The sequence below is a fragment of the Gossypium raimondii genome, chromosome 2 (genome assembly GCF_025698545.1).
Source record: "Gossypium raimondii isolate GPD5lz chromosome 2, ASM2569854v1, whole genome shotgun sequence".
NCBI lineage: Eukaryota > Viridiplantae > Streptophyta > Magnoliopsida > Malvales > Malvaceae > Gossypium > Gossypium raimondii.
The window spans coordinates 40,783,699-40,855,787 of record NC_068566.1 but is presented as its reverse complement, the minus strand read 5'-3'; the positions used below and the strand labels follow the sequence as shown (position 1 = coordinate 40,855,787).

The following is a 72,089-nucleotide window of genomic DNA, read 5'->3' as shown; positions in this document are numbered from 1 at the left end:
AGTTTATGATGTAGTATTCAAGTTTGATTAAGAAATTTTAATATTTAGTTAGGTAATTAAGTAAAAAGGACTAAATAATTAAAGTTGTAAAAGTTTGTGGTTATTAGTTAAAAGTAGTATAAAGCGTAAGTACTTGAATTGTTGGCCTTATATGGTAATTAAAAATTATTAAATATAGTGGACGGTCATGGTTGTTAATTTGTGAAATTTTGAGTAATTTTTAAGGGCAAAAAGATAATTAAGTTAACTGTAAATTAAGTAAAAGAACTATCATCTTTCTTCTCTAAATTGCTAAAATTGAAAAGGGAAAGAACTACCATGGAAGGAGCTTTTTTTTGGTTAGTTTTTTTTCATTGCATGATTAAGAGACGATTGGATCATTTGTTAATCGTGGGAAAGAGAAGGTCGTCGAGTAATCTACTTCGATTTTGGGTAAATAATAGAATTCAGTAAGTTTCTACTGATGTCTGGGTTATAATTTGATATTAATATTATTAATTGTACGTATATATATTACGTTGTCATTATAGTGAATAAGTAGATTTATAAGAAGTAGATATGATTTTTTGAAAAGATTTCGATGGATCGACTAAAAGCTTTATATGTGAAATTTCTATCCGAATATCTATTTTGGACCGAGCTCTTGCATGTGTTGCGAACTTAGGTTAACATGAGACTCAGATTTAGCCTGATTTAGCTATCTGTTGTTGTTTAATACATTTACCTAGCTCTGGCCAAGCTAGTTTATCTGTGCTGTCATTGGTTTAACCCGAAACGATAACCTGATGCAACTAATCTGTACCTGACTGGCTCTTATGAGCATTATATGTTTCTAGAATTACGTATTGAATACTTTTACAAAAATCCATCGGAATAATAAAAGTGATCTAACACAGAATTTTTTCAATGAAGTATATAATAAGCTATGAATTTTGAGAACACGTATGTTAAAATGGTACTGACTTTGAAATTCTGAATCATGCTGAAACAAGGTTGAACTTCAATTGATTATATGCTCGTAGTTGTTTAATGAACATAGAAAGTATAGTATTGATTTTTGTGGAAGCTTACTAAGTATTGCTTATACTTACTTTCGTTATTATTTTCTTATGTAGACTTTGAACTTTTGGATCACGTTGTTCAGATCGTTAGAGCTCACACACATCTTCTTTCATCACATTACTATAGATTTTGAAGTCATGGCTTTTGGTTAAACATGGCATGTAATTAGGGTGTTGTTATGCAAATATGTGAACATGATTTAGGACCTTGTTTGTATATAATCTTAATGCTAGTGTAGTGTTTATACTAACAATACAGTTGTCTTTTGATAATATTTGAAGTAGCTCATGATGGTTTAGTTTTGGGTGTGATGGATAATATAAAGATAGATTGTATAGTTTAGTAGAATTACAATGGATGACTGTGATTTGTTTATTTTTTGAGATGTGGTGTCAATGAGGGCACATTGGTTAGTTATTTAGGTGATTGAATGGATAAATTATTGTCTTTTGTGGTAAAGTGACTTTTTGACATGAATTGAATATGCTAAGATAAGATTTTTACCATTTTGAGATAAGTATCGATGCTTTTTGATGGTCACTAAATTAACTAAAAATACGGCAAAGACAAGTGCACCTATCGAACAATAGTATAGCTATGGTGAGTAGGGAATATCGTATTCACGAAGACTAAATGTACTAGTAATTACCGTCTTCTTATTATTTAGCCAACAAATTGGAGTGATTGTGTTTTAATTTAAAATTACTAAACTAATTTAACTAAAAACGCAACAGAGAACGAAATATGAAAATAATCGAAGATAACCAATGAGGTAGACAATACTCAGGAAAGAATCCACCTAAACTTCACCTATTATTATGAATATGAATTAAACTATTTATTCACTTGTTGCTTGATCCGTAGAAATCCCTAAATTATGTTAATATCTCTTTCGAGAGTAAGAACAACTGACTCTAGGTTAATTAATTGAAATCTCTTCTTAATTAAAATCCATATCATTGCATTAACTCAATCTATGGATTCCTCTATTAGATTTGACTCTAATCTGGTAAATTTATGTCATCCTATTTCTAAGATTGCATGCAACTCCACTCAATTATGCTAGATCTACTCTTAAATAGGGCTTTTTGTTCCACTGAATTAAACACATTAAACATTAATTAATATCCTAGAAATATTAAAACAAGAAATACGCGTACATAATTGAGAACAAGAATCAAGTATTTATCGCGTAAAAACAAAAATTAAATAATAGGATTCATCATAGGTTTCATCTCCCCTAGGTATCTAGGGGATTAGTTCATAATCCTCAATGAAAACATCTCAAAGTCAAAAAAACCACAAGACATAAAAAAACTCAATAAAACTTTGAAAGAAATTAAAAGGAGATCTCCAATCTTGATGGAGATCCACTTCCGAGTTGTCTCTGATGGTGTTCTTCGAGTGTTTTCTTCGATCTTCTTTGACTACCCCCTTAGGTCTTCTTCTAATAGGTATTTATAGACTTTAGAATGCTCAGAAAGCCTAGAAATTGAGTTTTTCTACATATTTGGGAAGCAGAATGCAAAACTGACATGGGCTAGCACATGGGCGTGTGTCCAGACTGTGTGGCTTACATGGGCGTGTGCCCATCCAGTGTGGAAATGCCCAGGCCGTATAGATCTTGAAAACAGCTCTTTTTGTTTGATTTTGGCTCGTTATTTACTCTTTTTACTCCCCTATGCTCACCTAAGTATATAAACATGAATTTAAAGGATTAGGGGCATCAAATTCACTAATTAATCATCCAAAAACGCATCAAGAATGAGATTAAAATATGGTACTTTTATAGCTTATCACTTTGGCATTTGGTATCGATACTTGACCAAATAAACAGTATCTAAATAAAACAAAATTCCAAAATGGTGGTGTCGATACTTTTCATAAAATATCGATACCACTATCTAATTATCGATATCATTACTTTTCAAAGAAAACAGAATTGAATTTTGGTATCAATTTTTCTAAATGGTATCGATTAGGTATTGATACCAACTACAGAACTTTCATTTTTAGCTTTAAAACATATTGTTTTGAGTTAAATTCTTTTATATGATTGAAGTTTGCAAATAGATCCTCTTGGAGTTCTAAAATCAAATTATATATATTAGTTTACATGTGATTGATGTTCTGAACTGTTCCGTAACCTTAATCTGATTGAAGCAGGTCATTTTGCTAATATCATTAAAGGTAGATATCATAAAATGATTTAATTATTAGATGTTTATAATTGGAATAGTCTTGTTATGTATCCAATTTTTTTCTTTCAAGAGGGATAAATAGTGATAATTGTTATTGTTTGGTCATATATAATTAGTGCTAAACTAATTTGTAATTAAGTTTTAACTACTCCTATATTAATCCCAAATTATTTGGTCATGGAGTTATCCACTAAAATTACCTTGTAATTTGTGTGTTACCCTCATAAGATATCCTTAGTCCTTTTCGGTTAAACCCCATTCACCCAACTCGATCCTATTTTATCTCATGGTCATCATTGTATCTTCTATGATGCAAAATATCATTGCTAACAAATAGTAATGATAATCAAGAAAACGTAAGCCCAACCTATACAAGGGCTTACGTTTTTCAACTGCATCGTACCGGGAGGGGTCCGTACCTCCTTTAGATAGATAGAGCCCCGTGCTCCTAATGTAGAGCTATAACTACTGCTACCGTGGAATCCGCGATCACACATGAGTACCTCGCCTTCCAAAAAAAGCGGCTGCTAATTGGCACTAATGCTAATGGGGACCATCGATCAAGAAGGACTTCGGAGACTGCAATCAAATAAAAAAAATATATATAAATATGGAGCCAACTCTTCTAGTTGCGCCTCTAACCTTACTACGCTACCCAACCAGCTGATAAAAGGTCTAATTCAGCAGGGCTAGAGGCACGAAATGCCGATCAAACCCGTTAAAGGAAGCCTAATCAAAGCAGGCAAACAAGAAGATCTGACTGAGTTGATGATCCCAAACAAATGACCTATATCCACATTCATTTTTCATAATTCATGCAATGCTACCATTGACTCCTTATTGTGCTATGATTTCCATTATTGTAAGTGAAGCCATGTCATACATAAATCATGCACCCTGTATACCAACTTTTGGCTCCAATACAAAATGAGCACAAAATTTCAATATATCAAAGTACATGAGTTAGGTAACATGGTCAAACACTTAATCGGGATTTGGGTGAGTCACACCGTGAATGTCACAAGTGAACAAATTTATAAAGGAGTCTAGGATAAATTCTACTTGGTCTAGTTTGATGTATGGTCAATCCAAACAATTACACTTATGTCTTTATTTCTTGGAGTTAATTGCCCCGATACTCGAGATAAGGTCTCGCCCTAATTGAACATATAAACAACATCATAGCCTTCATGAATCAATTGCTCATTTTGGTTCCCATGGTCTACAAACAATTTAGATTACCTATTAATATAAGTTATTTTCTCGCATCATAATCCTTTCATATAATGCAACTTAATATTAGTTAAACCTTTAGGTAATCAATGATCTAATATTTGCTTATTTCATTTTGTTTTTCATGCAAAAACCATTGAGGACAATCATACAAAGATATGATAAACTAATTCTGAAATTTTATTTATTCAATCAATTTAAAAATTACATGTAGGATGACAAAATCACAATACTAAAGGTACAAAATCCTAACAATGGCATCTCGAGAACTATCAAGAACAACCCCTTAAAGACTCACACTAGGAAATGAGGGCAAGACTCTCTCTCTCAATATTATGTGATGTTTGACAAGAGTTTTTTTGACAATTATGTTTCGTATTTTATTAAATAAAAAATTTAATGATCAAGAAAAATAAATGATTTTTTTTTTTAAAAGAGAAATATATCAGGTTTTCTTCTGCCCATGCTTTGTGTAGCTCAATGTTTCCATGTTATATTTTCAAAGCCCACATAATCATTAAGGAATTAAAAAAAAAACTCTTTTAAACCCTAAATACATCAAGATTTTTTTTTGGTAAAATAGCAAAAGCATAATTAGCTAGTTAATACATTTGATGTTATAACCATCCTCGGGAATTTCCTGTGCGTGCCGAATTGCGAGCCATGCAATAGAGTTTCTAATGTAGCCGCCATTTAGATGTCGAATCTTTGTTGTAGAGTTAAAATATCACTCCCTTTGGGTTGCAACTTCCAGTGTACATCAACTTGGCCATGGAAAAGCCTCTTCCATTTCCTCTTAAGGTAATGTAAATTGAATGATGAAAGTCAGAGGTGGAATAAGTTTATTTACTCAAGTTGCTACTATCTTAACAATTTTAATTATATTACCTGAATTGATTAATTAAGGTTAAATGTTTAAATTAGTTGAATTTTTTATTAATTGCTTACATAAGAGTCAAACATATTTAAATGATCATATAAGGGTTTAAGTTTTAAAAAGTACTCAAATAAGAGTTTCTCATACACTTCAACTCAATTTGTAGTAAAAATTAGATGGATCTTGACGTATCTAAAATAAAACACATGACAATTGAATTCAGATATTGCTTGAAAAGAAGAAAAAAACTAACAAAACATGATTTAAAACATGATATATAATATTTAAAAAGCGCTCATATCTAAGCACTTTCGAAAAAATTTGAACCCTTTAGACCATAAGTACTAAAAAACTATTATTATTTGTTAATTTTATTTTTTTAAATTTAAATTTATTTAATTAATCAATATTAATTAGGGTGAAAATATTCTTAAAGAGAATTGATTTAATTAGCATGATATTAATTATATTTTAAAAAATGAAATAACATAATTTTATTGGATTTCTAAAAAAACTTATTGAATGATCTAATATAATTTAAACTTAATAAATATTGGATAACATCACTAACCGGTTTACACAGTGTATCTATTACTAAACTCATCATTTGATATTTTTTTGGTTGAATCAAATCAACAGTTTTTGTTTATAAATATAATGGAAATGAAAACAATAAATATCAATAGATAAAAAGTAGGATTGTTTATCTTAAATGAGAGGGATTTGATGAAATTTGGAATTATTATATCCCCAACAATTGCAATCAAACCCTGGGTTGGTACAAGTACAAAACCAGCTCCACCAATTTTTGTTAGGCAGATTTAAATAAAAAATTTTAAAGCACTCATTTGTTCAATGCCAAGGTTGGCTTAGACAAAATAACACGCAGCAAAACCGTTACATAAGTTGACAACAAAACTCTCCCAACAAGGATTTAAAAGGGAACCAAAACTTATGGTTAATTATGGACGCATGTAAAGCTTGATGCTTCAAGTCCCAAAAAGGAATAGTAAAAAACTCAACACTTGGGAAGATCAGAGGGTGGAGGAGGCAACTTCTGGTTTGGGAGTTCTCCATCCAACACCACCCATGCCATTCCTAAGCCCCAGCTCTGATGAACATCAAAGTGACAGTGCATCAGCCAAACTCCTGCATCATTAACATTTAATGTCACTAAATGCATTCTCATCTTATGTTTTGAAGATAAAACTTGTATGATCTCAATTGTTACCAGGATTGTCTGCTTGAAAACGGATTGCAACCCAACCACCAGACGGCACCCCGATTGTGTTTCTTTCAACAGGATCAACCAGGTTGAAATTTGGAGGGTCGTTTTCAGGGTCAAAGTTTCCAAAACCCTGACCAACAACATAGAAGTTATAGCCATGGAGATGGAGAGGATGGCTCTCAGCACCAAGGATGCTTGTGTCCTGCAACACTACTTCCACACTTGTATTGAATGGTATCACCACAAGTTTAGTGCCATTCTTTACAAGTGTGTTGTTAGGTGGAGTGCCTGTGTAGTTGAATGGAATGAGAGGGAAAGCTGGGAAATCAGTGGTGTAAACCCCTTTAGAATATTGGGAGAAAAAGTGGGATTGGAGGAGTGCAGTTCTTGGGAGTGCAAAGGAGATGTTGTTCATTGAAGCTGCAAATTTTGTGGTATTTGTTGGTCCTTGGCAGGTCTGGTTTTTGGGGCAAGGCTTGGTTCCAAGACCAACTGTGAAGAAAAACTTCTTGTCTACTTTTTGTGGGACAGTGGCGGGGAACTTGGCGGTGGCTAAACTTCTGAATTTGCTTGTAAAATTGGCAACAAAATTTGTAGCATTGATAGCAGGCAAGCCTGGTTTAAGAAGTGGCCTGTTTTTTAAGCTACTGGATGGTGTTTCATATTCAAGAATACCAGCTACAGTAGTGTTATCAAAGGTGCCCATGCCAGTGGCATATGGTCTGGCTAACATCAAGAAAGTGACATTGGGAGCTGTAGATTTGGCTCTTAGAAGAACATTGGTGGTTTGTCCTGGTGTTATCATCAACACATTGGTCTCAAAGGGCTTCACATACACTGCATCAGCTTCCACCACAGTTAAACTGTGGTCCGCAATGCTGAAGAAAAGCTCATCATTGAGTGCAGCATTGATCAACCTCAGAAGATATGTTTTCCCTGGCTTTACCTTCAGCTTATATGTATCTGTTAATCACAAATCACATGCATTAATATCCAAAGGGATTTATAAATACATAGATACATACATGTGTGCAAATATTTATATACCTTTGGCAGAACAATTGTACAATGGACCTGGGAGGCCATTGAAGGTGTACGCATCTGAAACATTAGGGCCACCTCCTGTCTGAAGAGACTGATTGATAACTGCCTCAGGATCAGCATTAAACCACTCTCCTGTAGTTAACAATGATTGAGTTAAATTGCCATCAAAGGACATCATATATTTGCTACATTGCATGAAGAAGATATAGGTGATTCCGTAACATTACCGAACAAGATCGGGACTTCTTTGTAGGGCTTCACAAAAGGGTAAGATTCGTTTCGCCTTGGGAGGATGATAAGCGGTCCGTACACAGTTGCTCTAAGCCATGAAATGTGAGCATGCCAGAAGAGAGTTCCTCTTTGACCGGTAACGGTGAAGTTGTACACATAAGAGTGGCCAATTTGAATGGGACATTGCGTGATGTATGATGGGCCGTCCGCCCATCCGCTCCGAAGCTGTCGAACTCCATGCCTGTAAACGACATTAATTTACCATATTCCAAAAGAGCTTAGCCTTAGAAACGTAAACAACTTATATATACCAGTGAATGCTGATATTGTTTGGAACATGGTTAACTACTTTAACGACTAAGCGATCGCCTTCTCTTATAATAACACGAGGTCCAGGGAACTTCCCATTAACTGTGACAATGCTCTTAGTGTGGCACAAGCGAATGATGTTTTTCGGCTTTATCTGCAAAGGGAAAATTGGATAAGTTCTTGAGGATTGTATCAATCACTTTCACCTCAAGTTACCCAAAGTAAACAATGCAATATACATACATTGAAGGTATAGTGCCTGGTAATGCCTGTGTGTTTTGCAGTGACAGCCTCAGGATAGGCCATGAAACAGCCAACAGCAACAAAGAGTATCATGGTAATTTCGGGTGAAGTACCCATGTTTTAAAGCTGGAAAGAAAATATAGGTGGAGTCTTTGAAGTTTTGGCTCTTAATTTGGGGTGATTCATGAAAAATACCTGTGGAGATATGCATGTTTATATAGAGACAAGATTGAACTATATGTAAGTCCATGTTTGGTTGATTACGTAATAAGATGTTACAGGTCTGAGAAAGGAGGGAACTTCTAAGCTATGGCCCCAAGTTTTCACTGTGGAGTGTCATTAAAGTCTGTGAATAAATGTTTTGTCCTTGTTATGCCTGTCAACTTTATCTTTATACACAAAATTTCACCATCCCCAAACTTAATACAGATTATCGATGATGAGTAACAATTCCACGAGAACCCTTGTCAAAAAACCAGCATATATTTACATGATTACAAGGAAAACCAATTGAAACTACAGGAGACAATCCTATTTGGTTGGTGATAATAAAAGGAAATTCTTTGTTAAGATTAATGGTGCCTCTGAATGATGTATTCTAAGATAATTATGCGGTTTCAAATGCTTTATTTCCATTGAAGTAAACAGTGAAATAAACATCCCAACCACTGTGCATTTCTACTGATGTCCTCGATCCAAAATATCCTAAGATTATTATTTGATGAATTGTTAGCGGAGATTTTTTTAGTTTCCTAACTGCAATTGAGAAACTGTATATGTCTTGAATTCTTCCATATTAATTAATGGTATTTGGTGTTTTTTAATCTAACTCTTTTATCTAATTTATTTATATATATATATATATATATTTCTCAATTGGAGGGTTAAGTTAATTTTGAATGAGATCAATTTAATACATATAGTTTTAAAATTTTCATGATGAAATCAATTTCGATTTGGGTTGTTTATTTGGATACAAATCATTTTAGGTTTGAATCATTTAAATAATTTTTAATTTTGGATTTGTGTCATTTTAAATTTTGTTTTTCTTTTTGAAACTAAAGTCGTGTTATTTGAATTTTGTCATTCGAATTCAACTTTAAAGTTTAAATAATTTTAAATTCAAATAATTATAAATTTAGATATTTTTTAACTCTATGATAATTTAAATTCAACAAGTACAAAAGGATAATCGATATAAAATACACAGCTAAACTATATCTGATGAAAAAGTTTACCATCTTCCCACGACTTGTCAATCAACCAATTGAATTAAGATTGAGATTGATGGTGATGATTATTTCCATGGAAAGCTCACTGGGACATGCAAATTTGGTTGGTGACAACAGCTCTCCCCAACCAAATAGAAGCCATGGGTGAGTCGCAAAGCCAAGGGAAGACGACTGTTGACCCATCACCTTCCTTCTAAGCAACTCTACGCATGATTAGGGTTTATGTGCTTAGCTACTTCTTAATACTATTAATAACCAAACTAAATCACTCAAAAAAGATCAAGCTAATGGATAAACTAGACTTAGCAAGTGTCTACTTCCAAAAGGCTTTTGTGAAAAATTAGTTTACCATTTAGACTTTGGCATGGAGTTACAACTTTTTAATTATTAGTATTAGATACGAGTATATAAAATAAATTTAGAGGATCACAAACCTATTCAATTATGTGTCAAATGTAAATATTTTTATATAAAAATTTGGTTGGATTCGAAATTAAAATTTTATAAATTACTATTGACAATAGATTTTAGGAAATTTTCTTTAAAACATATTATTTCTTTGTTGTGCAGAACAATTAGTTAATATTGTTCTCATAATATAATACCTTAACTCCAATAACATTTTTAAATTTATCATTATTCCTTAATTTTAAGGTTAAACTATTAAAATAATCACTTTTGTTTAATTCAAAGTTACATTTTAATCATCTATGTTTGAAATGTTACGTTTTAGTTATTTACGTTATCGTGTTATAACATTTTTAGTCATTGAGCCGTTAATTGTTATTAACGGTGTAACTATAGGTCGACGTGTCACATTAAATCATCATTTGAAAAAAAATTAGGTTTTAAATTATACAATTGGTCCTCATACTTTTCTTTTCAAGTAATTTAATTTTTTTATTTTTTAACTTTCCTTTTTTTCTTTATTTTCTATTCTCTTCTTCTCCTTGGGTTTCTCTCTTTTCATTTCTTTTAACGACGTTATTCTATGTTTTCCATTTATTAAAACTAGTCCCTATACTTTTATTTTTTGAACAAATTAATTTTTTTGAGTGAGGTAAACTTGTGGACTAGTTTTAAAAATGGAAAATATAGAAAACTACATTAAAAGAAATGAAGAATAGAGGAAAACAAAGGAGAAGTAGAAGAGAATGGAAAATAAAAAGAAAAAAAGAAAAGTTAAAAGAACATAAAAAAATTAAATTGCTCAAAATGAAAAAATATAGGAAACAATTGTAGAATTTAACCTAAAATTTTCGTTTGAAATGATAATTTAGCATGTCACGTTAGCTTACCGTTACACCATTAACGGCAATTAACGTATCAGTGACTAAAATGTTACAACACGATAACGTAACTAAAACACAACATTTTAAATATAAATGACTAAAATATAATTTGAGACAAATAAAAGTAATTATTTTAATAGTTTATCCCTAATTTTAAATTGCACTAGTATAATTTCCTTGAATTATTCCGCAAACATTTTTATCCAACTTTAAGATTGCTCATTCCCTTCTTTTTATTATTAAAAGTTGAACCCAAATTTATAAAATGTTGGTATATTCTTATTTAAATCAATAATCAAATATATAAAAGTTTCACAATTAATTGATAATAAAATAGTTTTGAAAATTTTGTATAAAACATCTTTTCTCTTTTATGGTCAAACACGTTAAATATCTTAAACTCTTTATTCACCATTATAAATAAGTGATTGCTTAAGATGTTGAATTATTGTATGTAGCTTATATAATTTTTTCCCATAATATATGGTTGTCTGTTGTCTTTCTGCACTTGAAACTTTTATTGCCGCAGGTTACCATTGTAGCTTTAATTTATAGATTGAGTCGGACTCAGGTGCTATGATGAAGTGGAGCTCCAACATCAACTACAAGCCTTGGGCGATGTAGAAAAATCATTCATCATTGTATTAACCGTTGCAAGAAAGTAACTCTTATCAAAATTGATTAATGGCGGAACTCTATGAGTGATTTTCTTGCGAAGCAAGCTGAAGCTTATTTCTTGGTAGTAAGTGATTATGGGATGCAAGATTAACTCCTAGGTTTTTTTTCTATGATTTTTATTGTTGTAAAAATAATATAATAATGGTTTGTCTCGATCTAACATCTTTGATCTAATAAATTTTTTATATTCGATTGGATCTGATTTTTAAAATATGTTTCTCTAAGTGAATTGATATTTATTGGTAGACTTATTAATTCCACAATATCAGCATAACCCAAAAATCTTTTTCAATATATTGTCAACTTTCAAATATGGCAAGTTGCTCTCTGTCGCACCGATAATAAAAATAGATACTTCCAGAAATACATAACAGCCACTTCAAAAATTTGCCTCAACATAAATATTTATTAAAAAATCCAATAAGGTTAATTATTTATTTTTATTAACTAATTTAAAAAAAAGAAAATTTAAATTTCAAAATGGAATTAAATTACCAAATATTTACTAATAACTTTTTTTCACACTACCAATCTTAATAGATTACGTTTTTTTGTGGAAAAGAGATCAATTTTATTAAACTACTAAATTAAAGTCTGATGCACAAAAAGTCCATAGGCATAGTCCAACCCTCAACCCCCCCCCCCCCCGACATTTAATAGAATTTCAGTAAACCATGCATCAAATGAATGTATATACTCTTTATAAATTCGCAAACCAAATACCCCTTACCCAGCTACATCCAGAAAAGATGTGTTCAGTAGACTCCTCCTCCATCCCGCACAGCAAACATAAAGACGTTGGAGAACAATTCCTCTTCCAAAGATTGAGCCTCTATGGAACAGCATTAGAGCATAACTTCCGGCAGAAAACTTTCTAGCTGCTCGGGACTTCCATCTTCCAAATAGTTTTCCACAATTTGGTGTCCATCGAATGAGAGTTTGAGGGTTTCAACATTTAATTGGCAGCAAAAACAAAAGCAATTGAAGGCAAGGAGGGTATAATACTTCGAACGAATAATAGCAAAAATTTTCACTCGGTTGGCAACTAATCTATGAGGCAAATGGCAGGTTGTAGGGGAAGCGATAAGAACCACGACAATTGGTAAATAAAATTGCAGCAAATTGATGCACAATCGGCCATGCTAGTTGCTCAAAATTAAATAGAAACAATCAGATCAATGGAGAGGAAAAGAAAGAAGCAAAAATCCAAATTAAATTCTTGCAACAAATAGCATATTAAAGGACGGGAAAACAGCTGATTTTTTAAAGGGTAAACTATACAAGTGGTCACCAATTATACTTGTGTTTCTGTTTTAGTCACTTAACTTTAGAAAATTTCAATTTAGGCACTAATGATTGAATTCATTGCTATTTTGGTCATCAGTTAAATTGATAACGCGAAATTATATATTCTATCAATTTCATCCTAATTCTAAATAATTTAATAAATTTAACTCTTCAGATTTACAAATTCTATCAATTTGATCCTCAAACTTCTTAACAAAAACTTTTAGCTTTTAAAACAAAAGCGTTTCACATCTATAAATTTGTAAAACGAAAAACGAAAAAATTTCTCTCAACTAACGAGCCATTTTCCAAGTCAATTCTTGATACCAATGAGTTTATCTTGAAACTTTAATTTTCTTTTCTTTTTTATTAGTTTTCTTCTAAATATAATATTTTATAACTCTTTGATTGATAAAATTTTGGCTAAAACAATGGAAAAACCTTTAAAATGAACACTTTAAATTTACTCTTGTTGTTAACCATATTATATTTCCTTCAAGATACTTAAAATAATCCTCGAAGTTGCTCCTTGAAATTAAAAATTAAATCCGAGTTAAAAATATGACTTTGAAAAATCGAATTGTTGAATCAATAATTATATAAGAAAATATTATGAACCATAAAAAAGTGAAAGAATTAATTGAATTTTATTTTGTTACATTGATAATATATTTTGTTTAATTTTATAAACCTGATTAAGAGATTTTCATGTGTTCTATTTGTTTTTATTATTTGTTTTAATTTTAAGTCCACAATAAGCAATATGTATCACTAATAACCTGATTCAGTGTCAAATCATTATCAAATTAATTAAAACTGAAATTATGCTAGTTAAAAGTGAAAATTATCTTTTACAAATATTAGATTATTATATAATTTTATTTTATATATTATATTTTTAATATTTTTAATTTCTATTATATTTAATGATGTTTTATTTTTTTTCAGTACAAATGACAGTCAATTAATGTCAATTACAATTCAGAGAAATTCCTAAATAGAAAAAAGGATAATGCATCCAAGTCTCCATGTAGCAACGCCAGAGCTAAGTCTGGGGGTTCTTTAAATCTCTGTAAACTATTAAGGTTATGATCAATTTAGCCATGTGGTCAGTAACTTTCTTGTGGCCTCTAGGAATATGTCGAATTCACGCACTCCACTTGCGTTTTAGGATCTGATCAATTAGTTGTGGCTCTGTCATTCTATTAACAGAAATGCCTCCAGTCATAATCGATTCGATTACCATCGCATTGTCACATTCTAGATCCAAATGGTGTTTTATTAATTTCTAACACTAACTTCTTAAAAATAAAATCAAAAAGGGTTTGTACTAAATTGGATAATTTTAACCATAAAACAATTCATAGACGTGGAATGCCTCTATTTTAAAAGCTGGAAGTTTTGGTTAGGAAGTTTGAGGATCAAATTGATAGAATTTGTAAATATGAATAGTTAAATTTATTAAATTATTTAGAATTAATATCAAATTGATAAAATATGTAAGTATTAAGGACCAAATGTGTTATTATACCAGATAGAAAAAAGGCTTTCCATTATTAATTTAATGGGAGATGACCAAAACAAGAACAAATTCAAATATTAGTATCTAAATGGAACGTTTTTAAAATTCGGTGACCAAAACAGGAACGCGGGCAAAGTTGGGTCACCGTTTTGTATAGTTTACCCTTGTTTAGACATTAGCAGCTAAATTTTAATGGTATTTTGCACCAATTACACGATAAATCAGCAAGCAAATTGAAGAAGAAATCGGTAACAATTCGCAGCAACAGTAGCTTATACGAGTCAATAAAGTCAGCAAAAGAAAACAAAATTAAGTTGATTGATGTGAGCTGCAGTTAGATGAAATAATCGGTGCATTGAAGGGAAGAAAATATGGCAGCAAAATACGGTGATATTCTGGTGCAAAACAACCATAATCGAGCAGCTATTTTGGTGCTAAACGGTAAGCATACAGCAGCAACTTAAATGGGAACAATCGGTGCAATGGAGGGAAATAAAGTAGCAAAAAGAATTGCATTAAAACCAGCAATAATAGCAAAGTAATGGACAGGGAAACAGCTGGTCATTAATCACTAATAGCAGCAGCAAGAACAGAGAAAACGTGACAAATTTTAGTGTTTTCTTGAAAGCAAACAACAGCTAGCTGATGAAGCAAATAATTGATGAATGGCGTGGGAAATTTGGAGGTCATTTGAGCGGCAATTGAAGTAACAATTAAGGAACATAATCGATGATGGATGGAGTGAATATGCAGTGCAATGGTTGTCAAAAATCAAAACAAAGAGTGTGACAATATAACGAACATCAAAGCTACAAAAGAGACAAACAAATAATACTAAAGAATGGAATTGAAGGGCTGATCAGAAACTGTTTAAAAGAATATGAAATCGACAACCAATGGCCATATTATGGGGTTCAAGCTTTCCAATCGAATGATGCTTGAATCTTGAAAAGAAATTCAAAGAGAAAAACTGGAGATCAATTTACCTTATTGAACCCTTGGATCAGCACCCGAAAATCAAAGAAACTCTTAGCTGAGAATTTTTCATCATCTTTAGAAGAACTAATAATCGGCTCACTCACGTAAACTCGAAAGTGTTGGTGTTATTAGCAAATGAAGAGAGCAAAACAGAGAAAATTAGCAATCCAATTTGACTTGTTATGTTTTTCATCATCTTTATCAAATACAAATTATACAAATTATCCCACTAAAACAGTGTTGAAACTTGGAAAACATTGCTTGTAAAATAAATTAACTAAACATGTCATTCAACAACCAACTTAGTTGTTCCTTGTTGAACATTTTCAAATATTTATAGTATCCCAATAACTATAAATAAATGGTGTAATTAATCAAAAGATAAATCTTTTGGTCATTGGTCAAAAGTTATATCATTTGATTTTTTTTAAAAGAATTATAATTATTCAAAAATATTATTTGAATAGTTACAAAATTAAATGAATAATTATTATTATATATTTATTCATAAAGACACCTATTGAAAGATGTCTCTATGAAGAGACAAGAAAATTCCTATAAATAGGAATGGGTTTTCATTTGGAAATATATAAACAAATTCTAATATTATTTCTTCTCTTCCTTCATTTTCTAATATTATTAGATTATTCTATAAAGTATTACTGCAGAAATCCTTTGTAGAAATTGAGTTTTGTTACACATTACTCAAGTGCATAGTGGACTATTCTCGTCAGTGCAAAACGCAAATAGTCATTGGCTTCATTGAATCCTCGAGGTTAATTTGCTTGGAACTCATTTGCACACTGAAGATAAGTGGAGGCGAATATAACCTTAAAGATAGTGGCTTGATACACGCCTTGGAGCCTTGTCCTATTTCTTCTTTTTCTTTTCGAGTTCCGATCGTGTGTTCGAGATTTTCCTTACCGGAGTTTTGTAATAACAATTTTAAGGTTATAGTTCATGATGACTACCACAACACATGAAAGTGGAACACTAAGGAAGTTGGCTTCCAACTTTGTTAAACTTGATCGTTTTGATGGTGGCAATTTTCGACGATGGCAGAAAAAGATGCACTTTTTGTTATCAACTTTGAAGATTGCTTATGTTTTGGATACTCCAAGACCTGAAGAGAATGGAAACGAATCTGTTGCTGCAACCCGAGAAAGACAAAAATGGGACAATGCTGATTACATGTGCATGGGCCACATATTGAATGGTTTATCTGATGGTTTGTTCGACACCTACCAAAACGACGTCACCGCTAAAGAATTATGGGAAAAATTGGAGGCAAGATACATGACCGAAGATGTTACAAGTAAGAAATTTCTTGTCAGTCGTTTCAATAATTTCTTGTCAGTCGTTTCAATAATTATCAAATGGTTGATGGTCATTCTGTTGTGGAACAATTTCGTGATATTGAAAAGATGCTGAATCAATTTAAACAATATGATATGAAAATGGATGAAATGATTGTGGTATCCTCTATAATAGACAAACTTCCTCCATCTTGGAAAGACTTTAAAAGAAGTCTAAAACATAAGAAAGAGGAAATATCTCTTGAGGCTTTGGCAAATCATCTTCGTATTGAAGAAGAGTATCGAAAACAAGATCGAACCTAAATTCAAAATGCCAAAGTACATGTTACGAGGAAGTACATGACTACTAAACCATTCAAAAGAAAGTTCAATCAGTGATAGAGCACCTAAGTTCAAAAAGAAACAAAAGGGCTCATGCTATCATTGTGGAAAGCGGACATTTCAAGAATGAATGTCGATTTTAAAGAAGAAATCATCTTCTAAGGCGATAATAAAGAAAAGTTCGTTGCAATGATATCAAATTAATATGGCACAAGATGATAATACATGGTGGATTGATACCGGAGCAACCAAACATGTGTGCAAAGACAAAAGCATGTTCACAAAGTTCACACAATGTGAAAATGACAATGTCTTGTACATGAGAAATTCTTCCACCGCAATAATTAAAGGCAAAGGGTCTGTTGAACTACAATTCACTTCTGGAAAGGTTTTAACCTTAAATGATGTATATTATGTACCAAAAGTTAGGAAAAATTTAGTGTCCTGAAGTCATTGAATAAGTTTGGTTTCAAACTTGTTTTTGAGGCGATAAGTTTATTTTGTCTAAGGAGGAATTTTGTGGGAAAAGGGTATATGTATGAAAGCATGTTCAAACTTAATATTATTAATAAGAATAAAAATACTATTTCGCTTATATGGTTGAATCATTTTGTTTGTGGCATTATAGATTAGGTCATTTGAATTATAGAAAATTGAATGACATGGTAAATTAGATTTAATTTCTGCTTTTAATAATAATATTGAAAATGCAATACATGTATGTTGACTAAAATTACAAGAAATCCTTTACCTAAGGTTAAAAGGAAAACAAAATTGCTTGATTTGATACATAGTGATTTATGTGACTTGCATAATACTCCTACATTAGGTGGAAAGAAATATTTTGTTACTTTTATTGATGATTGTTCTAGATATTGTTATGTATATTTATTGCATTCAAAAGATGAAGCGCTTGATAAATTTAAAGTTTATAAATCAAGTTGAACTTCAGTGAATCATTTATCAAGTGCTTAAGATCGGATAGAGGTGGAGAATACTATAATCCAAGTTATTTTGAACTCACTGAATTGTCCATCAAGTTTCACCCTTACACACCACAACAAAATGGTGTAGCTGAAAGAAAAATAGAGTCTTGACTGAAATGGTAAATTCAATGTTATCATATTCGTGTCTTGGACAAGGTTTTTGGGAGAAGTCGTTCTAACAACTTGTCACATATTGAATAGAGTTCCTAATAAGGAAACTAAAATAACCCCCTATGAACAATGGAAGAAAAGGAAACCAAACCTTAATTATTTGAAGGTTTGGGCTTGTAGAGCTATTGTAAAAGTTCCAACACCTAAACGTAAAAGTTAGGTGAAAGAGGAATTGAATGCATATTTATAGGTTATGCACATAATAGCAAGGCAGATAGGTTCATGGTAATTGAACCAAATGATTCAATTTCAATTAATACTGTTATTGAACCAAGAGATGCTATTTTTGATGAAAATAGATTTAATTCTATATCAAGACAATTACAACCACAACAATTGATTCATTCTTCAAATGAGAATGAGATTCCATTGAAACAAATTGATAATAATGATGAATCTTGTCAAGAATTAAGAAGAAGTAAGAGGATTAAAAAGGTAAAAGATTTTGGACCAGATTTCATTATGTTTCTTGTAGAAGGAAAAGGTGAAAGTATATGCAATAAGATACATTATTGTTATAATACCGAATCTGATCCTATTACATTTGAAGAGGCAGTGAAATCTCAAGACTCTGCTTTTTGGAAAGAAGCAATAAATGATGAGATTGATTCAATAATGGGAAATCAAACTTGGATATTAGTTGATCTTCCACCAGGCTCCAAACCAATAGGTTGTAAATGGATCTTCAAAAAGAAAATGAAAGTCGATGGAACCATTGATAAATTTAAAGCAAGGTTGGTAGCAAAAGGTTTTACACAAAGACAAGGTATTGATTACTTTGATACCTATGCTCCAGTAGCAAGAATTGCTACAATTAGACTATTAATATCACTTACCTCTATATATAATTTGGTTGTTCACCAAATGGATGTTAAAACTGCATTTTTAAATGGAGAATTGGAAGAGGAAGTGTACATGGAGCAACCGGAAGGATTTGTTGTTCCAGGACAAGAGCATAAGGTATGTAAGCTTGTTAAATCTTTATATGGGCTTAAACAAGCACCAAAACAATGGCACCAAAAGTTTGACAAGGTTGTTTTAGCTAATGGGTATAAAATAAATGAATCCGATAAGTGCATATATAGCAAATTTGATAATGGAAAGGGTGTCATAATTTGCTTATATGTAGATGACATGCTCATTTTTGGCACGGATTTGGAACAAATAGAAAACACAAAGAAATTCTTGTCAAACAACTTTGCTATGAAGGATATGGGTGTAGCAGATGTTATTCTTGGGATTAAAATAACCCGAGATGAAAGCACTATAGCTTTATCACAATCACATTACATTGAAAATGTGCTTAAAAGTTTGATCTCTTCAATCTGTATACCAAAGATCTACACCCATGGATCCTCAATTAAAATTAGTATCTAATGCTGGTAGGAAAATTGATCAATTGAAATATGCAAGTCTAATTGGTTGTCTTATGTATATAATGACTTGTACAAGACCGATATTGCATATGCTATTGGAAAATTGAGTAGGTACACAAGTAATCAAGTAGTTTGCATTGGCAAGCTTTGAATAGAGTACTTAGGTACTTAAAGAAAACTATTAACTATGGATTGTGTTATAATGGATATCCTCCGTTTTAGAAGGGTATTCAATGCTAGTTGGATTACAAGTTTGGAAGATCATGCATCTACTAGTGGATGGATCTTCATTCTTGGTGGAGGAGTCATTTCTTGGGGTTCCAAGAAACAAACATGTATTCTTGATTCCACCATGGCGCAGAATTTATTGCATTAGTCAATGCATCTAAAGAAGCGTAATGGTTAAAAAATTTACTTTATGATGTACCTTTATGGCCTAAGCCAATTTCACCTATTTCTATCCGTTGTGATAGTGAGGCTACTCTAGCAAAGGCATATAGCCAAGTATATAATGAAAAGTCTAGACACATTGGATTAAGACATAGTTATGTCCGATAGTTAATCTCTGATGGAGTAATCACTATTAATTATGTGAGGTCAAGTGAAAATTTGGCAGATCCTTTGACAAAAAGTCTTGCTAGAGATGCAGTAAAAAGGACCTCAAAAGGGATGGGACTCAAGCCTATTAATTAGAGTCACCCATGATGGAAACTCGACTCAACGCTTGGTATAACATCAAGTCTTGAGTTCAATGAGACAAAGTACATCATTAGTATGTGACTGTTAGCACTATAAATAAATTCATCCTAAGATTAAAGTGCTAGGTACCCGTAATGATAAGGGAAGGATGAGTAATATACTCTTAATGGACCCATAACATAAATATGTTAGAGTGTTATAATTACGGAACACTTTTGATGGGATCTACCTATGTGAGTGGAAGTGTGGCCGCTTCTAGGAGCTTAAGGGCTTGGCTCGACAAAGACTCATGAAAAGAGGACATAGACACATGGCCATAATAGTGTCCCTAGATACTAAGCATTGACCTGATGTTGAAATCATTGTGTGAGATGTGTTCATTAATCAAATGGAATAGTTGGTTCAAAGCTTAGTCTACCATGCAATTTTGATTAACTTTAACATGTTTTTCACTAAGTGAAGGTTCAATCGTAAGACACCTTTATTTATGCAAATTGATTTCCAAGAATATCAAAATCTAAATATTTTGAAAATGGGGAGATTGTTGGAACATTTTCAAATATTTATAGTATCCCAATAACTATAAATGAATGGGTGTAATTAATCAAAAGATAAATCTTTTGGTCATTGGTCAAAAGTTATATCATTTGATTTTTTTAAAAGAATTATAATTATTCAAAAATATTATTTGAATAGTTACAAAATTAAATGAATAATTATTATTATATATTTATTCATAAAGACACCTATTGAAAGATGTCTCTATGAAGAGACAAGAAAATTCTTATAAATAGGAATGGGTTTTCATTTGGAAATATATAAACAAATTCTAATATTATTTCTTCTCTTCCTTCATTTTCTAATATTATTAGATTATTCTATAAAGTATTACTGCAGAAATCCTTTGTAGAAATTGAGTTTTTGTTACACATTACTCAGTGCATGTGGACTATTCTCGTCAGTGCAAAACGCAAATAGTCATTGGCTTCATTGTATCCTCGAGGTTAATTTGCTTGGAACTCATTTGCACACTGAAGATAAGTGGGGGCGAATATAACCTTAAAGATAGTGGCTTGATACACGCCTTGGAGCCTTGTCCTATTTCTTCTTTTTCTTTTCGAGTTCCGATCGTGTGTTCGAGATTTTCCTTACCGGAGTTTTGTAATAACATTCCTAACTATCTTAATATAAAAAACTGAAGAAAAGATTAAACCAAAAACATCGATTTTCTGCTCTTCAAGCCAACTAGCACTTCATCTTACAATTCGCCTTATTGTTGATCAGCTCACACTTGGTCAATCCGCCAGGCTTAAACAATACGCGGGGCTTAGTCTTAGTCAATACGTCGGGCTTGCACATTTGGCTTACACTTGCTGGCTTGCAGTTTTGCATCTCATCAAGTGAGAGAGCTGTCGCATGGATGACGAATTTAAAATTTTTGGTGTAATAGCCATATAAAATCCTCTTGATTCGTCCATTGTTCAATTAAGTTCTCAAGCTTTAAAATTTGAAATTTCTCATTCACTCCAAGCCAATCCCTAGCCAAAATAGCACTTGATAATTTTTAACTTCCAAGAATAAATTTTAACTCTGAAAGTAATTTTTTTTAAATTAAATTTGCTTTATAAAAATTAATTTCCGATATACCTCGTGTTATTTTACCAAAATTTCGTGAAATTTGACATCGAAAATTTTGGTGTATTAATTTTTTTTTTTAATTTCTAAGAATCTGAAAACAAAGTGGAGAATAAACAATTTATAATGCATCTGTTAATAAATCCATTGCATGGTATTATTATTTTGATAAAAACACACACACAAAAATATCAACCAATTATATGACCGTGTATTGAATACAATGATATTTTCTTATCGTATCTAAGAGCAATAGATTGTTGAAATATGACATTAAACATATATTCAAAGGTCAAAAACTGCTCCCACATGCCTTGTCAGGCCAGGTAAGTCACTGTTTTTGGCTTAATTAGCTGTCATACCCCTGCAACAAGACAAATAATATCATAAAATAATATCATACCCCTGCAAGCAGCTTCATTTATATTCCTGGTATTTTTTGATAAATCTCCAGGGCCAAAATAGTAGCCTATTTGTGGTGATTAATGATCCCAAATTCATACTTACAGCAACGGCAAACAAACACTTTATTTATATAAATAATCTTCCCATGTCCTCAAACCTTTGTATTCTGCATTCTAATGCCTATATATTAACCTTTTTACGAGAGTTATTCTTCAACTCAAAGCCTACATCACAGCAGCAATGGAGTTTTCTAAGCTTCTCATTTCCCTTTTCATTTTCCAAGTTTTCTTCCCTTGCCATATGTCAATCCAAGCAGCTCCTGCGAACTCGGACCTTTTCCGGGAATACATAGGAGCTGAATTCAACAACGTTAAATTCAGTGATGTTCCCATTAATTCAAATGTTGAATTCCACTTCATTCTCTCATTTGCCATCGACTATGACAGTACCACAGGCTCTCCTTCTCCAACAAATGGGAAGTTCAATGTCTTTTGGGACTCTGATAACCTCAGTCCTTCCCAGGTTTCTTCCATCAAGAGTACCCATTCAAATGTTAAAGTAGCTTTGAGCTTAGGAGGGGACAGTGTGGGAGATGGATATGCTTACTTCGACCCTTCCTCTGTAGATTCTTGGGTTTCCAATGCAGTTTCTTCACTCACAAATATCATCCAAGAGTATCACTTGGATGGGATTGATATTGATTATGAGCACTTCAATGCTGACCCTGACACTTTTTCTGAGTGCATTGGGAAACTTATAAAAACCCTCAAGAATAATGGAGTGATCTCTTTTGCTTCAATAGCTCCATTTGATGATGATGATGTTCAAAGCCATTACAAGGCTTTGTGGAAAAGCTATGGTGACCTCATTGACTATGTCAACTTCCAGTTCTATGCCTATGATCAAGGAACAACAGTCTCTCAGTTTATGAATTACTTCAACACCCAAAGCTCTAACTATAACGGTGGTAAGGTTTTAGCCAGCTTTATAAGCGACGGGAGCGGTGGCTTGACACCGGAAAACGGATTCTTCACTGCCTGCAGTAGGCTGAAGAGTGAGAACAAACTCCATGGCATATTTGTTTGGTCTGCAGATGATTCTAAGAGAAATGGTTTCCGCTATGAGAAGCAATCACAAGCTCTACTCGCAATTTCCCACTAGTATTTCTCTGTTATTTCCTTTTATAAAAGCACTGAATATGAGTTAAATTTACATTAGGGAATGTAGTGACGTACAATGTGTATTGCTTTCTTTTGTATAAATATATACCAGAGATCTGATGTGTGCCCCTTTTCAACGCTTAAAGTGGGATTGTTTAGCTTAAAAGAGAGGGATTTGATGATATTTGGAATTATTATATCCCCAACAATTGCAATGGAACTCTGGGTTGGTACAAGTAAAAAAACAGCTCCACCATTTTTGTTAGGCAGATTTAAATAAAATTAAAAATAAAGCACTCATTTGTTCAATGCCAAGGTTGGCTTAGGCAAAGTAGCACACAGCAAAACAATTACATAAGTTAACAACAAAATTCTCCCAACAACGAATTAAAAGGGAACAAAAATTTATGGCTAATTATGGACGCATGTAAAGCTTGATGCTTCAAGTCCCAAAAAGGGATAGTAAAAAACTCAACACTTGGGAAGATCAGAGGGTGGAGGAGGCAGTTTCTGGTTTGGGAATTCTCCATCCAACACTATCCATGCCACTCCTAAGCCCCAGCTCTGATGAACATCAAATTGACAGTGCATCAGCCAAACTCCTGCATCATTAACATATAATACCAGTAAATGCATTCTCATATTATGTTTTGAAGATAAAACTTGTATGATCTCAATCGTTACCAGGATTGTCTACTTGAAAACGGATTGCAACCAACCATCAGACGGCACCCCAACTGTGTTTCTTTCAACAGGATCAACCAGGTTGAACTTTGGAGGGTCGTTTTCAGGGTCAAAGTTTCCAAAACCCTGACCAACAACATAGAAGTTATAGCCATGGAGATGGAGAGGATGGCTCTCAGCACCAAGGATGCTTGTGTCCTGCAACACTACTTCCACACTTGTATTGAATGGTATCACCACAAGTTTTGCCATTGTTTACAAGTGTGCTGTTAGGTGGAGTGCCTGTGTAGTTGAATGGAATCAGAGGGAAAGCTGGGAAATCAGTGGTGTAAACCCCTTTAGAATATTGGGAGAAAAAGTGGGATTGGAGGAGTGCAGTTCTTGGGAGTGCAAAGGAGATGTTGTTCATTGAAGCTGCAAATTTTGTGGTATTTGTTGGTCCTTGGCAGGTCTGGTTTTTGGGGCAAGGCTTGGTTCCAAGACCAACAGTGAAGAAAAACTTCTTGTCTACTTTTTGTGGGACATTGGCGGGGAACTTGGCGGTGGCTAAACTTCTGAATTTGCTTGTAAAATTGGCAACAAAATTTGTAGCATTGATAGCAGGCAAGCCTGGTTTAAGAAGTGGCCTGTTTTGAGCTAGTGGAAGGTGTTTCATATTCAAGAATACCAGCTACAGTAGTGTTATCAAAGGTGCCCATGCCAGTGGCATATGGTCTGGCTAACATCAAGAAAGTGGCATTGGGAGCTTTAGGTTTGGTTTTTAGAAGAACATTGGTGGTTTGTCCTGGTGTTATCATCAACACATTGGTCTCAAAGGGCTTCACATACACTGCATCAGCTTCCACCACAGTTAAACTGTGGTCTGCAATGCTGAAGAAAAGCTCATCATTGAGTGCAGCATTGATCAACCTCAGAAGATATGTTTCCCTGGCTTTACCTTCAGCTTATATGTATCTTTTAATCACAAATCACATGCATTAATATCCAAATGGATATATAAATACATAGATACATACATGTGTACAAATATTTATATACCTTTGGCAGAACAATTGTACAATGGACCTGGGAGGCCATTGAAGGTGTAGGCATCTGAAACATTTGGGCCACCTCCTGTCTGAAGAGACTAGTTTATAACTGCCTCAGGATCAGCATTAAACCACTCTCCTGTAGTTAACAATGATTGAGTTAAATTGCCATCAAAGGACATCATATATTTGCTACATTGCATGAAGAAGATATCGGTGATTCTGTAACATTACCGAACAAGATCGGGACTTCTTTGTAGGGCTTCACAAAAGGGTAAGATTCATTTCGCCTTGGGAGGATGATAAGCGGTCCGTACACAGTTGCTCTAAGCCATGAAATGTGAGCATGCCGGAAGAGAGTTCCTCTTTGGCCGGTAATGGTGAAGTTGTACACGTAAGAGTGACCAATTTGAATGGGACATTGCGTGATGTATGATGGCCCATCCGCCCATTCGCTCCGAAGCTGTCGAACTCCATGCCTGTAAACAACATTAATTTACCATATTCCAAAAGAGTGTAGCCATAGAAACGTAAACGATGTATATATACCAGTGACTGCTGATATTGTTTGGAACATGGTTAACTACTTTAACGACTAAGCGGTCGCCTTCTCTGGTAATAACACGAGGTCCAGGGAACTTCCAATTAACCGTGACAATGCTCTTAGTGTGGCACAAGCGAGTGATGTTTTTCAGCTTTATCTGCCAAGGGAAAATTGGATGAGTTCTTGAGGATTACATCAATTACTTTCACCTCAAGTTACCCAAAGTAAACAAAGCAATATACATACATTGAAGGTATAGTGCCTGGTAATGCCTGTGTGTTTTGCAGTGACAGCCTCAGGATAGGCCATGAAACAGCCAACAGCAACAAAAAGTATCATGACAATTGCTGGTGAAGCACCCATGTTTTAAGCTGGAAAGAAAATATAGGTAAAGTCTTTGAAGTTTTGGCTCTTAATTTGGGGCGATTCATGAAAAAAAAAACTGTGGAGATATGTATGTTTATATAGAGACAAGGTCGAACTATCTTTAAATCCATGTTTGGTTGATTAGGTAATAAGATGTTACAGCTTTGAGAAAGCAGAGATTTACCAACAACCAATGGCCCCAATGTTCACTGTGGAGTGTCATTAAAGCCAATTAACCAATCTGTTGATGATGATAAACAACTTCATTAGAGCCCTTTTCTCAAGAAACCAGCATAAATTTATATGCATATAGAGAAAACCAAGTGAAACTACTGGAGATATTCTCATTTGGTTGGTGATACTAAAAGAAATTTCTTGGTTAAGATTAATGGAGACTTTTGAAAGATGTATTGTAAGATAATCATGTGGTTTGAGATGTTTTATTACCATTGAAGTAAACTGTGAAATAAACATCCCAACCACTGTGCATTTAGTATATATGATGCCTTTGACCCAAAATATAGCTGATAATTTAATATAGGATTATTATTCGGTGGTCATAAATGGTATTAAGAAAACGTCATGTGTATAATTTATTTATTGTTTTTATTTGTAAAGATTTACCGAATAATTGTTCTAATATAAATCGTTTTACGTAATATATGTGATACTAATAATACATATACCCAGCTTTCTTATCTAATGTTCTTACTATTGATGCTTTGATTGTAAGTGTAGGACTATAGGACGGGGTGTATAAGGAGAGTTTACTGGTTTGGATTTGTTTGTTTTTCACTTTCATTTCTCTGTTGATTTCTCTTTGCTTAATAAAGGTATTTTACTTTCAAAAAATATAATAATATATATACTTGTCAAATGAACATTTTGGGTTGATTTTGGATTGGGTCAATCTGAATCGAGTCAATTTGAATTTTAAAATTTATAGTTATTTTGCATTTGGGTCAATTTTGAATTTGGATCCACCCATTTCGAGTAATAGGTTTGAGTCCTTAAGATTTTCATGTCAAGTTTTTCAAGTCAAATCATTTCGTGTTCAAAACATTTTAGATTTTTTCATTCATGTTTAAATTTAAACTCGAGTCATTTGAATTTTGTTATTCAAGTTCAGATTCAGATCATTTTGGATACAAATAATTCTTAATTTAATTTTGAACTATTTAACTTTTTTGTCAAGTTAAATTAGGTAAGTATAAAGTTAAATTAACTAAACTGTATTTGTGTTGAGGTCAAAATTGAGGGATACATGTATGTATGTTGATGGATTATGCTAGAGCTAACTGTACCTAATAGAAAAGGTTAGCATCTTCCCTTGCCAATCAACCAATTAAATTGAGATTCACATTCATGGTGACGATTATTTCCATGAAAGGCTTACTGGGACATACAAATTGGGTAGGTGATAACAGCTCACTCCAACCAAATAGAAGCCACGGGTGAGTCGACAAGCCAAGGGAAGACGACTCTTGACCCCCCTTCCTTTCAAGCAACTCCAGAAATGATTAGGGTTTATACTTCTTACTGTGGTTAATAACCAAACCAAATCACTCACCCAGATTTATCAATTGTCTAGATCCTCAAGGCTTTTGTGAAAAATAGTTTATCAATCAGACCTTGGTACGGAGTTGGAATTTTTCAGTTGTACCCACTATAACTCTTGTAGCATACAATCCTTGTTACACATCATTTATCAAAACCCTAACATGAAAATGAGACTTGTAAAATATGTAGGGTTAATCGCTATTTAAAGGTTTTTTTTGTGATTTTTAAATATGTACGAATATATTGTGTCCAAAATTATCAAATCTACCTACTCTAAAGCATCTTCATACTAATAATGGAGATTTTTTACGTGTTTGTGTCCCATTTTTCTAGTTAAATTAACATAAAACTTCTCAAAATAGATTATTGATTTATTCAGCAACGTTGCCTGGAGTTGTTGCATCAATGGCAAAGACGATCCCTGGACAAATGGGAGCTAGAAACTGCAACGCTAAAGAGTAACTGCAAATTTCTTTTACGATGAAATTGTCCAAGGATTCCTTCATGCATATACCTTGGAACCTGAAAGCAGATTACTTAATTTCAGATCCGCAGTTTTCATGCAATAATAGCCTGCAAGATGCCACCATGAGTAGCGCAATCACTTCGCTTATCTGGTTAGGCTAAAGATCACTGTGTCCTTGGCGGAAATACTGGATTGAGCCAAGTTTTTCCATGGATGATTATGTTCGAATCCCTTCTGCAATGTAAAAATCGAATTAAAGGTCAAACCAATAAAGATCCCTGCTGTTGGTTTAACGGGTTGAATCAGTCGATTGTATTGAAATGAAGAACTTAGATATCAAATAAATAGGTCTATTACTAGATAAATATTAAATATAACAAATATTTAAACGAAGTACGTAGTTTATTAAATTTGATCGGTTTGAAAGATTCCTTAATTGAAAGGTATAGACTAAACCGGATGGGCAATCAATCAATTTTCGATTAAATCAACCCATCTTGTCGAAGTGTATTAGATGAGAAAACTACAAATAAAAAAAAATAAAGTAGATTAAAGAGGAAATCGAAGTGGAAAAGAAAGGTACAAATCTATCCAAAAGGAACTGATGACCTCGCACAAAGTGTATTAGATGAGATCATATGGGATTTCTCCAGTTCAAAGGTACAAGGCTGAGAATGATGAACATATACCCTTATTTTTCTTCAAATGAATGCCCAAGATAGATAACAGACCAACCCTGGAGGATATTTACACACCACCAAAACATTAACTATTTGTATGTAACTGCAAACATGATTGATATGCTTCACTGGATATACAGATTATATTACTTGGAGGGTTCAAGTTAAACCGTGTCTGAATCATCAGACTCACTCCCCCTGTTTTCCTGCCTTCTTGACCCCATTTTGAACTTACATACAGGGCATGTGCCTTGTTGCCGCAGCCACGGATCGATACAACTGGCATGAAACTGCAACATGAGATTGTTATCAGTATATGTATATAGCAGTTAGTGTTATACTAACATCATATAACAGAAATGACCTCAAGACATGAAAGAAATGAGATTTAGGAATTAACCATTAGCATCTCAACCAAGGACTAAGCATAGAAGCACCAGCACCCCGGCACACAATCAAGAATCATGAAGAATTGAGAAATGTTTGTCAAATTAAAAGAAGAAAAGTTGAGGCCAGGCTTTGAAATGATGGTGGTAAAAGGTCATCCATTGAAGGTAGGAAAACAGACATTTACACTTCCTGCGAATCAGGATCTAACTCAAACATTTACAAATAAGAATATTTATTTTCTCAAAGTCACACCCATGAAAAACAAAACTGCCAAAATCGGTAATGGTTTCACAGTTTACAATTTCCACAAATAGAACATGGGAAATAAAAAGAAAAAATGGTTTCACAGTTTACCATTCTATAACTATTCATATACCTTAAGTAATCACTATTGCACTATGTGAGAGATTATTTGGTGCAATTCATTGGACATTGGAGATGATGAAAATTGATTTTTTTTTTCTTGGGGTGGGGGGGGGGAGTGCGGGTTAACACGTTTGTCAAATAACAGTACAACATAAAATCATTAGATGACAACAGAAAACATGGGTAGACTGTAAAATAGAACCTGATGCAAACATGGCAAGCTCCGAACAAGCTCCCCCCTGTTAACTTGATCCAAGCAAATAGTACAAGTTAATTCATCTTCTGAAGCCTTCATACCCCCATCACCGGTCCTAGAATCTTGCTTCGGCTGTGCAATATGTACATATAGTTCAGAAAGATGCAGACTCAAGACAAATTGCCTTGGAACACTTAAATGCTCTCTCTGATTAGGTCAGCATTGAATATGAAAAGGAGACAGGGCAGGGTGGTTTTTGCTCACCTTGACCCCAAAAGTAAATAATATACCTGACCTGATATGTCACAGTTTTCATTTTTTATACCTTTTATCAAAACATAATAATAGTACAATATAATAAATATTAACTAGGCAGTGAAATCCCAAAAAAATTACACTGCATACTATTTCAAAAACCCACCCTGACCCAAACCCGATTTCAAAAAGAAAATCTGACCCTTTCAGGTCGGATTGGGTTGGAACCCATTGATTACAGGCTTTTTTGCCATCCTAGAGGTATTGACTTGTTTTGTTACCAAGATCTTCTTTGAAACCTAAAAAATTATTAGAACTTGAAAACTGAACGATCACTATTATTATTTTCTAACTGAGAGCAAACCAAAAACTCAAAATTATCTACAGATACCTCAACTGGAGCAGACGAAGATGATGCCTGCTTTGGTAATGATCCAGCACTGCAAAAATAAGAAAATTAATGTGATTATGATTTTGGTCAAAAGAAACTCAGCTGCTAGTTCACAACTAAAGCAAGCTACCTATACATAAACATTTATGTGTACCTCTCTGTTCCAGGAATCTTGTACTTGTGAACGGGTAAAGCATTTATCTCTTCCTCACTCATTGAAGGAGTTGTGGAAATATTATCAGAATCCAATGCTCTGAGGGTTTCATAATCTAGAGCAGAAGTAAGCAAAGTGATAATCTTCATAAAACCAAATGAAATACAAACCAAAACACTCCTTGCATATCTGTCAACCATGTTAAAACCAACCCATAGAATCCAAGGGGTAAATATTGAGAATCACCATACCTAGATCGTCAAATTCACGGTCAAGAAGTGCAAGTTGGAGTCTTAGTCCTTGTAAGCGTCCTCTAGTAGCAAAAGCAATTGATGGTGGCATGTGTAAACGCAGCTCAGTATGACCAAGCAAACCACTAGCTGCAGCAGCATGAGCTCGGGCCTGAGCTTGAAGTTGTTGACAAGTTGCATACATCCTTAGACTCGTAGCCATTAGAAAGACACCCACTACTAGCCAAAGCTGCACAAAGAGACATAGAAGATAACTCCATGACTTCCATGTATTAATAGTCACACCACCATGCTCCCAAAGAATGTATAGTGTTTACATACCAGAAAGTTTGGTGACATTTGATGAGAGTTTAAAATCATGAACAGCAAAAGAACTGCTGGAAACAAACAAGAACAGATTAGAAATGCAAATTAAAGGCACAACAAGGAATGATTAGAGGCAAAAGTTTTAACAGATGCAACGGAAGAAAACACATGCAACTAAAAACATCACCTGTAACAAGAAAGGCCAGCGAATTAGAATTAACTGGTCGGGCTGCATGTATCCGCTGGAAAAAAAAATTGTGCAAGAAAAGTTCAAGCCCCTTTATATAGGATGAGAAAATCTGGCCAACCAAATGATAAGATGTACTGATATGGTTAAGCAAAATACCACAGCTGGACGTTCAGGAATAAATCCTGAAAACCCACTTTCAATATCCCCTCTAGTCCCTCGGAAAACAAAACTCATTGTTGCAAAAAACCAGAATTTCCACTTGTCTAGAAGGAGGCAGATGCGAACAACTTCTCCTCTTGAAAAATTTCAAATCCTATGATATTACAAATGTGAATCACAGTTACAAGCCATTCCAATAATAAAAAAGCATAGATAGCCAGTAAATCATGCTTTATTAAACTGAAATTTACTCAAAATATAACGATTGACATGGTCTATTATTAAGCTGAAACCACTTTCCTTGATAAGAAGGAAGTTGTAAAGCTGATAACACATCCTGATTACTTTAAATATAATTTTCTATATAGACTTCTTAGAAGAAGATGCAAACTAGTATTTAAATATAAATAATGAAATCAATCTTTGCAACACTTCTACTCGCAAGCTGACCATTTCTGAGCCAATGCATTTCTGGAGGCTAAAATAGAATACTTTTTTTCCAGCATATAATTACAAAAATGCATCAACCTATCAACATGCTCTAAGCTCTCAAGGGGTCTGTGGTCATTACAAAAACCAGAGATTTCAATATTGTTAATGCAGATGATAACAAGAAAACGTTATCAATCCCCAAACTCAAAAGCAAAAGCACTACAAAAGGAATTGGAATCCAACATGGGAAAAGAAATAAAAGATCATAAATTTCAGTGGGAACAAAGTCATTGTAAATTAGTAATCCCAAAAGGCCATTACCGATAAAAACAATCAAGACCTAACCGCCCAATTTACTGATTCAAATGACATTAAAGCCTAACAAAGATGACCCACGAATGAAATCCAACAAAGTTTAACACCAACATATCTCTATTTCTCAGGTCCCATATAAAGTAACTTAAAAAGCGAATGCACAGAATTGTTCATATATCGCAATGACATTTACCTTGCCAGTAGCACTATTATTATAGTAATTAAATTCTCCTTAAAGACCCAACCACCCTCTAAACTAAAGTTAACAATAAATTATGCTAAGTAAGCCATACTTTACACATACTCAGAAGCAAAAGATTCAAAGTTTATGATTCAAATTCCTTTCCTTTTTAAATCTTTTGAACATTAATAAAATAAATCACATATAAAGACTGAACCAACCGCAAAATCGAGCAAAAGGAATAATAGAATTTTAAATATATTAACACAGAGGACCTACATTGCTCTATGTGAATCAATATCTCCAAAAAAAAAAAATTCGACTTTCCAGGTTTTCGTTGAATGATGAGAAACCGAAAGGAAAAGAAAAAAGAAAAATCACCGGTTTCCACCGTTTTCTCAGAAAACAAACAGAATTCGATGCGAAGAACCAAAGAAAAGCCAGAAAATAAGTTTTAAAAAGAACTTACTCAAGAAAATTGAAGATCAGTCGCTAAAAAGACAAAAGGCCGTCCTAATAATTGCAAAACACGAGCAATTTGAGAGAAAAAGAACATAAATCTTGCAAGAAATTCTTCTGCGCTCTTTTCCTTTGTCCGAAATGAAAATGGCAATTTATCTTTATTCATTTTTCATTTTTTTTAAATTTTTTTACGGAGAGAGAAAGCTCTAGAGAGTGACACGTGCACTTGGTTTGGATCTGATCGTTGCCACGTCTTGCTGACAGCGTGGATGACTTAATATCAGCCGTTGGATCTGTCATTTGTGGTTTGGAGCTTCGTCGCCAAATCAGCATCCATACTTCCAAATAGCTTTATTCTTTTCTGAACAAATAATTTTATTTTTTTAAAAGGCATAATGAAAAAACTGTCTCAATTGATATGATTAAAATCACGATGTTTTAGAGACTAATGTTAGAATCTAACAAAGAAATTGGAAAATAAAACCACATCATGTAACAATTGGGAAGGTGCAGTGCAAACATCAGCAAGCTAAAGTTTACTATAAGTCGATGTATCATAGTATAAAGATTATTTTAGTCCATCTACCACTAAAACCAACATTTTAATCCACATATGTTTGAAAAGTTAACATTTTAGTCAATGACTTTGGCAATAAATAAAATATTAAATTAAATTTGAAATTTTACTTGTCATAAATCTCACATGTTTTCTTTTTACGAATTTTTGAGTGAGTACTTATGTACGTATTTAGAACAACACCCACTAGTCATGCGATTCATGAGTTGGAGAATATTGGAGAAGATCCAATTAGTTGAAAGCAAAGATTGAAGTTATGTGAGAATCCAAAACTAATCTCGAAGGATTCCATAAGGTCAACTTCGTCTGGACTTTTAGAGATTCTCCGACCAGTTTTTTGGGCAATCCAAGTGCCTAAATTGTAAAGCTTCAATTTATCTTTGAAACGAGTTTCGAATCATCAGATTTTAAGGCCTATAGCCATAAGCTCATTTTCATAAAGCAATGCAATTCCTTATGGGAAGTTCAAGATTAATCGTTGGGTTCCATAGGGGTAACTTCAACCGGACTTATCAAAACGTTCTAGCCACCTTTTAGTGTGATTCTTTTATTCAAATAGTAGATCTTTGAGCCTTAAGTTTCTTGAATCACTAAAGTTCAAATTCTATATCCCTACAGACAATTTAAGTTTAATTGTAAATCAACTTCTCCAGCTTGTGAAAACGGATCAAAACACATTTAAGTACTAGAGTATCGTGATGTATTGTTCTCAACTATCCAAGCGGATCAAAACGTATTTTTTTCAAACAAATTAGTTTAAATAAATTTTCATTGAATACATTAATAGTCTTTGTATATTGTCTTCAACGATTTTGCACGTAACGCAAAATGGAAGCAAATATTGGCTCGCTGGTTATCTAACGTTTAACTACTACTAAGCGGTATTACGTGGTCAAATCGTAAAATGAAAAAACAACTTGTATTAGTAGATAAATCTAAACATGTCTTTAGTCTAATAAAAATTGAGCAAACCGATTAAATACTAACATGTTGGCTATCAAGTCCAAATAATGGCGTGCTTTGTTTTGAGCATTGAAGCGGATGACCCTAGAAGATAAAGACATAGATGTGACTGACTGGACTAACAATACATCGGACAGGACCCAAGTAGAATAAATCTTGTACCTATTTATATATTTATTCACTTGTGATGTTCGTAGTGTGATATACCTTAATCCTGAATGAATGATGAAATATGTATGTGTGACTCGTATACTTTGATGTAAGTAAAAACCTGAATTAAAATAGATAATGAATCGAAAGTTGATGCGTTGGGTATATGACTTCTACAGTATGTAGCATCATTCACAATAGTGGAGTTCATAACCCAAGAAATGGGTAAATAATGTCCTCTCATTGGCATTATATGGTAGATGAAAAGTAAACGTGGTCACAGGTCATTTTTCTTTGTGGCGAATGACTTAATTACTATTTGATACTAATTGACTTTTCATAAAAGAAATGGTAATGATTGCCATAAGATAAAATAGAATCATATTGAGAGAATAAATTTATCCCAAAGAGATTAAGGATATCCTATGAAGGTAACACACTTAAGACAATGTAATTGAATGAGCACTTATTAAATAGTTTTCGTAATGATATGTAATTAGGGAGAGTTCAGTCATGATACTATAGTGAAATGACTTCGTGACTAAATAAGTTTATAATTAATAGGCGAAAAGCTGAAACTTAATTATTAATTATTTGAGCCCTAATTATATATGTTCAACCGATCCCTTCATTAGCTCGTTGAAACCAAAAATGAATTGCATGTAGAACTAAATACATAGAATTGAATGAAAATGATGAAGTTAGAGAAATAAACCGCATTAAAAAATGAATGCTACAACCCTAGTAGTATTTACTAAGGTGTGCCGCCCACCCCTCTCCTATTTAGACTAGGGAGTGCTTTCTATTTAAATAATATTATTTTACAAGGGCTTGTTTAACCAAGATTTTTCTATCTCTCCCTATAAATAGATGACATTGGTTGACCTAATTCACACACTTATTGATTATTGAGTTATCATCATTCTACTAGAAAATAGTTGTAATTTATTTACTTAAGAATAAGTTTTATTTTCTGGGAGTTACGATCTTTACTAGTTTTTATTGAAAGAATTATTTTCCTATTGAAAGTAATAATATTGTGTTTTGTTTTGTTTTGTATTTGATTCATGTTGCTTGAGCCCACACTCAGTGCAATTTGTGGTATGATGATAGTGAAAAAGGGTGTTTGGTTGAAAGTCAAGATCGACTTGAATCTATCTCACACAAATCACAAGTACTTTTCGGTAAAAAATTTATTGCTATAAATATCATAAACCTACTCGATTTTGAAAATTTTAAACTTTCGCTATAACTGTAAATCATTTTCTTAACCGAATTTTCCAACATGATCCTGATGTCTTAATAATAACACAATGGAAGGATCTCCACTTAGTGCATCAAGTGTTTAGCTCTAATATAAATTGAGATTTTGTTTATTTTGCCTTCCAAATTTTTGCTCGATTGCAATTGGATAAACTTACTAATAGTTATAAATTAATACATAAACATCAAATTTTTGTTACACTGGCACAAAGAGTAATCCTAATAAAAGGCAACGTTCACAATGTTCCTAGGTTAATTCAAAGTTACTTCAAAGAGAAGAATACTCATTTTGACTTAGGAAGCTCTACACTGACCTTAAGGTATTCTTGGACAACAAGCTATCGAATTGGTCCTAAAACAAAGTAGCAAAGAAGATAAGAAACGAAAAACAATAATCAAAAGAAAGAAAACACAAAAAAGAGAATGAGATAATCAAATTGAAGAAAGAAACCAAATTCGGATGGAAGAAGTGCTTCTAGGTTGCCAATCTTGAGTCCTCTAATTAAAGAAGGATTTTGGAACAATTTTATGGCCTTTGGGGATTGACTTGTTATTGGAGAAACATGAAAACAAGTTAGAGACTTGAGCAACAAGAATAAAATAACGAAAGCAAAAGAAAAACAAGTGAAGAAGTCGACTTAAGGGATTTAGGATGTTCAAAAAGGTGTTACTTGTGTCCTTAAGAATGATCAACTTAAAAAGTGTTCCTTGAAATCAAAGAAATAAGAAAACAAAAAGATGAATAAGTGAAACCAAAATTCAAGTAATGCAATGGAAGAAAAAAAAATAGATTCAATAAAGAATGGACAAACTAAGCGAAAGAAAGAATGGAAGATAGATTGTCCAATTGAACCCTTTGAGAATGATTTTCCAACAAACTCAATTATACGGCTCTAATAGACCTTCCAAGAAAGATTTCTTAAAAACCCAAAGTTTAAAGAACTTTCCCCAAAATATTTAAAAAAAAAAAAAGATAAAGTTAAAAGAATCTTTTGAGATAAAAAAAAAAACAAGAATTACATATTGCAAAGATAAATGAACTTCAGAGAATACTTTATTAAAAAAAATCAAAAGCTTACATAATGAATGAAAAGAATGCCTTATGTAGGCTACATAAAACAACTAATCTTATTAGAAGTAAATTTCTAAATAGCTTGAGAGATAAGAGTTTGAATGAGTTAGGCATCATATGCACTTGAAGAAACTCAAGTGATTAAGTCATTATTAGCTAAATTCAGCCAAGATACAATAAAAGACTCGAGACTCAATTTTGACCTATATAACCCAAGTATGAATGGAGTCAAATGAAAGAAATTGAAACTTAATGGATTTAAACATAATTTGGCACAATAAAGTAATAAATAATTGAAATAAGGCTTACTAATATAGAGAATTGACATTCAAACTCTTTAACACGTTATCAAGATCGAGCAAACCCACTAATGGTCAAAGAATCCAAAATAACTTTTCAAAAATGTATATATAAGGTTTAGTCCAAGAAACTCAAACACACAATCAAAATAACCTAAAAGAACTAAAAAAAAGTCAAAATATGTCTAAGGTTTATCAAGAATATTCAAACATGGTGAAAATAATAAAGACTCCAAGCAACCATAAGATGATCTTCGAATAAAGGATTATGATAAAAAGACTCAAATGGATGAAATAAGAGAAACAATAAGAAAGAACATTTGAACTAGAAGAAAAGAAAGAAAAATCAAAATTGAAAAGTGAAAGACTTGAAACTTACTTAGGAGATCTTCAAGAAGACTTAGACAATTCTTAGAGAAAATATCTTCAAATGAATGGGAATGAGAAGAGAATGAGATTTACTTGCTATGTATAAAGCTAAAATTAACCAACTCTCTATATTAACCAATCAAATGATGACACATGAAAAACATGACAACTCGTTGTCTACTCATTGAGAACTGAACAAACATATGGATAAATTAATTAACTTAAGACAATACATGTCTTAAGATCCAAATGTTCCAAAAATTTCCCAAAACGAAAATGATATATCTTAAAATTACATAAACTCGTCAAGTCATGCCCGAATTTCAAGAAACTCAAGATTAATCAATCAAAGCTTGAATTCTTCAAGATTATTGAACGTTGACACATATCAAGTGTAACAGCCCGGTTTAGACCCTAGTCGAACAGTGGTTTTGGGACCACAAATCCGAGTCAAAATAATATTTTAATATTATTTTTAGTGTCTACGGCATGTTAATTTATGTGTGTGAAAATTTCGTGTGAAAATTTTATCGTTTGTGTGTTTGATTTTTAAAAAAATGACTTAATCGCGTAAAATGAAAAAGTATCATGCTATTTGTTAAAGTGTTAAATTACTTTAATTAATTAAAGGTGAAGTCCTTAAGTGGATATTTGACCATGGAACAATGTAGTGAATGGTTATGGGCTTTTGTTATATGGTTTTCTAATTAAATTACAAAGGTTAAAATAGTAAATGGTATATTAATAAGAAATAAATAAAACAAATCAATAAGTTAGTGGGTGTTCATCTTTTATGGCCGAATGTGAGAAGAAAAGGAATCCATTTACTTTGTTTAAGGGTTCGGCACTTTGAAGTTAAATTTGATGTATGAGTTTTGTTCGGTTTTTGATAATTTTTACGTTTTTGAGATCGTTGCTTTGTGTTTTAGCTAGCCCATGCTTTAATTTTCTGATTGGATGATGAAGTTGAGATTTGCCATTGTTGATAGCTTGATGATTTTTTTTTGATGATGAAAAATAAATATATGTTGTTAGATTATTATGTTTAATTAAGTAATTTTTGATAAAAATGTGTATTAAGGATTACATTGTGAAATTTATAAACTTAGGGGTCAAAATGTGAAATAAATGAAATAAATGGGCTACTAGGGACCTAAAGAGAATTCGACCTAACATGGGTTTAGTGAAATTTTGAGTATTTTGTGTTGTTTTGAAATAGGGACTAAATTATAAAAATGTGAAATGCTAGGGGCTAAAGTGCAAATTGCCCAAATTGTGTATTTTTAGATGAATTTGAGTGAATATGTTATTAAACAAATCAAATTTGAATTAATTTAGATCAAGGGAGAAAGAAATCGAATTTGGAGCGGGGGAAATCAGAAGTAGTCAAATAGCCATTCTGGTCCGTTCATCTCTGTACAAGGTAAGTTCATAAGTAAATAATTGTTGTTAGTTTATATGAAAATGTATTTAATTGTGCCGAATTGAATTTTTGTAACTATATATGAGTTTGCCGAATTGATATAAGTGTGGGAGAAACAGATACGAGATTGAATAGATTGAATTACGACGTCTGAAAGCCCCATACGAACCATAGGAATAGTTAGGATATATATGTCATGACATAAGATTCCGATATGTTATTTCGTGTAAGACCACGTCTGGGACATTGGCATCGAATTGAGATTTACGTGTAAGACCCTGTCTAGGACAGTGGCATCGATATTTGATTAGATGTAAGACCTCGTCTGGGACGTAGGCATTGTACAAGCTTTTCGAGTTATCCGAGTATCCTTATTGATTCTGAATGGTTCAACAGCCATTTTAAGTTAAGATCGAGTGTGAAATCAAGTTAAATGGCTCAGGTACGTGCGAAATTAAATGTTCATGAAAATAGGTAAGTATAATACTTAAGATGATGATTTGAATTATTCATGTTAAAGGTGTGACTATTATGTGCATGAGTTTTTTTATGTTCGGCCATATTGATATAATTATGCTAATGTTCATTTGATAAATTATTTGCTTATAACTTACTAGGCAATTTAAGCTTACTGTGTGTGTGTTTGTTCGTTGTTTTATAGATTTTTGGAAAGCTAGTTGTGAACTCGGGGATCGTCAAGTAAGTCTGTCACACTATTGATCTCTATTTCGGTATTTTAAAAGCTTGAAACTTTGAACATATGGCATGTATAGGCTAGCATTTGTTTTGTTTAGTCTTGAAATGTGTATATATTTAGCCATGCGAAAATGGCTTAATCTTGATATTACTGTTATGTGTATTCGGTCATGGCAATAGCTTATTATAGAAGTATATTTCATGGTGTATATAAATGTGGTATTTGGTTATATGGTTTGGTTTGATTAATAAGTTAGTTGATGGTTGTGTAATTTTGGTCATGGTATACTCACGTTTTGGTAAGTATGTTCCAAAACAAGTATGAACGGTGTTTTGGATATATGTCTTGGTTGAGTAATGATATGAATGATTTATAAATAGCTCATTTAGTAAGCTAATACATGATTTGATTAGCAATTGTGGTTGGTTTTGTGTTTCGGCTCAGTGAAGAGGTAAATTGATGAAATTATGTTCAATTGTGTAAAGGTTATTTAAATCGGTCTGTAATGGTTAAGCATGCGCATATTATATGCTTGAATGAGTGAGTTTTTAGGTACGGTTCAAGATGAAAATGGCATGAATAATTTTTGGAGGTTAAATGTGATGACCGAATATTGGATTAATAGATTTGGTTGTGTATATGAAATTTTGGCATGGTACATAGCATATGAATTTGGCATATTCAATTTTGATTATTGAACTTAGAAAATGGTTAAGTATAGTTAAGTGGGTAGTGTATGAAATGGTTAGTTTTACAATTAAAATTTGGTCATTTAGAAATTGTTTGTATGTACTTGTATAATTTTTCCCATTTTGCCATGTGATATAGTTCAACTTAAATTAATATGTACATGAACAAAGATCGTAAATAATTTATATTGATATTAGTTAATGTTATGAATTGATATGGTTAGTTGTGGTTTAAATATGCAAGTGGGTAAGTTAATATAATGGATGTATTGTTGTAAGTTGAGTATATGAAAGTGACATATAATTTATGTTTATTTAGGTGTCCAAATGCCTTACTATATAGCCACAAGTTTCGCTAAAGGAATTATAATGTATATATATTACGATATGATGTTTTATAATAGTAAAATATGTTTGGTTAGTTGGTTAAGTGGTACCCATGTAAGAATTTTATAAATTTTGACATATGGTTTGAATTTGGTTTTCATGTGTTAGTTTGATTAAACATTTGATGTGGAATGGCTTTATGATTCATATATTCGAATCTAGTATAAATGATTTGTGGACATTCGAGTTTAGTAATGTTACAAATGTATTTTTATTCTTTGGTGAATAAAAGGTGATAAATGATTGTGTTGAATTGTGTCTTTTACGGTAATGCCTCGTAACCCTAATCCGACGACGGATACGGGTTAGGGGTGTTACATCAAGGATCGCCACACATGTCCACATCCAAGATTCTCGATTTTGGACTAAGATTTCCAAGAATCGAAATCTTTATTTTCTTGATTTGTGAAATCTTCTATGTTGCTCATACCTCCAAGCTTGTTAAGCCCACTCATCTCAATTTCTTGCACAACCAAGTGTAACTTAACTCAAATCTACCTTGATTTTGTGCCTGTGATTAAACCTTTAAGGAGACTAAGTTGATAACTTTGTTGGGATGTTGAATAGGCTTGTACACGGGCCTTGGTGCCATTCTAAATCAACAGGTACAATATGAGATTCAAATCTAACTCACTCACCAAGTTGCAACCTTCTCCTATACTTCAATCTTGATCACTCTCTCACAAAGATTTTTCCCTAAGAGCTTAGCTGTAAATTGAACAAAAAGAACAATTTACTTACAACTAATATGCACTAAAATAAGTTTCTATCCTGAATAGAATAAGTACTCTCTTAATCTCTTATTGTAAAACAAGTCTTTTGTTAAATAGACAATAAATTACATTCTAAAATATAAACAAGGTGAATCTCTAATTCCTCAAAAGTAGCATTTGAATATGTCTTCAATAATGAGTAAGACGACAGAGATCATTTCAATATAAAGTCCATTGGAAAAAATCTCTTCATTTATTAGAACTTGGTTACATTGAAAATCTTGATACATTCTTTGGTTGACTTGAATTTTTTCATGATATGTCTTCAATAATGGATTGCTAAAATCTTCAAGAGTGTGTTTGGATGAAGAATTTTAAAATTTTGGAGAGTTTTAAAATATTAGCATTTTAGTGTTCATCAATTCAAAGTGCTAGTAATTGTAGTTGTTTTGTTTGGATATATAATTGCTTTAAGAAAAATTAGGTTATTGGAATTTTATAAATTAAAAATATTAATTATGAAAGAAGAATAATTATATTAACACAAATAATATTAAAAAATACTCATTATGGAAACCATTAGATTCAGTAAAATTTATAAATATTTTTAATAAAATAAAATTTTAAAATATATACTAGAATTAAATAAAAAAAGTTTTTTTTTTTTTATAATTAGGGGTGGGGTTGCTTGGGATCAAACTCAATCTCGCATGTCTACAACATAATACTATTGGCAAATAACAAAGATTTTTGGATTTTAAGTTTTTTTCTCTCATAGTGGGACCATATGTGTTACATGAAATAAAATTATTAGGAATTTTGAAAAACCCTCACTTTAGATGGAATTTGAAAAAAGAAGGGGTAAACTACAATATTAGTCACTGAACTACGAGTAAATTTTTGTTTTGGTCACTTAATTAAAAAAAAGTTATAACTTGGCCACTAAATTATTCAAAAGTTTTCATTTAAGTAACTGAACTATGCAAAAGTTTTTATTTAAGTCATTGAGATATTAAGTTTTTTTTTTTAAATTCTGCTAGCAAGTTCTAAGTAGAGGTGCTCATGGGCCAGGCGGCCCGGCCCGACCCGACGGCCCGCCCGAAATATGGGAGGGTTTGGGTATAGGCCCGAAATATGGGCTTGGGCAAAAAAATGAGGCCCGTTTAGAAAACGGGCAGACCTCGAGCACCACTTTTTTTGGCCTGCCCGGCCCGCCCGATATAATAAATATATTTATTTTTTAAATTTTAAAATATTTTTAAAATAATTTTTTTATTATTTTTTAATTTTAAAATATTTTTAAAATACTTTTTTAAATTTTTTTAATTTTAAAATATTTTAAAAATATTTTTAAAATACTTTTTTTAATTTTTAAAATAAATTTTTGATATTTATTAAAAAATGGGCCGGGCCGGGCCGGGCTCGGGCTTATGGTTTTTTTCCCGGGTCGGGCTTGGGCAAAATTTCAGGCCCATATTTCGGGCGGGGCCGGGCCCGGGCCTAGGTCCCGGGTCGAAATTTTGTATGGGCCCGGCCCAAACCTGGCCCGGCCCATGAGCACCTCTAGTTCTAAGTGACGATTTGACAATTGATACAGTGGATCAATACCCATCGACGAGTAGAAGAACATATCTTAGATCCACTTCGATCTAAAGGTCAGTGTTTGAAGAAAAAATTTATTTGAATTTTGGTTTGCATATTCGTGACGTCTAAAATTGTTTGATGAAAATAATTAAATTATAGAAGAGAAAGAGAAATAGAACTTTCTATTGGTGCAGACATTACAAACAGAGAAAGTCCTATATCATCAATTTTATAACCTAATGACTTAAATGAAAAGTTTTGAATAGTTTAATGACCAAATTGTAACTTTTTATAGTTAAGAGACCAAAACGAAAACTTACTTATAGTTTAGCGATTAATGACGTAATTTACCCAAAAAGAAATTGAGCTACTGAAACTACTCATAAAATTTGAAATTCTCCCATGTATTTATCCAAACAAATTGACTTTTAAAATTTTGAAAACAAATCTCTCCAACAAATCTCTCAGTCAAATGAGAATTTTAAAATTTTTTGAGATTTTTAAAATGCTAGCATTTTAGAATTCATCGACACGAAATTCTAACATTTGTAATTGCTTTATTTAGATAAATAATTGATTTATGAAAAATAAGTTATTTTAATTTTACAAATTAAAAGATATAAAAAATAATAATATAAAAATATATCATTATATTTGCAAAAAAAATAGTTTTAATAAAATAAATAAATAAAAATGATAATTGAAAAAGGAAACATTGAAATCCCCTCGTCTATTTACCAAAACATCAATTTTAGGCCTATAAGATGTTCACTAAATTACAGTAACGTGAGAATCAAACTGTTGAGCACCTAATTAAAAATTGAGATAAGCAACCCCAGCATGATTTCTAATACAAACATACATTCTACAAGTATGAATAAAAATGGAAAGAGTTGAAACCCTAAATCTAGTGATTAAGAAGAAACCTTAGGATTCAATCAGTAGTTTGTTAGCGAAGAAAAACCAAAATAATTTTTATATAAAAAATACAAAATGAATTGGTAACAGCAACAATACTTTATTTTCTAAAATAAATTAAAAAGAAAAAGATTTGATGTTAACAGATGATCAAATAAAAGAGTTGAGTCGGTGGAGCCTCTTTTTCTTTCTATGCCATTTGAACACGTCGCAGTTTGGTTTCATTTGTTCATTTTACTTGAATGACCTACGACTATATTATTCTGCTGTTATTTCTAATAAATAAATTTGTATTCTGTACCACCACGATATTAGAGACAAGGTGACCTTCTGTTTTGCCTCTCATAGAATGAGAAGGTGCTTGGTAATGCGGCCAAGTGCTCTGGATATTCCACCTATTTCTGCATTTACATTTTGGTTTTGCCAGCTTGCTTTCTAGTCTTCAGAATCAAGTGATCTTATACACACTCCGTTTCACACATATAAGATTTTATTCTCTCAATTTAAGATTAAAATATATATATATATATAAGATTTTTATGCATTGCACTTGTCAAACCAATTTTATAGAATAAGGTTTTAATTGTGCCTTTGTGCAAAGTTGACTTAAGCTCGTTACTGTTCAAGGTACTAAGTTTTCGACCCGTTAAGGCAGCACGTATCGATCCATAACACACAAACATGATTAGTAAGCAGGCAGGTTGGAGCGTGGGATAGTAAAAATTGGGCATGCTGTATCTCGCCCTAACTACAACCAAAAGACTACTTTATGCTATATTTCCAGAATTTTGGATATCAGCATGAAATCCTCCTTTCTCAACCTTTCCCATGAGAACTGAAACAAGTAATTAACTCAAATCCTGTAATTATCCAAATAAACACATGGAAACCTATGTTGCCCAATCTTCACCATTGCCTTCAAAAATTGACAAACTAGAGATATTTTTGCTTTTGATTCCATTCCTTTCTTCCTGCTGTCTAATTAACAAGTTCTTAGCAAACCATCTAGAAGAAAATAACATGAAACTGCATTGCAACCTGAAATCGGAGACTCCAATTCTAGGCAATTAAATGGTATTTACAATAATCAAAGAACACATTTCTTTTCATAAAAACCCATAAAAAATTTGTAAGGAAAAAAAAATACTTGGCTTTCTCTTTCTTTTATGTAATTAATCTAAATATAAAAAATATTGTTATTACAAAACGGAGCTGGAGCTTGAGCTTAAGCTTCTTGTAAACCTACGAAACATAGACGTTGAACCACTTCTGGTCAAACCACCGGATTCTTCATTTCCACGGTGAGACGGCTGAGACCTCAACCCCCTCAAAAACGACGTCACATTTCTAACAACTCTCCTGAACCCATTCTCTCTTCTTCTTACCCCGACCCACGATACCCTCCTCGCTGCTCCATGACCCGAACCCGACTCCGATCCCGATTCCCCAAACCCACCGTCCATCTCCGTGTATACTACCGGCACTTCCCTTTCTCCCCTGAACCTTCCCACCGCGAAAACCCCACCCGGTAACCTCCATATGCTCAGCCCCACCGTCTCTGATGCCTCGTCGTTCGACTCGCTCCGATCCGACGGCAATTCGTGACGGCAAAGTGGGCACGAGTTTCGAAGCGCCAGCCATGGGATGATACAATCTTCATGGTAAATATGCTTGCACGGCATCTCCTTCGCTTCCGACCCGAGCTCGAAAGGTTCTTTACAAACGGCGCAGTGGGTTTCCGAACAAACATGGGCCTTTTCTATTTGAATCGTCGGCATTGATTCGATTGCCGATTTCGAAGCCGGCGGGTTCTCGGGTTGACCCAGTCCGGTTAGTTCGATCTGGGAAAGTTGTTCCAATAACCGATCGAAACCCAAACCCATTAGAGATTCGGACATCGAAGTCGGTATGGGTCTTAAACCGGACCCAGATCCGTCATCATAGAAGAACCCAAACCCGCTGTTGATGTTGCTGTTCCCGTTGGTGGAGCCGTTCTCGTCGTCGGTGGAGCCACGGAGGACGATGATCGGATTGATGTTTGACCGGTCAACAGAACCACGACGATTCCTACGAAAGACGAGATTTCGCGCCCGATTCGAATTTTGACGGCTATTATCGTTGCTGGTGATCATGTACATAGCTGGAAACCGACGGTTGTGATTATCCGAAGATTCGATCTCCTCGATGAAGCCTCCGTCGCAGTACGGGCAGACAACGGCGTCGTTTGACCCGCTATCCAAAACCACCACCCGAACCAGACGGGTGCAGCTGTAACACCAATACGAAGACGTTGAAGACATGCTTGACCCCGGCGAGGATTCCAGATCCAGAAATAAAGGCAAATTTAAAAAAAAAAAAAAAGGATTTTCGGTGCAGAAATGAGCTTCAGTCGCTTTTAAAGGGAAACGAGGCCGCCTTAAAGTTTAAACGCCGTAAGGAGTGTGAATCCAGGTGGCTGTTTAGGATTGGAGAGAAAGACAAAACTTAACGGCGTTAACAGATTGACCGGTCAATTGGAGACTAATGTTTAGGGTATAAATGGGGGGTTAACAGTGGGGGTAAAAGGAGTTAAAATCTGAAGCTGTAAAAATGTCGGGACGCCGAGTTTGAAAATTCAAACTAATAGGCCGAGTAATGAGAGGCGCGTGTGACGTGGTAGAGCGTGAGAGGACAACTGGCAGGAACTACTAGGGAAGATTCTTTAAACCGAGGCAAAAGAGTGTGTTGTTATGTGCTTGGTTGGCGCGTGAAATGGACCCACACTCTTTAAACTATAAAAAATTTGTGGACAAAAAATGATTATCCAAACTCTTATGAAAATTTTTTAATGAATAAAATTCATCGCTGAACAAATCTTAATTTGAGGAAATTACCATATAAATTCTATTTCTCGTGGAGCCGGCTGTTTCTCACTCCTCTTTATTTTAACTCTTCATTTTATCTCCAAAATATTAACTAAAGTATATCTACCTAAATTATTAATAATAAATTCTCAAATTAAAAAGAAAGGTTTTTTATTGCCTTTTGGAGGGTGTGATCAAAACCTAACTTAATATAAAAAATTTGCACCGATAAAAATTAGTCTTGGTGTTATAAATCAATCAAACATCAATTAAGCCAATCAATTGAGAAATAATTAAAATCTATTAAACAAATGTTAATATAATTTTTATAAAATATTATTATAGTATGATTTTAACTTAAAATACCTTAATCTCTAAATTCTCAACTTCATCGTTCATTTAACTTTTAAATACTTTTTACATTATTTTTCCCCACATGATGGGCATAAACATCATCTAATTAAGTATTTAAATTTCTGACATCAAAATATAAATTGGGAATCGTGAAAATTAGATAACGAATAAATTAATGAAATATATGTATTTAAGTACAACAAAACGTGTTATTTGTAATACTAATATTATCATTTAAAAAACAAAGCATGAAATGAATACTTTTTATATCTTTTTAAATAAAAACAATTTATTCATTCAAAGTAGTATAATAATTCATAATTAATATTGTAAAATATCAGTTTATACATCCTAATGTTACCATGATGACATTTCGTAGGTTCATTTATTTAGCATTTCTTGTTTTATTATTATTCTTCCTTTTTTAATTTTGAAATTAAAACAAAAATACCAATCAAATAACTACGCCCCATATATATTGCAATAATAATAAGCAGGTATTACTAATAGGTTGTCCCCAAGCACAGACCTGTAAAGAATGAAAGTGATATTTTGTGGGTCAAAGTTTAAATTTTTTTAGAAAAAAAACACACAAATGTTAAATTAAGTCAATTGTAGTTGGCCAAAAACAAAAACTCACGTCTTCCTTCTTTCCAATATGGTCCAAATGGCAAGCAATTTCAAGGAATGTGCTTTTATTTGGAGGAGGAAAGAAGATATAAAATTGTGATTTTTAATATTTTTAGTTGGATTTAAATTTTTTTCATCAGAAAAAAGTTTAAAATTAGGAGAAAAAATCTAATTTTTCATTTCCTTATTGAAAAATGATCGAAATTACGTGGAATCACAATTCCATACAATTTTCTTTTTCTATTTGGAGAGGATATTTGGTCTATGGTATTTTTCTGTCTTCTTTTGCTATATTGTTGAGCTGAATTGTTTCTAAAGATGCTTGTTTTTACCTTACATGTTCCCTTATATTTGAATTTTATTACCTAAAGCAGCCAAATTTGCTACATTTGAACTTTTGTCTACATGTGTTAAACGTGCGGATTTTTTTTTTTAGATAAATGATATCCATAGTAATTCAACAATTCAATTTTCTTTTTTAGTTACTAGAAGTGGCTGACGGAAAAATAAGGTGTTAGTTTTTAAAATTGAAACAATAGTAATTTTAACTCTCAAACATTTATACATTATGTTAATTTAGTATTGATTCTAAAAAAAATTAACAATCAACGTTTGCATACTGTGTAATTTCATCCTTTTTGTAATTTTGCTTCTTCTTTTTTTTTGTGACCATATCACCTAAAAAGCTTTAAAGAAATTTGTCAACAACAATAGAAACACTTAAAAATCTCATTAGTTTCTCTTGATACTCCAATTATCCACCATTGGATGGGAAACTAATGGTTGAGATGAATCAATCGCTGTCGATTCACTTTTCATCAGTTTTATAATATTCACTTGAAGACTAAATTAGGTAATGTGTATACCTTGAGGATTAAATTTATTATTATACAATTTTAAAATTTTTTATTTAATTATAAAAAAAAAACTAATAATTGAGGATACATAGCTCCCCCAATCGTCCTAGCACGCATAATGGGCAATAAACAGTCTGGTATTTGTTGGCATTTAACATACACATAACTAGAAAGTAAAATATTGGCATTAGAGGGTTTTGAAAAATGGTTCCCCAATCTAATGAGCATATTGGTAAAGATAGAAGCCATGGAAGAGAGTCGTACCATTTTGACTAAGAATATGTAGTAATGGATTAGATAAATTTAGATTAAGATACTGATTTTAATTACTAATATTCTATCAATAAAAAAAATTAAATCATATCAAGAAAATGTACATAGAGAAATAACAATAAAATAAATAAATTTCAGCTTGTCATTTTCCTCTATGACTTGCAAGTATACGAGAGCACTGTCAAATTATAAATTACATCGAAACATCAAACTCACAGAAAAAATTTACAATTTTAAAATAATGAAATAAAACTTGAATACAAAATTTAAATAAGTTAATATAAATCTAAGAAATAACTAAAATAAATAAAATAAGCAACTAGCTAAATAAATAGAGACAAATAAAATATAAAAAACTAAATTAATAATTGAACTGTAATGCAAGAGAAGTCTTAGTGATGAAATTTATCTTCTCTTAATAGGATTTACTCATCTATTTGGAATAATGTCAATTTTAACCTTCAATATTTATATTTTTTGTCAATTTAACTTTTATTCTTATGCCCATCTAATTCAACTATTGATAAGCCTAAAATTCACAGCTAAGATAACCATCAAGATGCAAGTATTTGCATTGATGTATAGCTTATAAGTGTTCAGAAATCCTACATTAATTCATATCATATAAGAATTAACAAGACCTTCAACCATTACTCTCTTCAACCCTACTATCTAAATTGGTGTATATCTTATAGGCAACCCAACTGGTGTATATCTTAGTGGGTTTAGGTAACTATTCAACTAGATAGCTAAAGTTAAGCACACACTCTCAATGTTTAATTCTCTCCTAGATTATTCTTTAATCGAATTGTCATTTAGATTAATTATGAAGAACAAATTAAACACTTAATCTTGCCACTAAAACTCATCTCTAACCTATTTTGATTAATAACTCATTAACTTCCAATTCCCTCCACCACTATTTGAGCAGGTAGTTCATAATGAACATTGAAAAAAAAATAAAACTAATAGACAAGCATAAGAACAATAATTGAAAAGAGATTAAGAGAAAAGAAAATCTTATTAAATCATTGTAGCTCTAATCTTGATCTAAGCATTGCTTTGACAAACGTTAGCACGGCAACTACAATTACTTCAAAAGAAAACTAAAAAGAAAACCTAAAAATAAAAATCAATGTCGATTCTTTACACAAAAAAGTTCTGTAACACCCCTAGCCTAAATCTTCGCTGGAATAGGGTTACGGAGCATTATCAGAGATTACAGAACAGATAATAGATATTTCATGACATACAATGTTCATATCATAACTCAATTATTAAGTCCCTTATAAGAGTCCTCGAGGCTCAAAATATACATTAGAATCGAGTCGGGACTAAATCGAGAACTCAGAGAATTTTTCGCAAAATCTCAAAAATTTTCCCAGGTGCAGGGGACACACACCAGTGTGGCCAGGCCGTGTGTCACACACGGTTGAGAGACACGCGGGTGCCTCAGGCCATGTGGGTATTCAAAGTAGGGACACACGACCGTGCTTGCTGCATTTTTCTATTATACACCTCTTCTATCTTTTGAGCACAATCAGACAAAACAAAAAATTCCCGTATTTTAGTGGCCCTAATCATCATTCTGATTTCATCATTCAGCCCTTCTTCAAACAAAATGCATATTTCTTCTTCGGTTGATACAATTTCCCGGGCATATTTACTGAGGTATAAAAATTTTCTTTCGTACTCGGCTACCGATTTGTTTCCTTGATGCAAGTCAAGAAATTCCCTTTTATTTTTATCTAGATATCTCTTGCCAACATATTTCTTTTTAAATTCACTCTGAAAGAATTCTCAAGTGATTTTCTCTTTCGGCACTACAACCACTATAGTCGACCACCAATTATATGCTTCCTCTTTAGTAAGGAAACAACACATCTCAGATAATTATAAGATGAACAAGCTATTTCTTCAAAAACTCTTATTATGTTTTAAAGCCAATATTCAACTTTCATAGGATCATTTTCACACCTTCCCTGAAATTCTTTGGCCCCACACATTCTGAGTTTTTCAACCGGATTACATTGCTGGATTCAGTCACTAGAGGAGGTGAAGGTGCAATTGGTGGCTCTACAGGTGGTACAGTAGAGGGAGGAGGTTGTTGAGCTGGATTTCTCTCTTGCATGAATTCATTAAACCATTGATTCAAACATTCGAAGAATATATTTTTAAGTTCTTGTTCTTGAGCTAGAGGAATTGGGATGCTACTACTTGTCCCATGTTCAGATGTTTGTACTCTACTATTAGCTTCATCATGATTAGCATGTTCAGATCTATCAGACATCTTTACAATCTATAAGAAAAACAAGGGTTAGATCGGATCAGACACATCACACTATCACAGATTTATATGGCATGTATTTCTAAACATTTTATACACTACGTTCATTCCGAGAATTGACTAAACCGAAGCTCTAATACCAATAAATGTAGCACCCTAACCCAAATCCATCGCTGGAACAGGGTTATGGAGTATTACCAGGGATTATGGAACAGATAATAGATATTTTATGACATACAATGTTCATATCATAATTCAATTATTAAGTCCCTTATAAGAGCCCTCGAAGCTAAAAATACACATTAGAATCGATTCGGGAATAAATCGGGAACTCAGAGAATTTTTCGAAAAATCTAAAAAAGTTTCCAAGGTGTAGGGGACACATGCTCGTGTAGCCAGGCCGTATGTCGCACACGGTCGAGAGATACGCCTTTGTCTCAGGCTGTGCAGGTATTCAAAGTAGGGACACACGGCTGTGTCCTAGCCTGTGTCCAAATTAGGGTGGCTACTAACTTGGATCACGCGGCCAAGCCACACGCCCGTGTGCTAGGCCGTGTGAGCATACTAACTTGTATAATTAAGGTGCAGTGTTGACACGGTCAAGTCACACGCCCGTGTGCTAGACCATGTGCCACACACGGCTGAGACACACGCCCGTGTCTCTGCCAGTGTGAAAATACCTAAGCATTCTGTTTCTAAAATTTAAAGATGCAAAGGACACACAGCCTGAACACATGACCATTTGCTAGGCCATGTGTCATCCATGGCTGAGACACACGCCCGTGTGGATGAAAATAGGCCATTTGAAGGCCACTTTTCTCACTCATTTTGTTATCAACCTATACACAACATTTCAATACATCAATACATCCCAAACAAACAATTAACACAAGCCAAAATCATGTTTTAAGCATAACATAACATCACAAATACTCAATTACTTAAATTTACCTATTTAATCCATTACATTGGTTTATCAAAATCTACTTCTATTTATATATATACAAGCATATAACATTCATAACCATATTTTTAAGTACTTCATTTCCACTCCAACCCTATTCATGCCATATAAACCAAATTTTACGTTGCAAAAGCTACCAAATTAAGTTGGATAGTGTGACTTGATGTGTTGATTTGATCTCCCAACCTCACGTTAATCTAGAAGAACATTAAACAACACAAGTAAGCTTAATGAAGCTTAATAAGTTCAATAGGTTAAACATAAATCTTACCGTACATATTATAACAAATCATTTAAATAAACCATTCAACGTACATTTCCTGCGAATCATAACTTTAATTGATGAACTCACTAATCTCAGATCAATACCAATCATAACATTAAGTCTTTATACATTAATTTCATACGTCATTTACCAACCCTTATTGAATCGGAGAACGACTTATGGATATGAGTACATCGTATTCAGAAGCCCGGAGGTTGCACAGAAGCACATAAGTGCTAAACAGAAACCCGTAAGGGTTGAACGGAAGCTCATAGGAGCTGAACGGAAACCCATAAAGGTTAAACAGAAACTCATATGACTTAACAGAAGCTCGTGAGAGCTAAACGGAAAGTAAATATGAAAGTTCGTAACTAATGCTGAACCTCGGTTTACTTGGGTAATTTTCCGTCAATTCATCCTTTGCATTTATCATCAATTCATCATTTGCCACAAAACGATTGTACTCAATCCCGCGCTCCACTCGTTTTAAACATTCCATTCAATTTCATAATTTAACAATAAATTTATTTTCAACAATAGATATAAATAAATATATAATAACATTCATCAATTTAATAAATAAACATTAAAGGTTAACCATACGAACTTACCTGGGTTAAATTGTAAGATTTGTAGTAGTTCAGGGACTATTATGCTAATTTTCCTTTTTCACGATTATGTACGGGATCTTGATCTAAAATATAAAATTATTCATTCATTAGCACACATTTCCATTTCAATTCACTTTTCAATTACTACCCTTTAATTTTCAAAATTACACAATTATCCTAATTTTTACAACTTTTGCAATTTAGTCCTTACTAGTTAAACTAATTTTTTCCTCAATTGACAATTTATCTAAATATTCCAGGCTATCATACAACCCTTGATAGAAAAAATTTTAATTCTAAACCCTAATTCTTTAATTCATCACAATTTGGTCCTAAAATCAATTTCTATCAAAGTTATTATGTAAAGTCATCATATAACAAAATTAAAGCTTTAAATCCAAGTTAATTTATCAAAAAAATTCAGTATTCATCAATGGTAACTTTCAAAATTACCAATAAAATAAAAACTAATGAAATAGATAGTTGGACCTAATTGTAAAAGTTTTAAAAATATAAAAATTTAAAAAAAAGAGCAAGAATTAGACTCACATGCATCAAAATATGAAGAACCAGCATAGAAATTTTCTCCCATGGCTGTTTGTCGAAATTTAGAAGATGAATAGCCTAAAAACTTAAAAAATTTCAACTTGTAAATGTAATTTTGCTTTATTTACCATTTTGCCATTAAATGGCTATATTTTATTAATTTTCTTACTTATGCCGCCACATCCCTTAATTTTAGGCTTAATTGCTTCTTAAGTCCTCTCTTATTTATTTATTAAGCCATTTAATCACTATTTCCTTTAATTTGCAAGTTTTGCACCTTTTTCAATTTAGTCTTTTTATTTAATTACTTATCAAAACATTAAAATTTCTATCGAAACTTTAATACTACCTTAATGACACTCCATAAATATTTATAAAAAATACTTACAGCTCGGTTTATAAAATTGAGGTCTCAAAACCTCGTTTTTGAAACCACTTTACCTAATAAATCATTCTAAAACACAAATCACCAATTCAAAAATCGTTCTAAAATCACACTTGACTCATAAATAATAAATAATAAAATTTTTGAACTCACTCGTCGGATTTAGTGGTCTCGAACCACTGTTTTCGACACCAATGAAATTTCTCTCCAAACTAAGGCCCAATAATGGTTATGTATGCCATTGTTGATACATGCACGAATAGGGTGAGTGAAACTTATTATATTCCATTCATCGAAACCGTCAATTTTCAAGTTTGGAAAATTATTCGACTTGCAATGACTTTTTGGATGAGATTTAGACATTTTTGGATTGAGATGCCTTCATAGAGTTTGAAGATCTATCTCTTAGCTTCGAAACACACTGTGAATCACTTGATTTCGAGTTCAAGAGCTTAAATTATGACCATTTTAGTGAAGACTGTGTGAGCAAAATTTATGGACAAGACTATTACAGAAATTACGAGTTTCAGGCTTTTAATTCGAGTTTAAATCATATTGGGTTCAAATTTTAGGCTTAAATTTTATTACATATGAGCCCAATATTTTATTTATTAGGTATTATTATTTTATTATTTATTTATTCCAAATTTTGGATCTTTTAAGTATTTTAAGTTATATAGGAGTTTTATGTTTTTAGTCAAATAAGAAAATCTAGTTTAAAACTACTTCTTGTTTAGATTAATTAGAGTTTCAGTATACTTAAGTTTTATTTGGATAGACTTAGTTAGCCTATATAAAGGCCTTTTCATTGTTCATTAGGGACACAATTGTTTTTCATTAATAAAGTTTTCAACTCTAGGAGTTAGTTTCTTTGTGCAAGATTTCTTTTTTGTGATTTTTAGAAGTAATTTTCTTCTCGGTTTTCTTCAAGGAGTCGAAGGAATTCATTCTTCATCCTTTAATTTTCCAAGGAATTATTTCTTAGGGGGTTGATTAGAGTCATGAATTGATTTTTTGGGGTTTATATCTCAAAGGGTTCAATTGGACACTTATCCATCTATCTATCATACCCATCAGTTTACTCGTTTCATCTTCCACTTTGTTTTTTTTTTTGTTTCTTTCTTTCTTTCTTTCTTATTTTTATTTATTCTTTGTTCTCAAATTTATTTTAGTGTTTTCATTTTCTTTATTTGTAAATTTGTTTATTTCTTCTTTATAGGTCAGATCTGAATCCTTCTTTCTTAAGTTGAACAACTTGAATGCGATCCTGTTCCACACCTGTCCATATCACTTGTGTTAAACTCAATTAGGGCTTACTTTGACTTAGGCATGAAGAAATAAAATTGGGTGCAAAAAAACAAAAGCGGAGCGGCCACTTTGTGCTGCACAACCCAATATGTCGCAGTATGCATATAACTACAGGACACCTGCGATTTTTCTCCCTTTTTCAACCTTTTTTGCTTGTATTCAACTTGCTCCTCATATCAAATTGAACCTAATTAAATCCAAAAAGCTTATAAAATGTCTCTCACTTAAACTTGCACAAATTTAACTAAAAACAAGTAAAAATAATATAAAATGTAAATATGATGCAATTCATGGAATCTACTCTAATTATACAATTAAATGCAATATTTTACTTAAAATCTCATATAAATTTAAGTGATAAGAGTAAAATTAGATCTATATGATGAGGATTAATCATACCCCCACACTTAAACTTTTTTTTTTCCCCAAGAAACACAATGACTCTAACTAAAATGCATCTTACGAAAAATTTAACTCATCATACTCCAACACTTAAAATTTTGCTTGTCCTCAATCAAAACAATGACTCTAACTAAAATACATCCTACGGAAATATTTAACTTAACTTTAGCAATTGGAAACATTATGATATACAACTAGATGTCATGAACAATTGTAATGAATAAAGTCGAATTCTCATAAGCCAAGTGAAACATGCCAGTAATAATCATTAATGAAATTAGAAAGAATTAGAAATAATAGGTCTTCATGCACATGTGCGCAACTATTTTTTTTCTAAAAATATGCAAGACATCACCAAATTCATGGTAATCAAGAGAAACAACCGTGTTCAAGCATATTTTTTTGGTCACTTAACTTCTTTGAATTGAGCATAAATTTGATTCTCGGGTAAACTGTAAAAATGGTCACTAAACTATTGGCTTCGTTTTATTTTGGTCATTGAACTGTTAAATTTTTTGATTTAGTCACTGAGCTTTTAAAAATCACATATTTTGGTCCCTTAAAGCTAATTTGGATTTTTTTATTGGTCTAAATTTTATATTTAGGATTAAATTGATATAATGTGTAAACGTTGGGATTAATCGAGGGATCAACATTCGTAGGAGCGGTCCAGAATGGGGTAGCTATAGGGCGGTCCATTGCGAAAGCTCAATGCCATGCCTCTCGGTATAGTGGGTCGCTATTGCCTTAAAAATGCCATGCTCTGTGTTATTTTCTCGAGATGGGCCCGTATGATTAGGTCTTTATTCATTGGGATTATTGGAGTTGCCTTCTTTCATTGTACCCTTGGTGGTATAAGTTGTGGCTCCTCCATCGATTCCATAAGCCCGCGATCTCAAGTATACTCTCGATATTCCGTCACTTGTTCATTATGATCCTCCACTCGACTTGAGTGCTTGTTGTAGAACTACTAATAAATGGTATCGTTCAGGATGCCTTTCGATAGGTAGGTTGACTCTTTTATGTCTATGTTAACCTCTGCTCTCCTACACATCTTTGTAATGAAATACGAATATTCTAGTCCCCTTGTATGGCCATCCGCGCTTCTTCTCATGTTATGATAAATATGGTATCCCACATTTATCTATCGTCCTTACAAAATGGCATACAACAATAGAGCATTATCACGGGTAACTTTTGTGGCATGCTTAGTAAGGAACAATTTTGCAGAAATAAAATACATCTATGTAACACCTCAAACTCAACCTAGACGTTTTGATTGGATTATGGAGGTTATAGTAGCCACTGAGATGGCTAAAATGCTTGCACCTTTCTAAAATAATTTTTAAACTCATGAAGTTGACTTGTGAAAAACTCATTTTATTTACTTTAGGAAACTTACCGGTGCTAACCAATTTATTTCCAAAACGTTCATTACTTTAAAGTCGAGTAACTTTAGAAACCCTGTTTTTAAATTAGTCATTTTTGGAAAACTTATTTGTGCAATTTGATTTGAAGTGAAAAAATCAATAGCTCATCAAAATTTTGAAGATGGTCTTCATAATCTATTAACAGTAAAATCATGCATCGCATTTTTATCTAACCTACTAAAACCCAACATCAAAGTCCAAATACTAAAGTTTAAGTCCAAAATGTTAACCATTAGTTCAAAAAGTCCATAATTAAGAAATGATTTAAAACCAGTTTATTAAGAGAATCTGAATCAGAGCTCCTTAATGCAAAGCCTAATCTTAATCTTAAGGATTACTTGAGAAAAATAAGATAAACAGAGTGAGCTAAAAGCCTAGTGTGTGTCATAGCATACTGGCATATCAAATAAAACACAATGAACAAAAAATGTCTTATCAAATCAATTATAACAACTCAAAATCAGGCTAGTAAGCACATACAAATTAACAAATCAGAGGCTTGCTCATAGGCATATTTAGAATTACTGAACAGAGACATGCTTGTAACTACATACATATGAACCAGTACACGTATTTACTACATGAACCAACATACTTTTAGAACATATGCAACAACGACATACATGTCAAATTATGTTTACCAGACGAACGTATCCACATAACAAAACAATATCGTTGCACTCACACATTTGGCCAACGCGGTCTTATCAAACCGTTCTGGATAGGCCCAAACGCCCGTGTTCCGTGGCTGCACTCATTCTGTTACCCTTGAAATTTACGAATTTTTAGTTTAAAGACACACACTTGGTTACTTTTGGGAGGTTGGCATTACAACAACAGTACATGTTCTGCACAAGACATCAACCTCAACCAATTAGCAACCACATATACAACTGATCTAGGGAATTCGACCCTTGGTCCCTTAGAACATTCAACCAAGTATTAGGGCATTCGACCCTAGTATAGAAAACACAAGCCAACCCTTGAAACGAGGACATTTGGCTACTTACCCTTAGAAAAAGAGATTGTCGAAATATTCAATTAGAATGAGGGGTTTGTGCTGTACGTTCCTCACCTAAACAGAACCACAAAAACGGTCATACCATAGACTCATTGACCAAACTAAATGATTACATACCTTCCACGTGAAAGAAAGAAAAATAACACAATTAAGAGGAAAACGAACAACACTTATGAAAAATATGGATACTATACCAAGACACCCTATTCACACATGGCCAGTAACAAAACAAGAAGAGGCGGCAACACAGGAAAAATAAGGTCTGGCTGATAGCAAAAATAGTAGGAATAGATGAAAATGGAGGAAGAACAATAAAGAAAGGAAGTTGCCATAATGGAAATATGCAAAACCAAAGGAGAAGTAGAGGGAGAGGGCAACAAGAGAGAAAATGTTGTTTAGCAACAAAAATGAAGAAAGAAAAGAGAGTGGAAGAATGAAGGGGAAAGTGGGGGATGAAAACTAGGGAAAGATTCTAAGAATCATCTAAAAAAATTCAAAATAGATATTTCAACTTTGAGCACAATGAGATTTGAACTCAGGACACAAGGAAACTTACAACCCTCCTTAACCACTAGGCCAATGCCTCATACTTGTTAACAAATATACAGAAACTAAAGAAAAGCTAGGCGTGACAAACTAGTTTTGGGGACAAAACTAATAAATATTTTTAAGGGAAGAGAATCAAACATAGGACCTGAAGCGCACAATCAAACACTTAATCACTGAACTAAATCAGTTTACTTGTCATAATTAACACTTAAATAAGTTATAACATTTAGGGCGTGACAACCTACATTTTGGCTACTGAGAACATTATTGATTGTTTGAATCCTATTGATTCTTTGGTGACGAATTTTCAAACCCAAGTTCCTCCACCTTCAATTAAAAAATTTATAATCTCGATATTGTCCACCTTTTCTTCATGAAAATTTTCGTAAAAGTCTGAATTATATCGAGGTGTCTTATGAATTGTCTCAATCGCATTTGAAGAGACATACATGAAATTTTCCCTCACAAAGACCTTTTGGTCTTGCGCTTCAGGAAAATTTGTGTAAAATTCCTGAATGACTGAGATAATTGTAGGTCTAAAGGGTTATTATCAAAATGTAGACCACTTTAAACACTCGACCCTTATTATGATTGCGCCGTGAAACAATTGCATGGAAAATCAAATCCACACTCTTGGATGAGTGGTTTATCCAATTTGTCAATCCGTTCGACGATTTTCCCTGAGATAAATCATCTTTTTGGAGTAATAGGAGATTCGTTGACCGCCTCTAGACTTACTAACGTCTAGAGTGTGAATACTACAACTAAGGATATGAAATTGATACGGTGTCCGCAAGTATACGAGTTAGATTGTAATATGGTTTTTACAACGAAGTAGGTGAGTACTTTGAGGATCGTACCCAAAGGAGGCGAGTGCTAAATTAATATTAACCTAAATGTAAATAGATCTAATCAGTACTTTAGATAAATCATATTACGACAAAACAGAAAGTAAAAGAATTTTAGTTTTATAAGAAAGAATAAAACATGCATGAAATAGTGAAAATAGAAAACTAATGTGTAACTCAACCAAATCTAAGCATGGGTGATTAGCTCACTTCGATGGTCATCACTAATTCCTATTTTGGGTTTCTACTTAATCAACTAGTCATTACCCTAGCAGGATCACTTGATCTTCCACTAAACTAATGAGTCTTCAAGAACTACATATCTCTCAATTTTACAGTCTAGACCAAATTGGGTTAAGGGTTTCACGGATAAGTAATATCAATTTTCGGTTAATTCCAACTTAGATGACTTCCTAAGGTTGTTAGGCCTAGGGTTTAAGTTCTTCCTATCCCAAACAACTGATCTGCTAAGAAAACTCTATATATAAATTAATCAATCGCACGTCCACTAACTAATCCTAATTGTATTGATTGATTGAAATGCAGAAATCCACAAAGTGTTTGGCTATATCAACAAATCAGATTCTCCGAATGTCATGAACGAAAATAAAATGAAAATAATTCCTAAGTCTAAAAAGAACTCAAAACTAAAAACCAAACTAAAAAAAAAGTCTAAGTTACAGAAGAGGTCCCTTATCAAGTGTTTAATAAGCCTATTTATAATTTTAGGGTTGGTCGTTGTCCTCAACCATAGGTCGGCTGATGTTTTCATGTTAATTTTCATTGTTCTGACAAAAACGCCATAAACTCATTAATGTTTTCACGTACAGGGTCGATGTTGTGACATCCACTACCTATGTCACAACATTGAAGATAGTTTGCTTGGCTCAGGTTCAGCTTTAGGGGTTGGCTCGACATCCACTAGCTATGTCGCGACACCAAAGGCAGACTTGGTATTTTGGCACTCTATTCACTATGTTGCGACATTGAACTTCTCGTGTTGCAACATGGCGACCAGCCTTGAGTCTTCATGCCTTCGAATGGTGTCTTGTACACTCATTAAGTACGTTAGCCTTCCTTTAGGCCTCTTTCGGCCCTTAAGGTCATAAAATGACTCAATTACACTTGTTATTAAATGAAAACTAAGATTGGAAAAACTAAATAAAACATAGTAACTTTGCTCATATTCAAGCTCCTCAAGTATGAAAACTAGTTTAATATGCTACAACGAATTGCAATAGATCACTCGCGTTCCACCATTCTCCAAGAAGTTGCTCATTTTCATAAAGCCATTCACCCAGTTCCGTAATAACAAGCAAACAATCACAATTCTATAACCAATTCAAAATCTAAGTTATTTACTCCATTTATAAAAATCTCAACAAGTATGCAAATACTTAGAGATTAGAGAATGGATTAATTTCACCGTGTTTTGTTGTAAAATGTACGATAGTCTCACCATTCGTTCCCGTCAACCACTGTATTATCCTCGTCAGAGAGTTGGTTACTACACTTAAAAGAAGAAGTTTAGTGTTTGAATTAGAAAATCTCTAAGTAAAACACGAAAGAAACTAATGACTGATGAAATAATGATGATTTAGAACCAAAAACCCAATTAGAACTGGATTTGTGAGGCTTTGGAGAGTGGAGAACGACGAAAGAAAAGTGTGATATGGAGGCGCCTTAACCCTAGATGTGCTAATATAATATCCAGCATGTCGCGACATGGAATATTGGGCTTGTCGCAATGTCGTGGCTAAATTTCAAATTCCAAGGTTGTTACATCACTACTTGTCGCAATATCCAAAACACCGTGTCTCAATGTCAAGAAGCTAGTCACAATGTCCCAACTTTCCTCGTCGTGACGTCACTTACTATTTTGCAGTCGTTGGGCTAGCTCGTCATGACTTCTTGAGGAGACATTCAGACATTTGGCTAGTTTGTCGCGACGACAAATTCCTAACTCGTCCCGATGTGACTTAATGTTCTAGCCCTTTTCGTGCGCAAAAATTCAAATTCCTCGATTCTTTGTTTCTTCTACTTTTCAAGCTTAACAACCACTGTGAAAAAAAATTCTTAAATTTTGACTTAAAATAAAATAAAATAAAAGCAAACAATTGAAAAATTAAGACCAAAATAAATTTAAAAAAGAAACCAATTTTTCAAAATCAGGATGATTTGTATCGTCACCGTAGAAGAACTTTTAGCTAGTTTTCGACACTTTGATCCATCACTTGTTCTTCCGGTTATAAATGCAAACCAGCCTCCTCGGTTGAGTCCACTTGTGCTGCCTTATTTTCGATCGACACGACATTCACATTATGAGCCATTTGATGCCAAATTTGAGCCAACCCCAAACTGTATTTCAGGGTATTATTACCTCGAGCTTCTTAACCCCAATGTCACGTAAAAATTTGGTTGCACGAGCTTTACATCTGTTATCAATTGAGAATTGAACGAACTCATTGACTTATTTGATTGGAATTTCCCCAACTATGGCCTGAAAGTGTATAAACTCTTTTAAATTTCATTCAAAAATGATTGAAGGCCATGTTAACAGTTACTTATATGTCTATACCTATTGTTACGTCAATTGGACTGGAGACTATTTCAATCATATTCAACTCGTCATCATAGTCTCCAATCCCAAACTCTAACTGAGCTTTATCATCTAACTCAGCATCGTTGATGACAATACAATGGTCCTCATGATCAGAGTTGGGAACTGTTGGAAGAAAATCCAATTTGAAAATGGGTTTCTTGCACAGTGAAAAATTAAAAATTTGAAATCGACCCGGCTTGTGATATTTATAGCAATAAACCTTAAACTAAAATTGTACCTATGTTTTCGGATAAACAAATCCTTAATATTTTCCAACTTTCAACCAAACGATCTTCTTCCTTATTCTCGTACCATGAACTGCTTCGAATGTGGGGTTGAACCAATTGTATCAAAACATAGAATTAGAAAAAGTTTTCTTTCCTTTTGGGGTGAAAACAAAATTTTTCTCTTGTGTAATAGAAATCGATAAAATTGTTTTTCTGGAAAACTATATTTAATAGTTGAGAATAAATTCTCTCTATTTTTTAATAAAGTAAAAATCTTTCAAAGTTGTGTAAATAGCTCTACCGATGCCATCTATTTAGAGGGAAAGAAGGTAGAGCCCTTGTTGAATTGTAGATGTTTATTTCAAATAGAAAAACAAATTCCTAATCCAACTAGGCGAGGGAGATGGGCTAATAGGTTGTGCTTCCCCTTTTATGTATTATGATGGGGATTCAGGCCTCTAATTGTATTGGGCCCAATTATATGTGTTTTCTATAATTTAATCCAACCTAATACAGATTTTTTATTTTCCAAAATAAACATTAATTTTCCAATTAAATAATTTCTTGATATTAATTTTACCCCCAGTAAAATTATAACGATCTAACCCTAGTAAAATTTCCAAGAAAATATATTCAATAGTTCACATCTCAACTTGTTCACTATGACCGGATGATTTATTTTCATTTTTGGTCTTTAAAACTACGCATAAATAGAAACTCATTCTTCCGATCATTTCGGAGTAATCCATGTACATTTGCAAATGAATCATTTCTCATTTTCATTTCCATTTCGAGAAAACTACATTCATTTCCAAATTATTCCATTTCACCATTTCGGAGAAAACCATAATCATTTATGAATGTTTTTAATTTCTTTATTTCTAGTCATTCTATTCATTTTCGTTTCAACACGCAATTCATTTTTTTTTATTTTAATGAGCTAACGTAGGGACCAATTAGGCATATGTAATTAGGGATCAATTGATTTCAAATTAAGTTCCAAATTTTTGCCAATTAATTATAAACTCATTTAGTCATGAAGTCATTCCACTATAGTATTGTGACTGAGCTCTCCCTAACGACATATCATTACGAAAGCAACTACACAGTACTTGTCCAATGACCTTGTCATAAGTGTGTTACCCTCATAGGATTCCCTTGATCTTTTTGGGATAATATCTGCTCTCCCAATATGATTCTATTTTATCTCATGGTAACCATTACATCTTCATTCATGAAAAGGTAAATACTATCAAATAGTAATTAAGTCATTCATCACCAAGACGAATGCCCCGTGGTCACGTTTACTTTTCATCAACTATGTAATGCCAATGAAAGGATATCATTTACCCATTTACCCATGTCACGGGTTATGAATTCCACTATTGTGAATGACGCTACATACTGTAGAAATAGTACACCCAACGCACCAGTTTTCAGTTCCTTATCCATTCAAACTCAGGCTTTTATTTACATCAAAGTGTATAAGTCACGCATAAATAGTCCGTCATCCACTCAGGATTTAGGTATGCCACACTATGAATGTCACTAGTGTATACATCCACCAAAGAGTTCATGATCTATTCTACTTGGCTCCTATCTGATGTACTATTAGTCTAGTCAATCACATCTATGGCTCTATATTCTTGGAGTCATCCACTCCGATGCCCAAGACAAAACATCTCCTCAATAGGACTAGATAGAAGACAATTAGTCTTTTAATCAATTTCTTATTTCTGATTAGACTAAGGACATGTTTAGGTTTGTCTACTAATACAAATTATCTTTTTGTATTACAATCTGACCACAAAATATTGCTTAATATTAGTTAAACATTAGACAACCAATGAGCAACATTTGTTTCCGTTTTGCTTTGTGTGCAAAAACAATGTGAGGGCAATATACAAAGTATTAATGTAATTCATGAATAATTCTATTAACCAATCTGTTCAAAAAATTACAAGTTTACATAAATGAAAATACAACACTTAGGGCACTAGGTCCAATAGGAACATCATGCACAACCTCTTCCATTAGAATTTGCACCTTTGATTGACTTTGGAGCAATTCCATCATTTGTTTCAACTGGTTTTGGATTCGCTCGAACGTATGTTGGCATTCTCGCCAATTCTTTCCATATCGAGGCTCTATTTAACCAATTCGATTCTCCTTCGTGTACGTATCATTGGTCACACCACTTGTATTCATCATCATCCGTGATTAAATTAAATAGTTCACAAGGCTCGTTTTCTTTCGACTAGTGTTATTTTAGAGCACTATCTAGCTCGTTGTCTTTCGACTAGTATTATTTTATAGAGTAACCAATTTAATGACAATTTTATAGTCACAATCCCCAAAAAAGGTACCAACAACTTGACCGCGTCCCGACACACGTGCACTGGGAATTGTAAATCTGCAATTAAATCTAACAATTATAGTGCGGTATCTGCAAGTATACAGGTCAAAATGTAATATAATTAGTTTACAATAAAACACTTGGAAAGTATTCCGAGGATCGTACCCAAGGGATTGCTATATTGGAGAAAATCATTACTAAATCAATTACGTGAAAATAATTACTAATCTATTCGAGTCATGAATTAGCAGTGTAAATTCTAAATTGGTTTAAAGAAAAACTAATTAATTAAAACTAAAAATAACCCTAAGTTAAATTATTGAATTTCCTATGCCTAGTTTCACCGATGCGAGCTACTTGGCCATGAATAATTTGAATCACTAATTATTAGCTAAGCAAATATTTGCCCTTAATTGAGTTATTTACCACTCTTGACTAAGAATACCCTTTTGGTCTCATCCTCGCTAAGAGTTACCATTTAAGATACCCTTTCGACCTCACCTAGGCATACGAATACCTTTTCAGTCTCACCGTTTAACAGAAGTCTCACAAAGGCTTACACAACAGGATACATTTTTGGTCTTATTTGACTAGATGTTCTACTAGATTCATCAATCCTAGTATACTAAGTTCTTTGGCAGTCTTGAATAAACACCTAGTTTTAGATAACTAATTACTTAATCAGAAAATTATATAAATAATCAATTTATGCGAAATATGGATAAAGAATAAATTTATTCTGTTATTTATACAAATAAGAAATTAATCAAATTAACAATAGAGATATGGATAAATAGAATAGGGAAAACAATGCTCATGGATAGATCGATAGAAAAGCGTGATTCCGAAATAATCTCTGCTCATAATTGTTTCAACTTTTGGATAGTAAATTTCCAACTAAGAAAACATAAAAGAGAAATTAACTAAAGAATAGAAATCTAAAATTTCAAAGTATCAAAATCTAATCAAGTCTGAATCCCCTAATTATGGTTACAAAGTGATTTATATAGTCTAAAATTGAAGTACAAGATGCCCATCTAGTTAAGACAACAATTAGGGCTTTAAACCCAAAAAAGAACCTTAATTGCCCCTTGAAAATGCAATTAACATGGGGTTGAAATCACCACAATGTCGTGACATAGAACTATTGCTTGTCACAATGCACATATCGTTTGTGGCTGATTCTCGTTTTGATGTTCAATGTCATGATTTCCATAGCCTGATGTCCTGACATTCACTCTTGTGTCATTCCCTAAGATATTTTCAACTCGATCTTTGATGTCACAACTTTGGCAGCAATTTCAGCTTGAAGTTGCATCTTTAGCTCTCAATTCAACCTAAATGACCACATAACCTTATTTAAGTATCAAAATATCATAAAGGCTATAAAAAAAACATAAAATACTACTCCAAATATGAAATAAATAAACATTAAAATGACTAAATTTAACTATGAAACAAGCTAAAATTATATGAAAAAGGATGTAAATAATAGTGTAGTTCGTGGCAGTTCAATATGCACAATCACTTTACCATCCTACATTAGGACATAGCCTAAACCATTCAACAAAGCATCACTAAATATCACAAATTCTTTTCCTGATTCTGGTAGAGTCAAAATTTATGCTTCTGTCAACATTACCTTCAACTGCTCAAAATTTTCTTGACATTGATCATTCCATTCAAATGAAACATTCTTTTGCAGGAGTTTCGTCATAGGCAAGGTTATTTTAGAAAATCCATTTATGAATCTTGTAATACCCAGCCAAACCAAGGAAGCTTAGAATCTCAGATACATTCTTTAATGTTTTCTGCTGAAAGGTACCTTCAATCTTTTTATAATCACCTCGAATTCCCTCAATCAAAATAACGTGCCCCGGAAATACCACTTCAGATAGCCAGAACTCGTATTTACTGAGCTTTCCGTAAAGTTGCTTTTCTTGCAAGACCTGCAAAACAATTCTCAAACGTTCACCATGCTCCACTCCTGACTTTGAATAGATCAAGATATCATTAATGAATATCACTATGAACTGATTCAAATAAGGTTGGAATATGCGGTTCATGAGATCCAAGAATGTCTCTAGAGCATTTGTCAGATCGAATGGCATTAAAAGAAATTCATAATGAAAATAACACATATGAAACACTATTTTTGGTACGTCATTAACCTTCACCTTTAATTCATAATATCCCAAACTCAAATCAATCTTAAAAAGACAGAGGCACCTTTCAGTTGGTAAAATAAATCATCGATACGCGATAGAAGATATCAGTTTTTGATTGTCAGCTTATTCAACTATCGGTAACCAATGCATAGTCTCATCAGCCCATCTTTCTTTTTGAAAAACAACATTGAAGCTCCCGAGGAGGACATACTACGACATATAAAGACACGATTTAGAAGGTCTTGCAACTATATTTTTAGATCCTTTAACTCCATTAGTGCTAAACGGTACGGAGCAATTGATACTAGAGTTGTACCAGGGTAAACTTCAATATCAAATTCGACCTTCCAAGTAAGAGGTAATCCTAGCAATTCTTCAAGAAAAATGTTCGGGAATACGGACACTGTTTGAATCTTGTTTATCTAATTTTCGTCTGAGTTTGAGTTAATAATGTAGGCTAAGTATGCTTCACAGCCTTGATTTAGGATCTAATTAGCTCGAACTGATGAAATGATAGGAGTCATACCACTAGATCTGATGCCTTTGACTTCGATAATCTAACCTTCTGGACTTTGAACAAAAGATTTTTTACTGTGACAATCTAGAATCACACCATGCTCGGTTATCCTGTCCATTTCTAGAATCACACAAAAATTCCCAAACGACATAATCAACAAATCTACTAGAAACGATATGTTCTGGATTTCTAATGGACATCGTTTGTAAACTTGGTCAACGAGCACAGTTTGCCTGAATGGACTCAATACAACCATTACAACATTTGACATTTCTGAATTCAAATTTTTCGATTTCACAAAACTAAAATTTATATAAGAGTGGGAAGAACCGGGATCAATCAAAGCATATACGGACACTGAATATAAAAGGAATACACCTATTATGACATCTATAGCATCTCCTTTTATATTCGAGTTATAGATGTCGTAGTAGGTGTATTCTTTGCACTTATACTCCTGCTGAAGCTTTAGATTTAGATCTCTAAACTACTAACCCAGTCTCTTTCCTAAGCTTCCCTTCGATACAAAGCCACCACGAGGATTTCTCTGACCTCTAACAGCAGGAATAGACCTTTGGGTAGAAACGGGTGAATCAACACCATTTTTCGAAGAATCCTACACAAAATAATCTAGCGAACCACGTCAGAAACACGCCTCGGTCTTCTTCCAATACTCTCCCTTATGTCTTTTTTCACACAGATCACACCTCAGAATATCAACATCTCTAGTTGTGCCTCTCACACTGCCTACTAACACTCTTGGCTGATGTTCCCGACCCTTTTCTGACCTGGCAGACCTTAGAGTCAATCTCCAAGACCCCCGAGACTCTCTAGCCCATAGAAAATAGATGTGAGCTAGAAGTCCCGACTCATTTTTTTGAAAGTTTGGGAGAATTCAAGTTTCTTATCAAGTCCCATTGCTTGCTCGACCATTTTTGCCCATTCAGTCATATCAAGAAACTCTTTTATTTTCTGTGAAACTAATTGAACTCTAAAGTCGTCACGCAATCCCCAGAGGAATCGCTTACGACATTCTTCTTCCTTCAGCACTAACTCTAGAGCATATTTACTGAGCCATAGAAACTCATGCTCATAGTCGACAACAGACATTTCACCCTACCTTAACATCATAAAATTTTATTTTCGATCTTCCAAATACAACTCACCAATGTACTTTTTCTGGAATTCTGACTAAAAGAAAGCCTAGTTAATCTAAGCAGTTGACACATGTCGAGTAACGATCAACCTCCATTGATACGCCTCCTCTTTCAGGAGGGATACATCGAATGTGACACACTCATACGGAGAACATTTGACTTTTTGCAACAGCTAATTTGTCGACTCTAACCAAGCTTCAGTTTACAAAGGATCAACATCTTTCAATCTCTTAAATTCGGTCACCCTATATTTACGTAACTCCTTTATTAGGGCTCACCGAGTTGCAACAAATGGAGCAACCTGCGAAGCAGCTCCCGCTACTCGTTGAAGGACTACCACTATGGAGCAGAGAAAATTTCTTTCTTTTTGTCGAGGGCTATTATTTCTATGTTTTCAAGCACTGGCTAGATCAATGACAAGTGCCTCAATCCCAATCCTATTCTCACTTCCTATGGAGTGATCACTGTTATAAATATTATCACCAGTATCATTTTTTGATTCCTCTAACATCTTTAGCTATAAAATAGAGAAAAATTATAATAAACATTCAAATCTTGACTCAGACTTGAATTAACCTTGACATATACCTCTAGACTCAATTTCGAGCTTGATTTAGTTCCGAGAATTGACTAAACCTATAGCTCTGATACCAATAAATGTAATACCTTATACCCGATCCGATCGCTCAGTCCAAACCAAATTATATTCAATTAATACCAAATAATATGTAAATACAATTAATATAAGATATGATTTTCCATATAGTCATCCCTGGGTCTTATATGAGCTTGCGAAAGCTCCAATGTTAACCTAAAGTTCAATTAGGACTAAATTGTAATGAATATAAAATATTGAGTTGACGTCACGACTTTGAGGGCTCCTCGTTGTGACGTAACATATTGACTTGGCCTCATTGCGATAACGGGTTTCCTCATTGTGTCGTGGCCTGGAGTTATAATCTCACCGCAACGATATTCGTTTGACGTCACATACTATTTTTTGCAAATCCTAAAGGAATATCAACCTGGAAATTTCCAAATCACCTACTAAACACAAGCAATACATATATCAGTCAATATATATAACTTCCCAACATCAATTTAAACATTTCAATATCATTTCCTCACTATGTTGATGGTTTATCACTTATAGGCCAAACATATGGAACTAATTCAATTATATACATTCATACATATTTCACCAAAACCATTAACATATACTACAATTTATACCATTCAAACCATTTGTATAACTTATATACACATTGCATTAATATATTCCATTTCATAATCCAAACTTCTTGTTCAAAAGTTTACTTAGACATAACTTTAACACCTAAAACTAACTTAACTAGGTACATGCCACAGTTTAATAAAAACAAAAATATATGAACTTCGATGAGTCAGGGATCGATTGCTGGATGTTAAGATAATCGCTCGATCTATCGTATATCTTCTATACCTTCACACGGACAAAATAAACCGTATGTTGAGTAAATACGCTTAGGGGTATATCTATGATTTAAGAGAATGAAAAACAAGTTAAAGCCAATATGCATCTATTTATTTCAAGTCCAATTCATAGAAATTTCTTATACAATTCCATGCTATAACTATTATTCAATGTAACATGCATATATTCATGCTCGAACACTAATTCACTAATGCCATGTTTACTTCACTATAATGGAATAGGGTTGTAATGAAATACAGTTGTAATAAAATAGAGCTATAATTAGTAATTCAATTGTTTGGTTGAATGGGATGGAATAGAGTTGTAATAGCATTCTTGTGTTTGGTTGAATGAAATAGATGTTGTAATAGCATTAGGAAAAATGCTTAAATGACCAAAGTACCATTAGAAAAAAAATTTAGGTAGATGATTATTGTTATTGTTATTAAATTTTAATAAGATTATTATTAAATATATTTTAATAAAATAAAATAAATAATTTAATCTTATTTTAACATAATTATTATTAAATACAATTTAATAAAATAATATATAATTTAATAACATTCTTAATATAGTTATCATTAAAATATGAATTAAATAATCATAATATATAATATTATAAAAATAATATATAACCTACTTTATTAGTTTTAAACTGCAATACATATTTAATGAGCTAAAATATCATTAGCGAAACAAATAATTTAATTATCTTCTAAAATAAAAAGCAAAATATTAGAAGTAATAAATAACTTGAGAATTATATTTTACATCCAAACATAATGTTCATATATTAACAAAAGTTAAAATATTGTAATGGCATTCTATCATGTCATTATACCATCCAAATATTACATATACAAAAAATTACCAAAACATCTCCAACACAACCAAATAAACATCTTAATTAATAAACTAATTAAATAATCTTCTCAACTCAATTCTAATTTCGTTAAAATCATGACGACTATATTGTAAAAGAATCTATGTAAAAGAATCTATGAGAGAATATTTTTAATTTTCCACATTCAACAGTTTACTATGGCCAAATGATTTATTTCTAATTTTTAACTTCATTTAATTGAAAAACATAAATTCATTTCTAGGTCATTTTCATTTTTCATTTTCAATTTCGAGAAAACCACATTCATTTCCAAATGTTTCCTATTTCTTCATTTTCATAATTTGTATCCATTTCTATTCATTTGATCCAATAGGAAATTCATTTCTGATTTCAACGAGCTCGTTGAGAGACTAATTGGACATATGTCATTAGGGCTCAAATGATTTATAATTAAGTTTTAGCTTGTCAACTATTAATTATAAACTCATTTAGTTACGAAGTCATTTCACTATATTATCATAACCGAGCTCTTCCCAATGACATACCATTGCGAAAGTAACTCGATCAATGCTCTTCCAATGATCTTGTCATAAGTGTTTACCCTCAAAGGATATCCTTAATCTCTTTGGGATAATATACATTCTCCCAATATAATCCTATTTTATCTCATGGTAACCATTACATCTTCCTACATGAAAAGTCAGTTACTATCAAATAGTAATCAAATCATTCATCACAAAAAAAGAACAACCCATGACCACGTCTACTTTTCATCAACTATGTAATTCCAATGAGAGGATATCATTTACTCATGTCTTGGGCTACTAATTCCACTGTTGTGAATAACGCTACGTACTGCAAAATTCGTATACCCAACACACCAACTTTCAGTTTCTTATCTATTTGAATTAAGCTTTTAATTATATCAAAGTATACAAGTCACGCATACATAGCCTGTCATCCACTCAGGATTTAGGTATGTCAGACTATGAACATCAAAAGTGAATAAATCCATAAATGGATTCAAGATCTATTCTTCTTGGGTCCAGTCCGATGTACTGTCAGTCTAGTCAATCACATTTATGTCTTTATTTTCTGGGAGTCATTTGGTCTGATGCCCAAGACAAAGCATCTCCTTAATTGCAATTGATAAATGACATATTAGTCTTTCAATCTATTTGCTTATTTTCAATTAAACTAAGGACATGTTTAGGTTCGTCTAC

The 72,089-nt window shown here is 32.9% G+C and overlaps 4 protein-coding genes and 1 pseudogene across 5 annotated transcripts; 1 reads left to right on the top strand and 4 right to left on the bottom strand.

Annotated features, from left to right (window-relative positions):
• Positions 1–6,095: 6,095 nt before the first annotated feature.
• LOC105788796 (laccase-2) lies at positions 6,096–8,595 on the bottom strand. Its single transcript, XM_012615840.2, has 6 exons — positions 8,429–8,595; positions 8,188–8,339; positions 7,873–8,117; positions 7,649–7,777; positions 6,605–7,564; positions 6,096–6,522 (listed from the first exon to the last, which is right to left on the bottom strand). Exons 1-6 carry the CDS (start codon positions 8,543–8,545, stop codon positions 6,392–6,394), a joined length of 1,734 nt encoding a protein of 577 aa, XP_012471294.1. The 5' UTR covers positions 8,546–8,595; the 3' UTR covers positions 6,096–6,391.
• Positions 8,596–22,366: 13,771 nt separating this feature from the next.
• Positions 22,367–23,631, top strand: LOC105788793 (chitinase 2). Its single transcript, XM_012615835.2, has one exon. The coding sequence runs from the start codon at positions 22,567–22,569 to the stop codon at positions 23,485–23,487; it is 921 nt and encodes a 306-aa protein (XP_012471289.2). The 5' UTR covers positions 22,367–22,566; the 3' UTR covers positions 23,488–23,631.
• A 21-nt stretch (positions 23,632–23,652) lies between these two features.
• Positions 23,653–26,158, bottom strand: LOC105788792 (laccase-2-like; annotated as a pseudogene).
• A 2,506-nt stretch (positions 26,159–28,664) lies between these two features.
• Positions 28,665–33,032, bottom strand: LOC105788794 (E3 ubiquitin-protein ligase SDIR1). Of its 2 annotated transcripts, XM_012615838.2 has the most exons (10): positions 32,870–33,032; positions 31,470–31,626; positions 31,311–31,365; positions 31,139–31,191; positions 30,818–31,046; positions 30,567–30,681; positions 30,413–30,461; positions 29,773–29,898; positions 28,965–29,104; positions 28,665–28,870 (listed from the first exon to the last, which is right to left on the bottom strand). In XM_012615838.2, the coding sequence occupies exons 2-9, from the start codon at positions 31,545–31,547 to the stop codon at positions 28,979–28,981; spliced, it is 831 nt and encodes a 276-aa protein (XP_012471292.1). In that variant the 5' UTR covers positions 31,548–31,626; positions 32,870–33,032; the 3' UTR covers positions 28,665–28,870; positions 28,965–28,978. The 2 variants fall into 2 exon arrangements, with proteins under 2 accessions (XP_012471292.1, XP_052483481.1); XM_052627521.1 differs by having other exon boundaries at positions 28,665–29,104.
• Positions 33,033–44,972: 11,940 nt separating this feature from the next.
• On the bottom strand, positions 44,973–51,213 carry LOC105788791 (E3 ubiquitin-protein ligase RDUF1). Its single transcript, XM_012615834.2, has 2 exons — positions 50,945–51,213; positions 44,973–46,381 (listed from the first exon to the last, which is right to left on the bottom strand). Exons 1-2 carry the CDS (start codon positions 51,211–51,213, stop codon positions 45,166–45,168), a joined length of 1,485 nt encoding a protein of 494 aa, XP_012471288.2. The 3' UTR covers positions 44,973–45,165.
• Positions 51,214–72,089: the final 20,876 nt, after the last annotated feature.

Coding starts and splice junctions, on each gene's coding strand:
- LOC105788796 (XM_012615840.2), bottom strand. CDS start 8,545: ATGGGTACTTCACCCGAAATTACCATGATACTCTTTGTTGCTGTTGGC. Junction 7,778..7,872: donor AGAAGTCCCGATCTTGTTCG/GTAATGTTACGG, acceptor TGTTAACTACAG/GAGAGTGGTTTAATGCTGAT. Junction 7,565..7,648: donor GTACAATTGTTCTGCCAAAG/GTATATAAATAT, acceptor TGTGATTAACAG/ATACATATAAGCTGAAGGTA.
- LOC105788793 (XM_012615835.2), top strand. CDS start 22,567: ATGGAGTTTTCTAAGCTTCTCATTTCCCTTTTCATTTTCCAAGTTTTC.
- LOC105788794 (XM_052627521.1), bottom strand. CDS start 31,547: ATGAGTTTTGTTTTCCGAGGGACTAGAGGGGATATTGAAAGTGGGTTT. Junction 31,366..31,469: donor TTCCTGAACGTCCAGCTGTG/GTATTTTGCTTA, acceptor TTTTTTTTCCAG/CGGATACATGCAGCCCGACC. Junction 30,462..30,566: donor AAGATTCCTGGAACAGAGAG/GTACACATAAAT, acceptor TTATTTTTGCAG/TGCTGGATCATTACCAAAGC.
- LOC105788791 (XM_012615834.2), bottom strand. CDS start 51,213: ATGTCTGATAGATCTGAACATGCTAATCATGATGAAGCTAATAGTAGA. Junction 46,382..50,944: donor GAATCCAGCAATGTAATCCG/GTTGAAAAACTC, acceptor TTAAACTTTAAG/GCGGCCTCGTTTCCCTTTAA.